This window comes from Rhamphochromis longiceps, linkage group LG15 (assembly GCF_057381845.1).
Source record: "Rhamphochromis longiceps isolate RC_006_pf linkage group LG15, R_longiceps_female_GT1.1, whole genome shotgun sequence".
Classification (NCBI taxonomy): domain Eukaryota; kingdom Metazoa; phylum Chordata; class Actinopteri; order Cichliformes; family Cichlidae; genus Rhamphochromis; species Rhamphochromis longiceps.
Window position 1 is genome coordinate 22,105,854 of NC_140571.1, and position 55,530 is coordinate 22,161,383.

Here is a 55,530-nt window from a genome sequence, read left to right on the forward strand (position 1 = left end):
TTGATATCACGATGTCACTATAAAGTGGAAACTTTGTTTCTTCCCTTACACCTCCCAAAAAATGCCCGCACCGATGAGAAGCACTTAGATATGCAACTTGGTTCTGTGAATATCTTTCTTTTGAAAGTTTTAACAATATCTTCATCAAGATCTTGGAAGTTTAATTGCCAGAATGTCACCAAAGATGCATGCTTCCATCTTTTACAGAGGGATTTGAAAACCCTCTCGCTGAGTTTCTTGAACTTCTCTGGTGGGATTTTGTCGTATCTGGCCCTGATTTCAGTCCAGATTTTCATGGTAAGCCGGTTGGAGATAGCTTCAGCACTTTCAATGCTGAAGACTGTGCCTGATTTTTTTGCAACCTGGGAAATCAGTCCTTCCACAAAGATTTCCACTGAAAGTCTGCATCTTTCTTTCTTTTCATATGATTCCAGTCTATCAGTAACTGTTACTGCCAACAGGTGTTCTTGGAATACTGAAGTAGTTATGATATTAAATATTGGTTGTTCCATTAAATTCATTGAATCCTCCTCCCCACTCCTCCCCATTTCCAATGATATTAGTGACAATTTATGTAATTTGTCACAAATATCAGTGAAAATCGCATTAGCAATGCAGTCAAAATAATTCTGCACTTTTCGGTCTAAATGCAAATCCATCCCCTTGAATTTGTCCAAGAGTAGATCCAACAAACGTTTTTGGTGAGAATGAGGGCACTTTAAAAGTTTACCAAGCTTTGAAAGCACAGCCTGAATTAATGTCTCTAACCATCTTTCAAAGTCTAAGGTTTTTTCAGGTGGCTCACAGTCTACAGAAGATCTGTGATGCTGTATCTTTTTATATGACTCCGTTTGACTTACGTTTGTTAACGGTGGGATGCTGGCTTCATGTTCAACACAGGATTTCTGCTGCTGGGGATCTGGAATTGGATTGTTTTCTGCTTTTGCAGCACTGTGTTGGTCAGCATTTTGACAGCTTTCTTCTGTGTTAGCTGTTTCTTGGCTGTTAGCATCTATATTCTGTGCTGTATCAAACTCCTGCTCAGCAGAATCGTCCAAAAATTTCACACGTGACAAAACCGTTTTGCCAGTAGTGGTGTGGACAGAACAGTTTTCATGTACAGGGGAGTTCTGGGAAGACCTCAGTGGTGATACTGCTACTGACTGTGCACACAGGTCCATTACGTCCTCTACAAAACCTACAAGCCGCTTAGCGGTGAAGCAATCCGGATAGCCTGAGATAAGCTCTCCCCACTGCTTGATCGAAAAACTACTGAACAAGTTATTCAAGAGGGATACCAAAGCATGTACTGTAGAATTATCCCCATTGGTCTGAACTGTTTCATCATTTGTCATTGTGTTACAGTTCGAGCTTGCCATTTCACTTTTTTGTTTTTTATGTCTAAAATGTTGTTTTGTGTTAAACTCCGTGTTTGAACGTTTAAAGCGCTGCTGTCCCGCTGTGTGAATGCGTTTCAACTGAACAGCCAGGTCTATATATAAGGTCGGTTTAAGGTTTCTTTGTAACGTCAGGTGACGTTACAAAGAAACGTCACCAGTCAAAGGACTGGCCCGGCTCGTCATAACGAAAGGGGCGGGACAAATCTGTTGCTTAGCAACTGAAAAAAAAGGCACACCGCGCTGAATGCTACATCCGGCCTGCGACGGTACACCGCCTCCGCACCACCGTTTAAACATGAAGTGTGGATGTTAGAAGATCCCAAATATGGTGAGCTACTGGGAAATTACTCACGTTTTTGTTCTTGAGAGTGAGCGATAATAAGCGACATTTTATTGAGAAATTACAGTAGTCTGTCTACAAAAACTACAAAAATGACCTAAATAAGACAGAAGTACACATTCATTTTTATCGTTTTGTCAACAACAGGGCGCATGAGGTTTGTTCAGTATTTGTTGTGTCTACAAGGCTCAGGCGCCCCCATGAAGTGTCTTATTTGTATAGTTGAAAGCATTATAAAGGAACGCAAAACTAAATTACATATAATTATAATTCTTGGCACTTTCTGGTGTGTGTGAGTTAGTGTTTCTCTTTTATGATTTGTGGGTCCAGCATCAAATTCAGAATCCTTCCCATCACACATGAGGTCTTGAATAATCATCTTATTTTAAAGACCTCGTAGTTTGATAGTTTGCTCTCAGACTGTGGGCTTCCTTGTGGTTTTTAGGATATTTAGAAGTAGAAGGGGATCATCCTTCTGTGGAACCAGCTCCCAGTTTGAATGCAGGAGACGGACACTATCTCTACTTTTAAGATTAAGTTTCAAAGTTACCTTTTTGCCAACGCATATAGCTAGGGCTGAATCAGGTGACCATGAATCCTCCCTTAGTTACCCTGGGACTACCCTGCTGGGGGATTCCCACCATGTGTTTATACACCTCTCTGCATTCAATAATTAGTTCTTGTTCATCTCTGGCTCTCGTCCACAGTGTGTCTTTTGTCCCCTTTTTCGTCTCCTCATCCCCAAAGGGTCGCAGCGGGCCGCCCCTCCCTGACCGTGGTTCTGCCAGAGGGTGCTTCCTGTTAAAAGTGAGTTGTTCCTTCCCACTGTATTGAGGTTTTTTCTTTTTAATTGTAGACTTTCTACCTTACAATCTATACCACCTCGAGGAGACTGTTGTTGTGATTCAGCTCTGCATAAATACAATTAAATCGAATTAAGTGGGTTCAGCTGTTTTGTGAAATAAATGTGAGTGACATGGTAAGTAATAGCCTGCATGTAACTCATGGTAAGAAGAGCAATATCGCCCCCTCCTGGTTCAACCTTTTTTTCTTTGCAGTAATCTTTCCAATAATAATACATATGCACTAACCTCATGCTTGCTGTTAACAATAGCCTAAAGACACAAAATCAAGTTTAGTTTTTTCCTTAAGTTTATGTTTTTTTTTATATGGTTGGCATTTATTTTGTTTCTTTTTAATAATTATATTGATTCTATTGATTGTTTGCCAAGCACTGAGGTCTCTGCTTAGACTGTGCTACTGGGATCACTGATTTAAAAATGAGGCAAAAGCACCAAAGTTGTGCTCAAAAATAGTACAGTGAGCTACAACCTGTTGCTGTAGTAATTCTAACACACTTATTGTTTTTAAATACATACATGTTTAGTTCTTTTAAACCTAATTATATATATATTTTTTGCAAAAGTGTCACCTAAACACCCAAATATACGTAATTCAAAACTTACTTTAATTATTACTACCCATTTGGCTGGTAACATGGACCCAGTCTGATGGATAGTTACTGAACAGATAGTCTTTTCTTTAAAGGCTGCATTCAGAGCAAATCATTGTAAAAACAAGACAAGTCAATAAAAAACAAGTAATAACTATAATACTAAACTACAATAGAGAGAAAATCCAGTAAATATAATTATATTATGTAAAAAATATACAAATATTTACCTCTAATTTAAAAAGACATTACAAGGGTACTAGTTTCATTTTAATCTAAACATAATCTAAATTGACACTAAATCAGTTTAAATATTACAGCTGAAGGTGATTTTAATAAATGTACTGCTGCTTGACTTTGTTTTACTACTGCAGTATAATTTATCATGTACAAAAGCTCCAAATGTTGTTTCTCTGACTTAATGTTCTGATGACGTTTGTGTTACTTTGCAGGAAATAGTCAGGACCCAGATGAACCTGTGCTGGAATTCAGTGTGGGTGAGTAATATGAGCATTTATGAAGGCTGTCCATGACCTGTAATTAAATTTAGCGTCATTAGTGCCACTCATTGCAAGTGACAGTGCACATGCTTTCAGCATGGAGTCTGCTCTTATGGTAGCAAAATAAATTCAGAAAATCTCCATCAAAAAGCAGCTCAGCAGCAGAAATATATATGGTCAGCTGGTTGTGAGTTAATGAGCATGTGAAATCAGTGTGAACATTTTGAAACAACAACTCTCCAACCTCGTAATTGTAAGACTGCCTGTGCAGCCACAGGAGCCTTCAGAGAGTCTTCCTGCTTGTCTCTTGGGTTGATTTGCTCGTGTTTTCTCACCCAGTCAATGACTGTAAAAGGGCTGGACTAATTGGAGGCAGGTGTAATTGATTGCACTGATATGCTAGTCTACTTATAGCCCACATTACAAACACTGCTGTGTTATTTTGTCTCTCAGTGCAGGTATGTAATGTGACAAAACCTCTAATGATCTGATATGTTTGGGATGGATGGGCTGTGAATTATATAGTGAATTGTCTTATTTTGTCGCTCTGTGCAGGCTTTCTACTTACAGGGTGGTGGGTCTCAGAGGACAATTGCTACCCCTGTTGAAGTGAACAACGTGTGGAGTGCAACTGGCTTTGTGGCATAGCTGGCTCTGGCCTTGGACTGTGTGTTTTTACTTTGTACCTAAATGGGACACTGGACTTTTAACTACTATTCATTGTGTTTATAAATAAAATTTTAGAATTTTATTGACTGTCATCTTTTTGCCCACGGTGGAGACGGTTGGTCAGACCTAGAATCTGTGTGTGTGTGTGTGTGTGTGTGTGTGTCATCAGCAGGGTTTTGCATAAAAGAGTGTGAGCAGGTCAAAAGGTCAATTCATTTATTGTAGTTTTATGGCAGCACCCTCTAGTGGCCTTGAAGCAAACAGTCTCCTAACTAAGCCATGGCATCTCCGGTCTCTCCTACTTTTGTGTGCTCTGCTGAAGGAGCAGCATTGGATCTAGTGATACTGAGTAAGCTGATTAGGACAGGCCTGGAGAAATGTGGTTTGCATGAAGTATCAGGAAAAAAACAACCTTGTATTGTAAAATAATAATACACGAATAATAAATACTTTTCATGACATTCAGATTTCTGGACTCACGAGTTCATAGAACATTAATGTTACGAAACATTGAGAAGTCTTAAAACTACATTGTATACTTATTATTTATTTACTTTAATCAGATTTGACTGGTATTTTTAAACATTAAGTTTTTGTTCCTTCAACTATTGTATTTAAGCTTATGACTCACTCACAGTATGTTTATATAACTGCCTAAAAAACGGTGAGGATGTGGCCGCAGTGGCTGAGAAGCAAGAACTTTGCTTTTTCTTTTTTTTTTCTTTTTTTTTTTTAATTGGGAAGCATAAATGAACATACCAGAAAACCCTACACGAAGGAGCCATATTTGTTTTTTGTGTGTGCATAAGATGACGCTTTAGTATTATTACACATATGATAAGGATGTTAGCATGCAACACACAAACTCAAGTGGTGTTGCCAAGATAGTTGCTGACTGGCAAGAAACTTCTAGAAGAAATCTGGTGACAGTCCAAAGCACAAATTAGATATTCACTGAGATATTCAACATTTCTTTATCTCAGTCGGTGATCCCCACATGCTTCAAAGAGTCCATCATTGTTCCTGTCCCGAAGAAACCCCACCCTGCTTCTCTCAATGACTATCGCCCTGTAGCCCTCACCTCAGTAGTGATGAAGTGCTTTGAACGCCTGGTCAGAGACTTCATCATTTCTTCACTACCAGACACACTGGACCCACTACAGTTCGCTTACCGTCCAAATCGTTCCACAGACGATGCCATCTCTCATCTCCTCCACACATCACTCACTCACTTGGACACTAGAAGGGGGAATTATGTTAAAATGCTCTTCATAGACAGGGCAGGGATAGCTCAGTAGGTAAAGTGGTCGCCCCATGATCGGAAGGTCGGCGGTTCGAATCCACTTAACGGCTACCCTGAGGTACCCCTGAGCAAGGTACCGTCCCTACACACTGCTCCCCGGGCGCCTGCTTAGTGGGCTGCCCACTGCTTCACTGAGTGAATGGGTCAAATGCAGAGAAAAACAAGTAATTTCCCCATGGGGATCAATAAAGTATCCATTATTATTATTATAGACTACAGATCTGCATTTAACACCATAATTCCCTCCACACTCACCACCAAGCTGGAGCATCTGGGACTCAGCTCATCTATGTGTCAGTGGATCTCCAACTTCCTAACTGGCAGACCACAGGCAGTAAGGATGGGCGGACATGTCTCAGCCTCCACCACTCTCAGCACTGGAGCCCCCCAGGGGTGTGTTCTGAGCCCCCTGCTGTACTCTTTGTACACATATGACTGTGTGGCCACTACCAGCTCCACCACCATCATCAAGTTTGCTGACGACACCGTCGTGGTGGGCCTGATCTCTGATAACAACGAGACGGCCTACCTGAAGGAGATTAGGAATCTGGAGAACTGGTGCCAGAGGAACAACCTCCTTCTAAACGTCAGTAAGACAAAGGAGCTGATAGTGGACTTCAGCACTAAGCAGGAGAGGAACTACCAGACCCCCGTCATCAACGAGTGCCCAGTGGAGAGAGTGGACAGCTTCAAATACCTCGGAGTTCACATCACGCAGGACCTGTCATGGTCCTGTCACATCAACACCGTGGTGAAAAAGGCCCGACAGCGTCTCTACCACCTCAGACGCTTGAGAGACTTCCAACTGCCCTCCAAGGTGCTCAGGAACTTTTACTCGTGCACCATAGAGAGCATCCTGGCGGGAAACATCTTAACCTGGTTCGGGAACAGCACCATGCAGGACAGACGAGCTCTACAGAGGGTTGTGCGGTCAGCTGAGCGCACCATCCGCTCCGAGCTCCCTGACCTGCACTCAATCTACAGCAGGCGGTGCTGGACCAAGGCCAGGAAGATGGTGAAGGACCTCAGCCATCCCAACAACAGACTGTTCTCTCTGTTGAGGTCAGGAAAGCGATTCCGCTCCCTGAAGACCAACACAGAGAGACTGAGGAGGAGCTTCTTCCCGCAGGCGATACGGTCTCTCAATCACACCACCACACAGTACTGACCCACACATGTGGTTCTTACACACACACTGGACTTTCTGGACTTTGGTTTTGCACAACACTGGTCACTATATTCTTCATTTCCGGTTAATACTTGTACAGCTGCTGTTATTGTGTATATATTTATTTATATTTAGATTTCTTCATACATTCTTATATAGTTCTATATTGTGTATTGTGTATTTTGTTGTACAGTTATTTTATTTTCAACTTTAATTTATATACACTCAACAAAAATATAAACGCAACACCTTTGTTACTGCTCCCATTCCCCATGGGATGGACGTAGAGACCTAAAATTCATTCCAGATACACAATATAACCATCCCTCCCAAACAGTGGTCACAAATCAGTCCAAATGTGTGGTAGTGGGCACATCTGCTATATTGAGATAATCCACCCCACCTCGCAGGTGTGCCACATCAGGATGCTGATCTGACATCATGAGTAGTGCACAGGTGTACCTCAGACTGCCCACAACAAAAGGCCACCCTGGAATGTGCAGTTTTTTGCGCTATTGGGGGTCTGGGGACCCAGAACCGGTCAGTATCTGGTGTGACCACCATTTGCCTCATGCAGTGCAACACATCGTCGCATGGAGTCTATCAGATTGTCAATTGTGGCCTGTGGAATGTTGGTCCACTCCACTTCAATGGCTGTGCGAGGTTGTTGGATATTCGTGGGAACTGGTACACGCTGTCGTATACGCCGGTCAAGCACATCCCGAACATGCTCAATGGGTGACATGTCCGGTGAGTATGCTGGCCATGCAAGAACTGGGACATTCTCAGCTGCCATCTGCCCTGAACAATGTGAACCATGATTCATCCGTGAAGCGCACACCTCTCCAACGTGCCAGACGCCATCGAATGTGAGCATTTGCCCACACAAGTCTGCTACGGCAACGAGCTGGAGTCAGGTCAAGACCCCGATGAGGACGACGGGCATGCAGTTGAGCGTCCCTGAGACGGTTTCTGACAGTTTGTGCAGAAATTGTTTGGTTGTGCAAACCAATTGTTCCAGCAGCTGTCTGGGTGGCTGGTCTCAGACGATCTTCGAGGTGAACCTGCTGGATGTGGAGGTCCTGGGCTGGTGTGGTTACACGAGGTCTGCGGTTGTGAGGCCGGTTGGATGTGCTGCCATATTCTCTGAAACGCCTGTGGAGACGGCTTATGGTTGAGAAATGAACATTCAATGCACGGACGACAGATCTGGTTGACATTCCTGCTGTCAGCATGCCAATTGCACACTCCCTCATTGCTTGTGGCATCTGTGGCATTTTGCTGTGAGACAAAACTGCACATTCCAGGGTGGCCTTTTGTTGTGGGCAGTCTGAGGTACACCTGTGCACTACTCATGATGTCAGATCAGCATCCTGATGTGGCACACCTGTGAGGTGGGATGGATTATCTCAATATAGCAGATGTGCCCACTACCACACATTTGGACTGATTTGTGACCACTGTTTGGGAGGGATGGTTATATTGTGTATCTGGAATGAATTTTAGGTCTCTACGTCCATCCCATGGGGAATAGGAGCAAAAACAAAAGTGTTGCGTTTATATTTTTGTTCAGTGTATGAAGACGTGGATTCTCCTTTTCACATGTTAGCATGTTGTTTGGCCAGCTGTGGCTTACATTACCACAGCTGTGATAAAATTATCAGGAGTACTTCTATGTCTATGAGGGGAAAGCTTTCCTTGTTTACATATAATATAATAATGATACAGATAATGAAAGTCAGACAAAGTGGATCATGTCTTTTACAAAGTGCATAAATAAATTAAGCAGATTTTTTTTCGGTTGTGGTTTCTGAGTTGTGAAATGTCTGCAGCTCCGGAGTGGACTGTATTTGATTTGTCACATTGAAAGAGGGCCAGAAAATTACATAATCAGTGAAGCCAAACACATGTCTCTTTCCTAATATGGGCAATGTCTTTAGTAAAACTCAGCTGTAAGCATGTCTCCAGGCTCTGAATTGAAGGATTTTAGCACACAATGTTATGTGTTTTCAAACTCACAAAATCATATTTTACGTTCTTGAAGCAATAACCACGTGAAACTGAAGTTTAAATACTTTTCTTCCCTACATCCTGTGTGCAAGAGTCAATTATAGCATCATTTGGAGAGTTATATTTCATTTAGCATGTTATCGCATATCTGAAGGGGACCTAAAATAAAGCACAGTTCAGTCAGAGGGTCTCTTATTGATTGAAATCAACTTTTCCTGCTTTTAGGAGATAACTGAAAGTATACATGAAAGTGCCTTATCTTTTATAACCACAGGTTTTTTTTTATAATGGGTGTTTGTGTAAACTGTGTGTCACAGAAATAAAAGGCTGCTGTGGCGTGATGGTTCTTCGTAGTGGTCTGACACCGAGGGCAGAGGGGCTGCTCTGAGATCCTTCCCTTGCTAGCATGTGAAAAACCGGTTGAGCTGTTCGTCTTGTTTCATTAACGGGAATAAGTCTCTAAAGCAGCGGGGCCTGTGGAAGCGCAGACCCAACACTTTCCAGTAGCATAAGATTTTTTGCCAAGAAGTGCGACAGCAAAGAACTGATTGTCCAAATATAAGTTTCCTTACTTTTTCTATGAAGTTTATATGTTTGTAAAAATAAAGTAAACCATCTGCTCTAAACAGGTTTACATAGACTCAAGATTCCTTTTATCATTTTCTTGAAAATGTGTTTTTGGGGTGTTTTGCAAAACTAACTTTCCTCAGTCACACACTTTTTTCCTTCAGTTAAAAAACTTGTAGATCTGGCATATTGATCGATCACAGGTTTGATAGCTTATCTCTGGACAGTCAGCTTAAAGAAGAATTTGCAAAGTTCATTGTATTTATTTAAGATCATTTTTGACAGCCACAGCTGTGACACATCAATGATTTTTATAAGATATTTATCACAGACTGACAGAACTACGAGAAACACCTTTTAGTTATCGTCCTTTTTAGTCGTCTGAAAAGTTCATATAAAAGCAGAGGTTTCTCTGTTTTAAAGACACAGAACATTTTTAAGACACAATCACACAAGTAGATATTTCAAGAAGACAGTGTAAACAAACATTTAGGGGCTGTGGTTTCACATGTTGCTCCACCTATCATGCGTTAGAGTCACCTTCCAGGAAGTTTCCAGGTCACTTACCCAGTATATGTACTCAGACTGGAACCAGTATGTTTGAGATTCATACAACCAGAAAACTGTCTCCTCTGTTTATTGTGTGAATTCACACTATTGAGATCCTGTTTCTCTTTAAACTTTATTCTACCTTATTCTAGTTGCTCCGACCTTTGCTGGTTAACTACTCCCTCCGTTTTCAGCCGATTTCCACCATTTAAACTTGAATCTGTTCTGCTCCCTGTGCTAATGCCAGCTGTATCTTTTGGTGGTCATACCTTTCATACTTTTTGAGATATTACAGTTTTTGCCCGTTGCTTGAACACTACAAACCCATGCTTAGACTAAAGTAACACAACTTGAAGTTTTTGTTACCATACCTCAAACACATGTACCCCTACCTTAAACAAAAGCGCTGCTTTGCACCCTAGTTGCAATTATGCAACACACTTACTCCTTTATGCAACACACATGGTCCTGCATGCTACACTCTATTTCATACATAAGACACTTTGTTCACAAAATGAAATTTCAGGGTGCCATTTGGAAAACACATGTACCCAAAATACAAAACACATCGGGTAATTGCAACCACTCAAATACACGCCTGAAGGCACTTACTTGTAAAACTGAACACCAATTAGCCAACTACAAAAAGCCCTCAGTTTAGCCAATTCAAGAACTTTGCAAGCATGGATGGAGGGAGAGCAAGAGGAGGAGGAGGAGGAGGATGATGAGGAGGAGGAGGAGGAGGAGGTCGAAGTCGAAGAGGCCATGCACGGACCCATATTTCTGATGATATAAGAGCAACTTTGGTGGACCATGTCATCAACCATGGCCTGACTATGAGGGAAGCTGGGCAGAGAGTCCACCCACATCTAAGCCGCTTCACAGTGGCATCTGTAATAAGAACATTCCGACTAGAAAACAGGTCTGTCTTCACCTCTCTACCTTCTACTCCACTCAGATGGTTTTTATAGCACTGTTCTACAGTATATACCATTACCATATCAAGTGTACAGGGTATTGCAGGGTGCTAAGGCTCCTTTTGCAGCCAAAGTGGTAGTTTCTGTGAAACATAGCATGATTACTTATATTGAAGTACAGTGGATGACACAGTACATACAGTAAAGTACTGTAAGAAAAATAAGCAAAGCGATGACAATATGTGGTTGTATTTCTCTAGACTGACTCGAAGACCTTCTGGGGGAGGACGCCAACGCCTGTTCACACAACAGCAGGAACTTGCCGTTGTGGACCTAGTGAGGGCAGACAATGCCATCCGTCTCCACCAGCTACGAAAGCAAATACTTGCAGACAGGCAAGTGTTCAACAGCATAAACCATGTGAGCATCACCACCATCAGACGCATCTTGGGAAAACACAGCATCACCATGAAGCAGCTCTACAGAGTCCCATTCGAGAGGAACAGTGACAGGGTCAAAGGACTTTGAGCTGAATATGTACGGGTAAGCGTAACTGTCCTTTACATGTACAATACAGTATTGGTGAAGTCCAGTAGCAGCTGAATATGTACCATATCAGTACCACATGGATCCATTCTGAGAGCTACACAGGTACCTGTGTGATGGGGTTCTGTATGTGTAGCACTGTAGTACAGTAATATGTTCTCTTGGCCATGGATGGAGCTGCACAGCCTCATGAATTCATTTTCATTGATGAAGCTGGATTCGACCTGTGCAAAACAAGACGACGGGATCGTAATGTCATTGGCCAAAGGCAATTGTGCACGTCCCAGGGCAGCGCAGGGGAAATGTCACATTGTGTGCCGCCATAAGCCTTCGAGGGCTTCTGCATCATCATGCAAAACTAGGTCCATACAACGGCCAACATATACTCACATTTCTAGATGCTCTCCCCTCTTCTCTTCACCCTGTACACCTCTGACTTCTGCTACAACTCTGAATTATGCCACATTCAGAAGTTTGCAGACGACACAGCCATCATGGGGTGTATCTGGGACGATCAGGAAGAGGAGTACAGAAGTCTGGTGAGGAACTTTGTCGCATGGAGTCACACAAACCACCTGCAACTCAACACCTCAAAGACTAAGGAACTGGTTGTGGACTTCGGGAGGTCTAGAGCAGGTCCACTGCCGGTTCAGATAGAGGGGGAGGAGGTGGAGGTGGTCAACAAGTACAAGTACCTCGGGCTGTGGGTGGACAATAAACTGGACTGGTCATGCAACACAGAGCACCTGTATAAAAAAGCCCAAAGCCGACTGTACTTCCTCAGGAGGCTGAGGTCTTTTAACATCTGCAGGAAGCTCCTGAGGATGTGTTACCAGTCGGTGGTTGCTGGAGTACTTTTCTATGCTGTGGTTGGTTTTTTGTACTGTTTTTATCAATAAATCTCAGCAACAAAGGACCTACACCCATGTGTGTTGATTTCTCCCTAAGACGGCAAACTGAAACACTCCAAGTTGGTGACTTTTGGAGATTTATTTCCCTGGATGATTGAGAATGCATCAAGATGAAACACAAAAGGAAGTTCACAGCTTTTAGCAGCTCCCCCACCCCCTCATCCACACACCCCCACTCCCCTCCCTCCAGAATTCCCAGCTAACAACCTAATATACATATGAATGACTAGCCAATTTAGCTTCCACTTGGCTGAAGCTAAAGCTTAGCTAAAAGCCATTTGGCTGCTCTCCGGGTTTTAAAGGTAGAAAAAGCCAAATGGCAGTCCGTGGTGATGTAAGTGTTAAAATGTTTTGTTAAACTCAGATTCTTATTTTATTCAAAAAATAAACATCTAGTAAATAATTTCAGGGGTCTTTAAGAATTAGGCTCATTTACTTTCACAGGGAACATGACTAATTTATTAATGTGTGCTCTACACATTGGGACTTTATATTTATATTTATTTCACTTTTTCCTAATACACAACTTTTGACAAAGGCGGAGAGAATTCTTAACAGAATTATTAAGGGAGATTCAAACATAGATTTTTCAAAATATGAGAGGGTCAGGACCCACTAAAAGCCACACAAAGATTATCGAGATGCAGTGGCAGATGTAATAGAGAAAGACACAGGGCCACCTGAAATCTGTCGTCCTATCTGGTGCAAAACCAACATGTAGTAGAATCTGGAATTTTGATTTTGAGTTAAAAATAAAATATGGGTAAAATGCAGAAATCTTTTCCAGTAAAGTAAAAAATAAGAGTCGCAATTATAGTTGAATCCATAACACCTAATTGTTTCTACGAGATCACGTCGTTGCTGAAAGTTATCAGTGATCTCAATGTGTGAAAGGAACTCCCAGTATCTGGGGTTCAAGCTCCTCTTGGCTGAGAAACCCTGGGGCAAACATGTGAACAAGACCTGAATAATACCAGTAATGAAGACTTCTCTCCAAAGATCAATAAAAGGAAGCCCCAATCTGATGAGAGTCTAGCAAAATATGGTTCACTCCACTTGCCTGAAATGGTTAACAGTCCAAGGCATTTCAGTTGTAGAATGATTGGGTACAACAATGAAACAGATGTGAGATGAGGGAAGTGCCAAATGTTCCTTTGTGTCTCCAAATAAAATCAGTACTTCCTCAGATATCCTAAATAAATTGACTTTTGTGAAATAGAAAGTTCAGTGCCATCACTTATTCCTGAACCAATAGTTTACAGCTAGTGAAGTGTCAGTGACTTCTGGGTTGGTCCCTGATCTTCATCTTATGAGATTGTTATTTTAATAACACTTGATTTATTTAAAAGAAAAAAGGAAAAAAAGAAAAAACGAAAATATTTTCTCCCTGTTTTTTTTCTTATTCTCTGGGTCTCAGGAGGACATTATGTCCCTCTCCACTACAAGACTCTTGTTATGTCTACAAAACAGTCATATTAAAATCATCCTCAATTCTATTCTGGCGCTGTCTCCCGACTTTTCCTGACCTGATTCTGCGCGTGGACGGAGCAGCAACACAGACGACTCGACTAACGTACTACCTTAATTTCACTATAGCAGGGCACGCACACATCAATGCAACCAAACACATTTTGCTATAAATCTAGTTAATTTTAGTCAGTTTTGTGAACATTCAGTACAGTTTTAGTTAGTATTCCTTTTTGTTTTGATTTTATTACCGTTAACGCAAATTTTTTCCACTTCTAGTTTTCGTTATTTCATTTGTTGTCTTTAATAATAATAATCTTCTCTGCACCCTTGAATAAACATACTTAATATGATCAACATTTTGCTGCTTATTATTTCACCATCTTATTGAATCAAATACTTCATCCTTATGTGGTTTACGACATTATATTTATCTAAATCTCCACTTTGTCTCTAAATGTTTGAAGAATTTTTCGAGTTCGGGGTCAAATTTTGAGAATTTGACCATAAGTGAAAGTTATGGCGTTATCACCCCCTTTGGGGATTACCTTTTTCCCGTTTTGATGATATTCCTCCCCATTCTTTATTTTTTGCAAGTACCCCTCTTCGGTGGCGAGAAACTGTTGGTGTGATCAAGCGGGTGCTGTAAAAACAAAAGCTCAGGACAGAACAGTCACCAGTCATGTACTTCATTCAAAATTAACAAATATCAAGCTTCATATTGATCCTCTGAGTGTAATGGTACATTTTAATTTGCACTTCTCAAAACTAAAAACAATATTTTCTTTATTTTACTCTTGTTCTTGTGCAGCACCACCCCTCAGCACATGCCCCTGTTATTTTATCTTACTTTTAAATTGTTGACTACTTCAAGAGAGCGCCCAAAAGACGGGGACCAGTGTTTATCATTACATATCTCCATTTCGAGTGTGGCTGTCTATCATTCCCCTATTATTCATAGACCTCGGTGGAGGGTTTTTTGTTTGTTTGTTTTTTTCTAAAATTAATTGACTCTCTATAGTGACCCACTATGGTTAATAATAACATGCTCAGTCATGAGTGGGATCAAACCTTTTCTTCACTTTAGCATTTAACATTCCCAACAATATAATGTGATACATTAATTAAAACACAGCTACTAAAACACAATTTTCTTAATGCAAACATCAGTAACTCAAAATTAGCAACCAAGGGGTTCAGCCTGCAGTTCACACTCCTGTGAAACTACAGCTCTTTAGTCTCTGTCATTCTTCTGTTCTTGCAGACAAAACAAAGCAAAACAAAACATCCACCCTTCTTTTACAGGTTGGGTGAATTGTTGTGGACATTTAATAATCCTAAAGTCGGCACCGTTTTTGTCTCAGTACCAAGTCAGTTAAAACTTTTAGTCGTCAGTCCATCCCAGTCCAGTCACATGCATACATTCACACACATTCGTACCAGAAGTTGCTGATAATGGAGTCTCACGCGCAGCCTATTCGAGGCTCCATCACCAGCAAGATGACGTCATCATTTTAAAGGAAACAGCTCCTTGTTTGTTTTTCCTTCTTTGGACTGGATTGACTCGCTGCAATCCTTTTAGGCTTCAGGATCAGTGTCCCATATAAGTGAATTTTCTCCCAAGCTCATTATAATCATGGAGAAAAAATACTTTGCGACTGTTTTCAATAAGAATATTTTATAGCGCTTTAAAGTTCAATCTCTCAGGCCTGGATTAAAGAGCTGATTTGTTAAATCAGGAACTCACAAAATACCAAAATATCACCACCGGTGGATCACACCTCTCAGATGTTCTTATCTCAGTGCACTGTAACAAAAGAAAAAACAAACGTAAACAATAAAACACTCATATAATAACAGATACTGGGGCCCATTGCAAACATGTCCAACGTTCAAACCATCTTTCTCTCTCTTAGAGAAAGAGAACAATCCAAACCTCACTGATAGAATCAACCTAGTGTCAAGCAAAACCCAAAGATCAACCAAAACTTCACACACTGTATTGTGTAGGCCTACAGGCACCGTAACTCCTTTTTTTTTTTTTTTCACTGACAAAGACATATTGGATTGACTTGATTCAATAGTGGACACTGGTTACACACAAATGTTTTGCTTTGGCAGAAACTTAAACAACTGAGTCAAATCAACACAACCTTTTCATATTCTCTCCAAAAGAAAACTCACATCATTCACTCATCATTTTCGCTCTGTACCACTGCTCCTTATCAGGCTGTGTGAAGCACAGTACACAATTCAGTGGAGGCCTTAAGCCATAAACAGACATCACGCACAGACATTGTTTTCACAACCAAACTACTTTAAACCTTGTCCCCTAAATCTACACAGATGCCCTCTGTGTGGCATGAAATGCATTTAACCAAATAACAATCAATGGCTTCTTATTGTTGTACCCGACTCCATATTCGGATGTTTGTGTGCAGCATTTGTTAGTAAAGCATTCTTCGTTGCATCAGCGTGTGTGTGTATCACTCTTTATTGCACAAGCTTGTAGATGTGTGTGTGTGTGTGGATCACTTCTCAGTGAATTGAATTAGCATTTTGATTTTTTGCGGGTGTGTGTGTCATTTCTCACTCAATCAACGAGTGCATATGTTCGTATGTGTTTCTCTTCATTCTGAGTCAATGCATGTAGATGTGTGTGTTTGTGTGGGTATCTGTGTTCATCACTTTCCTGTTCTGGTGTTCTGGGTAAACCACGGCCTGAAGCGTGCCCTGGGGTCCTGCCCTCCTCCTTTTCAGTCCGTTTGCATCTGTTGGTGCTGCTGCTCAAAGTTCTGTCCATACTGGTTCTGGCCCCAATTGAGGCAGTGCTTTTCTCCAGTATCCTGCATCTTCTCCTTATTCCACTCCTCCTTAGCTTGACCCTTTTGCTTCTGTAGCTCCTTCAGGGTTTTAATACGCAGCTCAATCGTCTGGATGTCAGTGTCAAGCTCCAGTCTACGCTGCTGCTCCAGCTCTTCCTCTGTTTCTCCCAGCCAAGTCAAGATTTTGTTCAGGTCAAAGTTCAGCTGCTGTCACTGCTGCTCGTTCTGCTTTGTTCTCATCTCCTTGCTGAGGCCCTGAGCCTGATGTCAAGTCGTGTGTCTGGGACTCCAAGTCTAATGGGTTCGATAATCAGCCAGCTCCTCCTGAGCCATGCTCAGTTATCTGCTCTGATGCCTTGAGCTCTTACTGAGGGGCAGAAACCTCACAATCTTTTCCGTCCACTTCAGATTGAAGTCCATCGATGTTTTCCTTGCTTTGCTCCACGGCCTTTTGCGGCTCTGCTGTTCGGCTCTTCTCAGAGGTCAGCTCCTGGCCGAGCCCCGACACCTGTGCCTTCAGCTTATTTTCTCCTGGTGTTTTGTCCATTCTGAGGTGCCTCCTGACCTCAGTTACTCCTCCTGTCTCTGGCACGCCCTTCTTGCTGCCCGATGGTCATTGTTGGTCCGTCACTGTCCTGCACAGTTTTAATGCAGAGTGGTTAAGGTCAGCATGGTTTTGCTCGGCCTCACTTTTCATCTGGGCTTAATGGGCGTCTCGTCACAGCTCTGTCAGCTGAAGCTGTCTTTTTCCATATGGCAAGAGTGTGAAGAGTGTGTGAGAGGGGTGTGTCCGATCAGGCACAATGCTGGTGGCTTTGCGAGTGCCTCGTTTTCCAAATCCAGATGTTTATTTGTCACGTACACAGCAACAGAGAGAACAGTCTGTTGTTGGGATGGCTGAGGTCTTTCACGATCTTCCTGGTCTTGGTCCAGCACCGCCTGCTGTAGATTGAGTGCAGGTCAGGGTGCTCGGAGCGAATGGTGCGCTCAGCTGATTGCACAACCCTCTGTAGAGCTTGTCTGTCCGGCATGGTGCTGTTCCCGAACCAGACAGTGATATAGCTGCTCAGGATGTTCTCAATAATTCCTTTATATAAGGTGGTCAGAATCGGTGGTGGGAGGCGGGCCTTTCTCAGTCTTCTCAGAAAGAAAAGACGCTGACAGAAATCTCCCCGTGTAGTGAAACTGGCCTTGGATTACCGCTCTCCGTCTCCGCTGCATGAGATCATTTTCCTGCAGCACTGTTGACATTTTCAAGTTGTTGTTGTGGGTCCAGCTGCTTTAGCATTTGGTCAGGGTCACATCGAAGATGGTAAAGGAGAGAGCAACGATGGTAGAGGGGAGAGCAGGAGTCCAGGGTCAGCTTCGGCTTCCCGGGCCGACAAAGCAGCCTGTAATCAAGCATAAAGAGAAAAAACAAAACAAAACAAAGACAAACAAAAACAAACGAACAGGAAAATGATGTTATTTTGGCTGCGTTATTCAGAGAGGGGGGAAACAACGGGACCAGGCCCTGTGTCAGCCTTCTCTCCCCCTTTTTTGTTTTTTCTCTCCATATAATCCACTCATGACCCACCAAGCTGACAGGACAACACAGGTACATGTTAAAATTCTTAAGATCATGTTTAAAAGCACAAAAATTGGAATTTTCTTTCATTCAGTAATCACTTGTATTAATCAATCAGAAGAAAACATGTCACAATTTGACTTTTATTAACCACTAAATTTGTCATGTTATCACTGGTTGTGATTTTTTTTTTTTTTTTTTTTTTTGAAGTTAAGTTGTTGTCCTGCAACCCAGAGGGTTTATTTGTTAGTAGTGGATAAACTTTATTATTTAACGGCGGATGTATGTTAAGTTTCACTGTTTTACTTGCTGGAAAATCTTCACGTGTTCATGGGTGTAAGCTGTTTCTTCATTGCGTGTATGTGCGTTTGTAGATGGGCTAATTTAACGTTTTTTCTCAAACGAGGCATTTCTCTAGCACGTGCCTCTCTCTCACATTTCTCTGCTTGTGTGTGTTTTTATTTCACCTTTTTGTTGTGATGCTCCAGGCGCCTTCCCAACCTCCACAAGTCTGTTGGCCCCAATTTTATGTGTTAAAACTTCTCTTAATTTCTCCTCTAATTCTCTGCTAGCTGCTGTCTTTTCCACAGCTGCTGATTCTTGCTGAGTTTGGTTTCCATTACTATAATTTTGCTTCGGCCGCTGTGCTTGTGGGGGCAGTTGGTCCAGCCCCATAGCCACCTGTATCAACACACTGAGAGATTTATTTAATATCATTTTCATCACTGTTAAATAGACCAGCAGGCAAGACGCCCACCTTTGCACTGCAGACTACATGCCAGTCTCCCAACACACTCCTCTCTGAGTTTCAGCTTTAAAACCCAACATCATTCACACCCTAGTCGTTCAACACCTTATTTGTAGTATCATAATCAGCAAAATCAGCGTTTTACTTACAGGCATGTATCATTGTTTGCAAATCAAAATTATAAAACTCAAAAACACGCTAAACAGCAACAAAAGTCCTCTGTGCGCGTCACCGCTCATTTGCATGTTCACACACCGTCTAAAAATAGCTCGCAGCGCTGCAGCTGCACGTCACACAGAGTCTCACACAAAGCTCAGGCAAAACTCTTTTATTTTATATTACAAAGACGTCTTATATTTACAATCACTGACAGGCCTGACAGATTCAGCACCTAACAAATTTCGACAAATTTAAAATAACGGGTCTCACCGAAGAAAGTCCAACTTTTTTGTAGTCAATCAAACAGTATCTGTTACTTCTGGGAACAGTTTCTGACCTAACTTCTAAAGAGCGCCTATACAATTTCGACAAATTTAAAATAACGGGTCTCACCGAAGAAAGTCTCACTTTTTTGTAATCAATCAAACAGTATCTGTTACTTCTGGGAACAGTTTCTGACCTAACTTCTAAAATCCCTAACTCAATTTAACTTTGTCCAAACAAGCACATGACACCGTTTTAAACGATGAGGAGACTCGGTAACTCCTAGCTTATTTCAGGATGCCCTGTACCCCACAGATAAGCCAAACTGAACTAACCCTGTTCGCCGACAGGTCAAGACCGCGCGTCCACGGCCAGGAGGGGGCGTAACCCCCGGGCTATGTGCTTCTTAGCAGACTTCTGGGCTGCCGTCCTATAATAATTTTCACCTAACCGATTTTGAGAAATTTTACCATAACGGGTCTCACCGAAGAAAGATAACTTTTTTACGACCAATTAAACAGTCTCTGTTACTTCTGGGAACAGTTTCTGTCCTAATTTCCCTACCAAACTACCTGAGCCTTCAGCTCAATATCCAGGGACTCAAACCCAACATTATTACGTTCATATTTACTTCAACTTCATTAAATACTCTTAAGCAACTTTAACTGCATAACACACGGTGATTCTCATCAAAATCAAAACAGACACTCTACCAGTAATTTCAGTGAGTAGACTTTAATTTAGTCATATCCAATTTGGCACACTTTGGAAATAATTCAACAGGTAGTGCCTTACCTTTAGATAAGCCGGCTTATGTCCACTCACAGCAGACCACTGGCTTGTGCCTGTCCGTTCGACAACCTCGGACCGTCCAAACCTTTAAATTCCACCCCAATACCACAGGACGAGCCCCCAAGCTGTTAAGGTTCAAAATATTGGGGATGGAGACAAGAGAAAAAACCACAATAACAACACTGGTCCGGCCGGGTTGAGTCAAACGATGATTTTAATGAACACACGCGTGGGAGATGGACACTGATGCAGACAGCCTCAAAATCTCAAAATGGTGGAGCATTGCTCAAACTTTTATAGCCTCTGGTGCCTCCACCTTATCATACAAAGCCTAAACATTCACATGCTTTCTCTCACACAGCGCCTAAGCTACGACCTTGGCTCCCTGTTTATCTGCTCCTGCTGAAATGGGGCAGAAAACTCCAGCACACTCTGTTCTCTTCTACTCAGACAAATTAGATTTCTTATAACTCAGCAGTATAATGCATCATAAAACAATATCATTCATTCACAACAAGTCAGCAGTTTAATGTAATGCAAATCAGTTTAACTAATGTAATAGTTATCAGCTTCTTCTAATTCAGGAGAATAATGCAAACTAAAACTACATAATAATTCACAATCTTTAATTAGGGGTATAACATGGCATAAAATAATATTATAATCTAACAAGAGACAGGGGGACTGGCCATCCTACCTGTGTCAGGAAAAGAACCTGTGTTAGAGCTGTTCACATTTAATCATTTGTCTGTAACCTAAATTAGTTGTATATGTAAAAAGAGAAGTATTAACAGTACTCACTTTGTAAAGAGTAAAAGCAGCTCAATCACCTGCTTATGAGCTCCTGGAGCAAACCAATGTGCCAGGCTAGGGGAGTGTGTGTTGGAGTGATTTTGTTAAAAGTTGTCATTATTGTGCTTGGACCTTGTCTTGAACTGTATGTTCAGATATTTTCTGTTCCTCCCCCACATGTAGGATGTTGGGGATGTTACTAGCTATAGTTTTCAACTGCAGGCACAATCTATGTAAGATTCTGGTTTCCTTATTTGGTAAGGAATGTTCACTTCCTGCCCTTTATGGGCTCACCATGTAAATGGTGGACTGTTAAAGAGGTTAAGCCATATACGAGGTTGAGGGGAGATGACCCTTTTATGACTAGAGATGCGGTTAAAACGTTTGTAAGCAGGAAGTCACGTATACAGACACACATACACTCTCTCTCACTCACACACACACACACACACACACACACACACACACACACACACACACACACACACACACAGTGCCTTAGCTTTTACCACACAACATATGGGGTTTACAATGGGCGGTTGTGTAACTGTTTTCATTCAATAAAAGGCTGGAGTTGGAGTTGTCTGAGTTTGGGTGTAGAGCTTGCAACTCTGAGAATCCGACCAGGCTTCCCCTGCACAAGTAAAAACCAATCGAACTCTGATTGTCTTACTTTGTTCTGAGTCAGCGAGGGCTGAAACCTAACTGTGGTTAAGGTGTTTTAATGCAGCGGTCCCCAACCCCCGGGCCACGGACCGTCGTTTGGTCGAGAGATGAGGCTCGGGGGTGAAATGTATGGTTTTCAGAGTTTTTATCGTTTTTTATCGTTATTTTGTTATCGTTTTTATCGTTAACTCTGTTTTCCTGGGTCTTTCACGTGTGTTATGAATAAATCTTCTTTTTTTCCGGTACCGGTACTAGTTTTATTTTGTTGTATTTATCTGTGACACCTTAAAGGCCGGTCCGTGACTTCCGGTTTATGTGACTATGGCGTAGGTCGCACCGAGCGTAGCTCCTGCAGAGTCTAGTTATTATCTAGCATTTCCAGGCACTTTTTGACGGGTTTTTTCTTTTTGTATAGTTCCGAGACAAGACTGTTTTTGCCTTTTGTGTTTACAATGTCGCGTAAGGTTAATAAGAGCGCAAGCACCTCTCAGCCGAACTTGCGGCCTGCTGCTAACACTGCATCCCCGCCTCGTGGTAAAACTTCGCCACGGCCTGGGTCACCCGACACGCCGCTCGTCGATACGGAAAAATTCACGAAGGCTGAACTCCTCTCTGAACTTCGTGAAGAAATTTCATCACTGTTTAAAAAGGAACTGACGGCAGCGTTTGCGGAGAATCTCACGTCTATCAGGTCCGACATACAGCAACTAAAAACGGACCTTTCCTCAGATATAACTACCATGCGGCAGGAATTCGCTGGCCTCAGGAGCACGGTTACGGGGATGGAGCAGTCTCTCTCCACATGTACAGATGATATTGTCCACCTCCAAGCCAAAGTTGATGCGATGTCAAAGGAGTTGGCCAAATTGGAGAATAAATGCGAGGATTTGGAGTCCAGGTCTCGCCGCAATAATATACGCATTGTTGGTGTGCCAGAGGAGAACGTCCTGTCCGCTACAGATGTGTCCGTGCTGTTGATGGAGGCATTTCAGCTTGGGAAGGAGCCGCTTGTAGACAGAGCCCACCGAACTTTGGCCCCCAAACCTAACACCGGTGAACGTCCCCGTGCTGTGGTTGTGAGGCTGCACTATTACGCGGACTGTGCTAGGATTCTCCAGAAGGCCAGGGAGCTGCAGAGAGTGCAGATAAATAATATGACCATTTCTGTGTTCCCCGACCACACCGCTAAGACAGCGCGGGCCCGTGCGGCTTTCAATGAGGTCCGTCGCCAGCTTCGCGGCATCCAGGGAGTCCGATTTGGGATCCTCTATCCGGCAAGACTACGGATCACTTATCAAGGAATGCAGCGCGACTTCGTCTCGCCAGATGAGGCCAAGGAATATATTAAGACAATAACCACAAGATAAAAGATATAGCAGGACAATGTTTGTCTGTTTGAAATAGCGTATGATCCTAATCCAAACATCATTGTGGTAAGCTAAGTTTGTTACTCTGCCAAACACTTGTTTTGTTTTACCTGTCTAATAGTAAAATATAATTGGGTTATTTTTATTTTATTTGTGCCTTTTAATCTATTGAGAAAAGACTCTGTTGGAGCTTTGGTTTGACACGGTTCGTTTCGTAGTCGGGAGCGTTTTTGTTCAGATTGCTCCGGGTGGGAGCGTGCACTGCCGTCTCCGTCGTTTGGGGATGGGGGCTTTTGCTGTGCAGGGGGGAGGCGGGTGGGTGTGTTTGACGTGTTATTATTATTTTTATTCTGAAGCTGTACTTTTGTTGTTGTGGGTTTGCGTTGTGTGTTTGTGTGAGTGTGTTTTTCCCACTTGTTCTTTCTTTGGGGGTGAAGAAATAAGTATTTTCTCTTTTGTCTTTCTGCAATGATCAGCACTTCAGGTCAGTCCTTAGGCAATAGTGGTATTAGATTTTTAACTTGGAATGTCAAAGGTATGAATAGCCCAATTAAACGATCTAAAATATTTACGCATCTTAAACGTTTAAAGAGTGATGTAATGTTTTTGCAAGAGACCCATTTGCGAGATCGGGATCATCTTAGGCTCAGGTGCCCATGGGTGGGTCATACTTTCCATTCAATGTTTAATTCAAAAGCCAGGGGGGTGGCGATCTTAATAAACAGAAGGGTACAGTTTACAGCCTCTGAGATTAAAGCTGACAAAAACGGGAGGTATTTGGTTGTTGTAGGCACCATGTACAATGTACCCGTCCTCTTAGTCAATGTGTATGCGCCAAATTTTGATAATCCAGGTTTTACAGATGCACTTTTGAGTAGTCTCCCTTCCCTTGATACTCATCTTTTGATATTGGGTGGTGACCTAAACTGTGTTATTGATCCTGCCTTAGATCGTTCGAATCCTCGGACCCTGACCCAATCCTCTATGTCCAAGTCTATTTCTGAGTTTATGTCTCAGAATGGTTTTGTAGATCCCTGGAGGTTTTCTAACCCTACTGCCAGAGCGTACTCTTTCTTTTCTCAGGTACATCAGTCCTTTTCGCGGATTGATTATTTTTTTGTGGACGGTTCCCTTATTCCAAAAGTACTGTCATCTACATATCATCCTATTGTCATTTCCGATCACGCACCACTTAGCGTTGACATCAAGCTCATAGCCCAGTCCTCTTTTTCCTCACCCTGGAGATTTAACTCTTTGTTGCTTTCGGATGAGGGGTTTGTTACCTTTATCAAATCCGCAATTGATGAATTTATGGTGTTTAACGACAGCAATACTGTTACGAGGTCATTGCTTTGGGAATCTCTTAAGGCATATGTGCGTGGGCAAATAATTTCTTTCTCTGCCCATTCCACTAAAAGCCACAAAGCCAAACTTCAAACTTTGACTACACAAATTTGTGACATAGATAGACAGGTTGTTGACAGTCCCACTCCCGATTTGCATAAAAGACGACTTGACTTGCAGACTGAATTTGATTTACTTTCTACGGCAGATGCTGAACGTCTTTTACTTCGTGCGCGTGCGACTTATTATGAATATGGTGATAAGCCCAGAAGGCTTTTGGCCCATCAGTTAAAACGTCAGGCCTCGTCTCGATTAATTTCCCAGATTAAAGATGCGGCAGGCAACTCGGTCTCTGATTCAAAGGAAGTAAACGAGGTGTTTAAGACGTACTATTCCTCCCTATATGAATCTGAATCTGCTGCTGACGCCTCAGAGATGGATTCTTTTTTTAACGGTCTTACAATGCCCACTGTCGATCCTGTTATAGCTGAACAATTAGATGCCCCTCTTAGGCTGGATGAAATTGTGCATGCAATCAAGACCATGCACAATGGTAAGGCACCAGGACCTGACGGGTTTTCAGTTGAATTTTTAAAAACTTTTATAGACAAGTTAGCCCCACTACTTCTTTCAGTGTATAATGAATCTTTTGAACGTGGTCTATTGCCCCCTACATTGTCTCAAGCACTAATTACTGTTCTCTTAAAGAAGGGTAAGGATCCTACGTCTTGCACCTCGTATAGGCCTATTTCACTGCTGAATGTTGATGTTAAAGTCTTGGCTAAAATTTTAGCAATTCGCCTTGAAAAGGTTCTTCCTACTATTATTTCAGATGAACAGAATGGCTTTATTAAAGGCCGCCAGCTGTTCTTTAATGTCCGCACGCTTTTGAATGTCATTCTTTCCCAACACTCAACCACTAATCCAGAAGTAGTTATCTCACTTGATGCTGAGAAAGCTTTCGATCGTGTAGAGTGGAGCTTTCTCTTTGCGGTCTTGCAAAGATTTGGTTTCAAGGACAGATTCATTTCATGGATTCGACTGTTGTACAGGGCACCCCAAGCCAGTGTCTATACAAATGGTGTTTCCTCTGGCTACTTCTCATTGTCACGCGGGACGAGACAGGGTTGCCCCCTGTCCCCCCTACTTTTTGCTATTGTAATTGAACCCCTATCTGTAGCTTTGAAGGCCCTTCCTCATTTTCGTGGTATTTCCCGGTCAGGCCTTGACGTAAAATTGTCTTTATATGCAGATGACCTGCTTCTATATGTTTCTGATCCCTTATCTAGCATACCATCGATTGTGTCTCTACTAAACAAGTTCGGCTCTCTGTCAGGTTACAAAATAAATCTTCTTAAAAGTGAATGTTTCCCCATAAATTCTTTAAGTCTTACACTTAAACAATCTGACATTCCTTTTAGACTTAGCCCTGCTGGCTTTAAATATTTGGGAGTTAACATGACTCGTACTTTGTCTTCTCTATACTCTTCCAATTTCTCCCCTTTAATGACTCAAATTCAATCAGATTTTCAGAGATGGAAATCGCTACCTTTGTCCCTAATTGGTCGGATCAATGCTGTAAAGATGAACATTTTGCCTCGATTGTTATTTCTGTTTCAGAGTATTCCTATATTTTTACCTAAAGCTTTTTTCAAAAAGTTAGACCAGCTAGTTACATCGTTTTTGTGGGGAGGGAAACACCCCAGGGTGAGGAAATCATTATTACAGAGACTGACATTTGATGGTGGTCTTGCCTTGCCTAACTTTTTATTTTACTATTGGTCCTCTCATGTTCACAAATTGACCCATTGGCTTGAATCTCAAGACCTGCTGTGGTGCAAACTGGAACGCCTGTCGTGCACTTCCTCATCCTTAGAAGCTTTATTATTCTCTCCACTACCACTTAAGCCTTCTCATTTCACCCAAAATCCCGTGGTACAGTCTAGTCTAAGGGTCTGGTCACAATTCAGGAGTCATTTTAAGTACATCTCTGCGTCAGTACACATGCCCATCACGCAGAACCATCTGTTTACTCCTGGCCTCATTGATGGTACCTATGTACAGTGGAAGCGTCATGGTATTAATACATTTAAGGATCTCTATAAAGATGGCACTTTCTTAACTTTTTTAGACCTGTGTTCAGAAACAAATCTTCCGGCTACCAATCTATTCCGTTATTTTCAGGCACGGCATTGCACTTCTGCTCTCTTCCCCTCCTACCCTCTTCTCCCAAATGTCCAACCATGGGAGGAATTCTTATCCCTTAAACCCAATAAGAAGTCAATTATATCTTTAATATATAAACAACTTATGGATTTAAATGTCCATTCCGTTGCTAAAATTAGGGGGGCTTGGGAGCAGGAGTTAGGAATAATTTTTTCGGATCAGCAATGGGAGAAAGCAGTATCCAATGTCCGTTATAGTACGTCCTGTGCCAGGTTACAACTCATCCAGTTCAAGGTGTTGTACAGGGTTTACTATTCAAAGTCTCGTCTGTCTGAGATTTACCCACAAGTGATGGATCAGTGTGAGAGATGTCATGCCACCCCATGTGACCTAGGCCATATGTTCTTTCTGTGCCCAAGACTCCATGGCTTCTGGAGTCAGTATTCAGTTATTCTTTCCAAAGCTCTTGGGACCCAAATCTGCATGGACCCTTTTCTAGCTGTTTTTGGGCTTCCAGTCAACACTGGTCTAACCGACCCTACACACTTCAAAATATTAGCCTTTACATCACTTTTGGCTAGACGTTGCATCTTACTCCTTTGGAAATCTTCAAAGCCACCTTCAGTTTCTTTTTGGTTTAGAGATGTGATGTCATCTCTTAAATTGCAAAAGATAGGCCTTGTGGCGAAGGGCAAATACAGAGAATTTTATTCTATCTGGGGCCCCTTCGTGGACTATTGCAAGTCATTAAACGCTCTACCAGCTGATTAATATCATGTCTCTTCCCCCCCCCCCCCCCCCCCTTTTTTTTTTTTTTTTTTTTTTTCCCCCCTTTTGGGGTTTGTGTTTGTTTTGGGTTTCTTATTAGGTTTTGTTTTGTTTGTTTACTTAAGCGTGTGTGTAGGTGTGCCTGTGTGTGTTATTGTGTCTGTTCATGTAAGAAAAACTAAAAAATATGTGAGGGGAACAGATTGTGTTGTCATTGTAAACTACTGTACACTTGTCTCTCAATAAAAATATTAAAAAAAAAAAAAAAAAAAAAAAAGGCCGGTCCGTGAAAATATTGTCGGGCATAAACCGGTCCGTGGCGCAAAAAAGGTTGGGGACCGCTGTTTTAATGTATATAGAAGAGACTGAAGTTTATATGTTATGGAATTATTTATAGGACTTGTTACAAATCTTCATATGTCTATGATGTGTTATATCAGCCCGTTCTCACTCCCGAGGCGTAACATGTCGACGTTTTGTCACGTCCCGCGGCGTTCCTGAGGAACGTGAAAGGAGACCTTCGGCGTTCTTATGGTACGCGGCGGGCTATGGCTGGAATCCAGTGCAATGACGCTCCCGCGGTAATAGACGTTCCAGCCCTGTATTCCAGCCCTAAACCTAACCTTATCCCTAGCCCTGACCATAACCTTATTCCTGACCTTAACCAGGACTTTAACACTAGCATCCCCAGTCTTCTACCTTTCTACCTATAAAACCCGAGAGCAGTCAAATGGTGGAAGTGGAAGCTAAATTGGCTAAATTGACCGCGGAGTCATCATTTTGCGTTTCTACCTTTAAAAGCCGGAGAGCAGTCAGTCAAATGCTGGAGTCGTTCATATGTATATTAGGTCGTTACCTAGGAATTCTGGAGGGAGGGGAGTGGGGGTGAGTGATTGAGGGGGTTTGGGAGTGGAGTGTTTCAGTTTGCCATCTTAGGTCCATGAACCAATGAACATGCTCCATGCACCACTCAGCAGGCCATTTGTAAATATGTGTACAAATGGTTGGTTTTTTGTACTGTTTTTATCAATAAATGTCAGCAACAAAGGACATACAAAGGACATGTGTTGATTTCTCCCTAAGATGGCAAACTGAAACACTGAAACACTCCACTCCCCCACCCCCTCAATCACTCACTGAGTGATTGAGGGGGTGGGGGAGCTGCTAAAAGCGGTGAGCTTCCTTTTGTGTTTCATCTTGATGCATTCTCAATCATCCAGGGAAACAAATCTCCAAAAGTCACCAACTTGGAGTGTTTCAGTTTGCCATCTTAGGGAGAAATCAACACACATGGGTGTATGTCCTTTGTTGCTGACATTTATTGATAAAAACAGTACAAAAAACCAACCATTTGTACACATATTTACAAATGGCCTGCTGAGTGGTGCATGGAGCAAGTTTTGGGTGGCTTGCGACCTAAAATCCAAGTACACAGATGCAAAAAAAATCAGGCCACTGTGCGATGTGTTCACTGCTACAGGTACACATGTGGTAAATGCAGACGACAGATACCGTGGCAGTGCCAGGATTGTGAGTGATTGCTGAAAATGTTGAAATGTACTCACTCACTTTTTATCATTATTTGTAAATATGTGTACAAATGGTTGGTTTTTTGTACTGTTTTCATCAATAAATGTCAGCAACAAAGGACATACAAAGGACATGTGTTGATTTCTCCCTAAGATGGCAAACTGAAACACTCCACTCCCAAACCCCCTCAATCACTCACCCCCACTCCCCTCCCTCCAGAATTCCTAGGTAACGACCTAATATACATATGAACGACTCCAGCATTTGACTGACTGCTCTCCGGCTTTTAAAGGTAGAAACGCAAAATGATGACTCCGCAGGGGTCTAAGGTAGAAAACCAAAATGACTGCTCTCCGGGGGTCTAAGTGTTAATGATGTTAAATAGCGTGTTTCTAAGCGATTTGAAGAAAAAGAGCAAACATGTGTAGATTCAGTCCAGACAGTTCTCATATTTCCTCTTTTTTCCGAGGTCGTCATTTAGGAACGTGGTGGGTAGCCGAAAACGTAATATGGTGACGATTTGTCACCTAGCGTAAAATGTTACGCTTTGGGAGTGAGAACGTGTTGGTTATATTGTAGTGGTTTTCTTATGGGGAGGGTTTTGTTTCCCTTTGGTTTGCTGACCCCCAGACTTGGTCTATTCCAGATGCTCACCTGAATCAGGTAGAGTATAACAGGAAGCCATTTGCTTTTCAGAAGGGTTGGATTCTTTGCTGTATCACCATGTGTTCTCATTAATAAAGTACATTTTACTCCAGTCTCGTGCTATTTTAGTGGAAGTGACCCATGACCGTTGGCCAAAACTGACAATATGACTATTAAAAGTCTGAGTAATACTGTAATTTTCTGCTGCTCATTCCTGTGCAATATCCCATCTGACCTCCCGTCATATTTCTTTTCAAGATTTTCTTATTTAATCACTAGTGTACATATATTTATAGATACATATATATATATATTTAGTCATCTTTTCTCTTTTACCACGTCTCTCTAATATTTTGCTCTTTACTATTTTTCTATTTTTTATTTTATTTTATTATATTTTATTATATTTTCTTCTACTGTACCATGCTGCTGAGTGACTGCTGCTCGTCAAACACATTTCATTGCAATGTTGACCCTGTGCTAACTTGCATATGACAAATAAAACTGAAAACTGATAAAACTGAAAACAGTAAAGGCAAAGGGAACACATCAAGTAAGGATTTCACACTCCCACTCACAACGGCACTTTCAAAGCATAAAGCCAAATGCTTCAAAATTTCATTTTGAGGCATTTTAAAAATGAATGTGTTTGAGTTTCATTGCTCCAAAGTAATGTTTTCATATAAGCAAGATAACCAGTTTGCAACCATGTAAGTACAGTCCTCTATTGTGAACAGACGTGTTGGCAATCTGTCTGCGTTTATAAATTAGACAACAGTTATTTGCAGATCTTCATCAATCTGCCTGAGAGTGATTGCAGTCGGTCTGAGTTGGACTGCAACTGTTTTGAGTCAGGTTGCCTCCAAGGAGGCAGTTTATTATTTTCCTTTCCTAGTTGGACAGATGGCTGTTGTTTTGTTTTTACTGTAGTGTGCTGGGCCATTAATGGCTCAGGGGCTGCAGCGTATCCGCGCCAACACCTAAGGCCAACGTGGAATCACCGGTCAGACTAACATAAAGAAAGAATCTGTTAAATTACACATTTGTATTCATTAAGTCACAGACAATGAAAACAAGCAGAAATCAAGATGTAATATTTTTATAATTTTATTGATGTTAAATTAAAGTTCCAGCATAGTTATGTTATCAGTGCAAGTCACTTCAATCTGTATAGCACCAAAGGAAACAATGGTGTTTTCAAGGTGCTTCACACTGTAAGGTAACAACTTACAGTATTAAAAAGAAAACCCCAAAAGAACAAACCCCTCTGAGCAAGCACGAGGCGACAGTGGGAAGGAAAAACTCCCTTTTAAGAGGAAGAAACCTTCGACAGAACCAGGCTCAGGGCGGGGTGGCCATCTGCCGCGACCATTCCTGGGGATTTCAAAAATGACTTGATCTGATCTAAATGTAAAACTAGCTCATTTAAAGTGTCCAGTGAGTTTTAGAAAATATTTTGCTGTTGATATCACGATGTCACTATAAAGTGGAAACTTTGTTTCTTCCCTTACACCTCCCAAAAAATGCCCGCACCGATGAGAAGCACTTAGATATGCAACTTGGTTCTGTGAATATCTTTCTTTTGAAAGTTTTAACAATATCTTCATCAAGATCTTGGAAGTTTAATTGCCAGAATGTCACCATAACCGCTGCATGCTTCCATCTTTTACAGAGGGATTTGAAAATCCTCTCGCTGAGTTTCTTGAACTTCTCTGGTGGGATTTTGTCGTATCTGGCCCTGATTTCAGTCCAGATTTTCATGGTAAGCCGGTTGGAGATAGCTTCAGCACTTTCAATGCTGAAGACTGTGCCTGATTTTTTTGCAACCTGGGAAATCAGTCCTTCCACAAAGATTTCCACTGAAAATCTGCATCTTTCTTTCTTTTCATATGATTCCAGTCTATCAGTAACTGTTACTGCCAACAGGTGTTCTTGGAATACTGAAGTAGTTATGATATTAAATATTGGTTGTTCCATTAAATTCATTGAATCCTCCTCCCCACTCCTCCCCATTTCCAATGATATTAGTGACAATTTATGTAATTTGTCACAAATATCAGTGAAAATCGCATTAGCAATGCAGTCAAAATAATTCTGCACTTTTCGGTCTAAATGCAAATCCATCCCCTTGAATTTGTCCAAGAGTAGATCCAACAAACGTTTTTGGTGAGAATGAGGGCACTTTAAAAGTTTACCAAGCTTTGAAAGCACAGCCTGAATTAATGTCTCTAACCATCTTTCAAAGTCTAAGGTTTTTTCAGGTGGCTCACAGTCTACAGAAGATCTGTGATGCTGTATCTTTTTATATGACTCCGTTTGACTTACGTTTGTTAACGGTGGGATGCTGGCTTCATGTTCAACACAGGATTTCTGCTGCTGGGGATCTGGAATTGGATTGTTTTCTGCTTTTGCAGCACTGTGTTGGTCAGCATTTTGACAGCTTTCTTCTGTGTTAGCTGTTTCTTGGCTGTTAGCATCTATATTCTGTGCTGTATCAAACTCCTGCTCAGCAGAATCGTCCAAAAATTTCACACGTGACAAAACCGTTTTGCCAGTAGTGGTGTGGACAGAACAGTTTTCATGTACAGGGGAGTTCTGGGAAGACCTCAGCGGTGATACTGCTACTGACTGTGCACACAGGTCCATTACGTCCTCTACAAAACCTACAAGCCGCTTAGCGGTGAAGCAATCCGGATAGCCTGAGATAAGCTCTCCCCACTGCTTGTTCGAAAAACTACTGAACAAGTTATTCAAGAGGGATACCAAAGCATGTACTGTAGAATTATCCCCATTGGTCTGAACTGTTTCATCATTTGTCATTGTGTTACAGTTCGAGCTTGCCATTTCACTTTTTTGTTTTTTATGTCTAAAATGTTGTTTTGTGTTAAACTCCGTGTTTGAACGTTTAAAGCGCTGCTGTCCCGCTGTGTGAATGCGTTTCAACTGAACAGCCAGGTCTATATATAAGGTCGGTTTAAGGTTTCTTTGTAACGTCACCTGACGTTTCTTTGTAACGTCAGGTGACGTTACAAAGAAACGTCACCAGTCAAAGGACTGGCCCGCCCCGTCATAACGGGCTCGTTATGACGGGGCGGGACAAATCTGTTGCTTAGCAACTGAAAAAAAGGCACACCGCGCTGAATGCTACATCCGGCCTGCGACGGTACACCGCCTCCGCACCACCGTTTAAACATGAAGTGTGGATGTTAGAAGATCCCAAATATGGTGAGCTACTGGGAAATTACTCACGTTTTTGTTCTTGAGAGTGAGCGATAATAAGCGACATTTTATTGAGAAATTACAGTAGTCTGTCTACAAAAACTACAAAAATGACCTAAATAAGACAGAAGTACACATTCATTTTTATCGTTTTGTCAACAACAGGGCGCATGAGGTTTGTTCAGTATTTGTTGTGTCTACAAGGCTCAGGCGCCCCCATGAAGTGTCTTATTTGTATAGTTGAAAGCATTATAAAGGAACGCAAAACTAAATTACATATAATTATAATTCTTGGCACTTTCTGGTGTGTGTGAGTTAGTGTTTCTCTTTTATGATTTGTGGGTCCAGCATCAAATTCAGAATCCTTCCCATCACACATGAGGTCTTGAATAATCATCTTATTTTAAAGACCTCGTAGTTTGATAGTTTGCTCTCAGACTGTGGGCTTCCTTGTGGTTTTTAGGATATTTAGAAGTAGAAGGGGATCATCCTTCTGTGGAACCAGCTCCCAGTTTGAATGCAGGAGACGGACACTATCTCTACTTTTAAGATTAAGTTTCAAAGTTACCTTTTTGCCAACGCATATAGCTAGGGCTGAATCAGGTGACCATGAATCCTCCCTTAGTTACCCTGGGACTACCCTGCTGGGGGATTCCCACCATGTGTTTATACACCTCTCTGCATTCAATAATTAGTTCTTGTTCATCTCTGGCTCTCGTCCACAGTGTGTCTTTTGTCCCCTTTTTCGTCTCCTCATCCCCAAAGGGTCGCAGCGGGCCGCCCCTCCCTGACCGTGGTTCTGCCAGAGGGTGCTTCCTGTTAAAAGTGAGTTGTTCCTTCCCACTGTATTGAGGTTTTTTCTTTTTAATTGTAGACTTTCTACCTTACAATCTATACCACCTCGAGGAGACTGTTGTTGTGATTCAGCTCTGCATAAATACAATTAAATCGAATTAAGTGGGTTCAGCTGTTTTGTGAAATAAATGTGAGTGACATGGTAAGTAATAGCCTGCATGTAACTCATGGTAAGAAGAGCAATATCGCCCCCTCCTGGTTCAACCTTTTTTTCTTTGCAGTAATCTTTCCAATAATAATACATATGCACTAACCTCATGCTTGCTGTTAACAATAGCCTAAAGACACAAAATCAAGTTTAGTTTTTTCCTTAAGTTTATGTTTTTTTTTATATGGTTGGCATTTATTTTGTTTCTTTTTAATAATTATATTGATTCTATTGATTGTTTGCCAAGCACTGAGGTCTCTGCTTAGACTGTGCTACTGGGATCACTGATTTAAAAATGAGGCAAAAGCACCAAAGTTGTGCTCAAAAATAGTACAGTGAGCTACAACCTGTTGCTGTAGTAATTCTAACACACTTATTGTTTTTAAATACATACATGTTTAGTTCTTTTAAACCTAATTATATATATTTTTTTGCAAAAGTGTCACCTAAACACCCAAATATACGTAATTCAAAACTTACTTTAATTATTACCCATTTGGCTGGTAACATGGACCCAGTCTGATGGATAGTTACTGAACAGATAGTCTTTTCTTTAAAGGCTGCATTCAGAGCAAATCATTGTAAAAACAAGACAAGTCAATAAAAAACAAGTAATAACTATAATACTAAACTACAATAGAGAGAAAATCCAGTAAATATAATTATATTATGTAAAAAATATACAAATATTTACCTCTAATTTAAAAAGACATTACAAGGGTACTAGTTTCATTTTAATCTAAACATAATCTAAATTGACACTAAATCAGTTTAAATATTACAGCTGAAGGTGATTTTAATAAATGTACTGCTGCTTGACTTTGTTTTACTACTGCAGTATAATTTATCATGTACAAAAGCTCCAAATGTTGTTTCTCTGACTTAATGTTCTGATGACGTTTGTGTTACTTTGCAGGAAATAGTCAGGACCCAGATGAACCTGTGCTGGAATTCAGTGTGGGTGAGTAATATGAGCATTTATGAAGGCTGTCCATGACCTGTAATTAAATTTAGCGTCATTAGTGCCACTCATTGCAAGTGACAGTGCACATGCTTTCAGCATGGAGTCTGCTCTTATGGTAGCAAAATAAATTCAGAAAATCTCCATCAAAAAGCAGCTCAGCAGCAGAAATATATATGGTCAGCTGGTTGTGAGTTAATGAGCATGTGAAATCAGTGTGAACATTTTGAAACAACAACTCTCCAACCTCGTAATTGTAAGACTGCCTGTGCAGCCACAGGAGCCTTCAGAGAGTCTTCCTGCTTGTCTCTTGGGTTGATTTGCTCGTGTTTTCTCACCCAGTCAATGACTGTAAAAGGGCTGGACTAATTGGAGGCAGGTGTAATTGATTGCACTGATATGCTAGTCTACTTATAGCCCACATTACAAACACTGCTGTGTTATTTTGTCTCTCAGTGCAGGTATGTAATGTGACAAAACCTCTAATGATCTGATATGTTTGGGATGGATGGGCTGTGAATTATATAGTGAATTGTCTTATTTTGTCGCTCTGTGCAGGCTTTCTACTTACAGGGTGGTGGGTCTCAGAGGACAATTGCTACCCCTGTTGAAGTGAACAACGTGTGGAGTGCAACTGGCTTTGTGGCATAGCTGGCTCTGGCCTTGGACTGTGTGTTTTTACTTTGTACCTAAATGGGACACTGGACTTTTAACTACTATTCATTGTGTTTATAAATAAAATTTTAGAATTTTATTGACTGTCATCTTTTTGCCCACGGTGGAGACGGTTGGTCAGACCTAGAATCTGTGTGTGTGTGTGTGTGTGTGTGTGTGTCATCAGCAGGGTTTTGCATAAAAGAGTGTGAGCAGGTCAAAAGGTCAATTCATTTATTGTAGTTTTATGGCAGCACCCTCTAGTGGCCTTGAAGCAAACAGTCTCCTAACTAAGCCATGGCATCTCCGGTCTCTCCTACTTTTGTGTGCTCTGCTGAAGGAGCAGCATTGGATCTAGTGATACTGAGTAAGCTGATTAGGACAGGCCTGGAGAAATGTGGTTTGCATGAAGTATCAGGAAAAAAACAACCTTGTATTGTAAAATAATAATACACGAATAATAAATACTTTTCATGACATTCAGATTTCTGGACTCACGAGTTCATAGAACATTAATGTTACGAAACATTGAGAAGTCTTAAAACTACATTGTATACTTATTATTTATTTACTTTAATCAGATTTGACTGGTATTTTTAAACATTAAGTTTTTGTTCCTTCAACTATTGTATTTAAGCTTATGACTCACTCACAGTATGTTTATATAACTGCCTAAAAAACGGTGAGGATGTGGCCGCAGTGGCTGAGAAGCAAGAACTTTGCTTTGTCTTTTTTTTTTTCTTTTTTTTTTTTAATTGGGAAGCATAAATGAACATACCAGAAAACCCTGCACGAAGGAGCCATATTTGTTTTTTGTGTGTGCATAAGATGAAGCTTTAGTATTATTACACATATGATAAGGATGTTAGCATGCAACACACAAACTCAAGTGGTGTTGCCAAGATAGTTGCTGACTGGCAAGAAACTTCTAGAAGAAATCTGGTGACAGTCCAAAGCACAAATGAACATGTTTAATACTCGTGCAAGACCCTGTGGGAAGGTGCCAGATTGCTGTATTTTGTGTGAATCAGGAAAAGTGCACGGTGATGACTAAAGCTTATAAAACATCTCTCTCCTTATGTGTGCATATATGAGAAAGAAAATTCTGCCAAAGCAACTTTAGCTTCTTGCAAGCATCAGTACACAAAGGATGCTAACACAAAGCTAGCCAAGAACCAAGAGTGATTTTAAAGTTGAACGTATGCCGACCCCAGCAGCCAAAGGGAGCTCCGGGGAGAGCTTCTTGGGGTCCAGTGATGTGTCCTGAAGAGACGACATGAGCTCTCCCTCCTGTAGGCCCACCCCAGCAGTAGGTGCTGTCTTTCTCATTCCGAGTTAACTGCTACTCCTCTACATCTAAACGAGCCAGTTGAGGAGGTTCAGGCATCTGACAAGGGTGCCTCTTGAACGCCTCCTGGGTGAGATGTTCCAGGCATGTCCCACCAGGACAGACAGGACACACCCAGGACATGTTGGGGAGATCACAGCACTCAGCAGAGAATGCCTCAGTGTCCCCCAAATAATGGAGGAGCTGGCTCGGGAGAGTAAGGTCTGGGTCTTCTCTGCTTATGCTACTGCCACCGAAACTGGACACCAGATAAGCTCAGAAAAATGAACAACCTGTTTAAATAAAGGTTAATTTAAAAAAAATGTTTGTCATTAGCTAGTCTGTGTACATGTACTTCTTCTCCAGTGTTGAAAATGTTAAACTCACAACCTGCACATTTTCTGGTTGCATCATCAAATAAATACCCCCAAAAGTAGTCTGAGTACTTTTACACTGGTTTTATGCTGCGATATTTTCAAAGTCTTTCACTGAACACATTCAGTCACACATTGTTCATAATTTATTGGAAGTTTATTGTTTAATGTCCTGTCTAAATAACTTCAGTCACCATTTGTATTCATTAATGAATAACTGACTTCTAATATTAAAAGAAATAGAAACTGTTGTGCTGTTGTTCACGTAGAAGGGCCTGCTGCTGGATGTCCAGACTTTGTGCGTCAGCAGGAGGGTCAGGGTACAGGGTTCGAACCTCCTCATGAGATGTCGTATCTGCTGGATAAAAGCAAGCTACATCACATCAAGGATTGTCCTAGAGCTGCCCTACAGTAACAATCACATGACTAATATATGAAATACTTGCAGTAGCACAATAATAAACACAAAGCAAAAAAGTGTTTAGTGAAGATAAAAAACCCCATCAAAGTTTTAGTTTGGATAAAGGGAGACAGAGCACCAATCTAAACAAGTCTAAACCATCTGGCACCTCCACACTTGTAAGAACAGCATGACCAAAGTGATTGTAGGAGGAAACAACCTTGACTTCCTTTACATAGCTTAGTACTGAGAATAAAAGAAAAGCATGATTAGAATTATTTGTGCTTCTTCTTCTTTCGGCTGCTCCCTTTAGAGGTCGCTACAGTGGATCATCCGCCTCCATCTCTCTATTTCTAGCATCCTCCTCAGTCACACCAACCCCCTGCATGTCCACCTTCACTACATCCACAAATCCTTTCTGTGGTTGTCTGAAAACATCATCCACGGAGACTCTTGCCTGATCTCATCTGTCAGCCTCTCCATCACCAGTGCAAACAAGAAGGGGCTCAGAGCCTCTCTCTGATGTAATCTCAACCCATCACATACTTCTCTGCCCCTCAGGACTTTCTTATGCAGCACCACAGTTACTCTCTTCGCACCTTATCATAGCCTTCACTCCTACCCTCTCTATGCCTCCCGTCTCCATCCTCTTCAGAGTTGCCTCACTTCCTTCTCTAATTCAATTTTCATCCAAAGTACTCCTTCTCCCTTCTCAACACACTTTCTTCACATTAGCACATTTCCATCTCTATACTTGGTTACTCTCTTCCAGCACAATTTATGTGCCTTGCCATTCATTAAAAATCATTTTCTCCTTAGTGTCCAGCCTCACATACAACTCACTACAAGCCTTTTCCTGTGCCAGTGACACCTCTCTCTTTGCTGTGCACCTAGCCTTTTAGTACTCCTTCCTTCAGCTCCCTGACTATCCCACTCTTTCTTTGCCAGTCTCTTCCTTGAATACATTCCTGAATCTGTTATTATTTGTGCAATGAAACTTAAATCAAGAAAGATTTTGCTTTTACAGTCTCACTGCAGGTTGATACATTATAAGCACGCCTGTGGTTCACATAAGCATTAAAAGCTTGTATTACTCCCTGATGTTTTGCCTGTTAGCATGTGCAGCAGCTGGAGAAGGACTCCTAGCTGAAGACAGGACAGCTTCTCGATGTGCAGATTGGTCGTCTTCTACGCAGAAGCAAAGGAGAAAAACCCCAAATTAAACAGAACAACTACTTCTAATAACAAACAGACGTCTCTCTAAAACCGTGGCAGCAGTTCACCATGTCAAATGCTTTCTTGTCGTGCACAGTGACTATAACAATCAGCCCCACTGGCTGCACTGTCCTGCAGTGACATAAGTTAATTCAGCATTGCTATAAAACAATGAGGCTATTACGTTTGACCTGTACTTGCAGAATACATTCCAAAGCTTTTGTTCCCTAAAGCATTCGTCCTTCTTTGTGAGCAGTTTGTGACAAAAGAAAAGCCCAGAAACAGGCACCAGTTCAAAGGCATTTCTCAGATGATTTGCTGTAAACTTGAATACAAGCACAGATGAATAAATGTCTTGTAAAACATTGTACTGAATACATTCTTCACTACGAATATCAAATTAAGATCACACGTTAACAGCCCAGAGTTAGTATCGTGTCTTTGCCTCACCACATCTGGGGGTTAACTGGGTTAAATTCAACATAGCAGCGTCTCTAAATGACTGATTCTAAGCCTGGCACAAAAGATAGAAATCCCTGTTGTTCTGGCATCTTATGCCTGCACACATTACCCTGCTGTTCAGTGGTGCCTGACTGCAATACCTGTTTACCAGATTGTAGTGGGTCTCGTGTGAATCTGTGCAACCCATCTGAACCTCCAGTTGTCACCGCTCTTTCCTCAGACACCAACGTAAGGCTGACAGCAAACTGAACACTTCCTGTTGATCATCTGAAGCACGACAGGGGACTGAAGGCAGGGCAGGGATCAGGAAAATAAAGGTTTATAATTTGCACAAATCTTACCTTGCTGGCTGGGAATTTCATTGGGTGGTGGGTGGTTTGGTGCTGACACTGAGCAATTCTGTGAATGCATTTTTATTTATTTATAGAGTTGTCATACAGGGCAAAATGTGAAAAAATTTGCAGTCTTTGCAATGAGTTACTCAGAGTTCTAGACGAGCGCTGGCTAAAAACAGAGGAGGGCCTAGATGGCGCAAGATTTGCCAGCTTTTTCTGCAAGGTTGGGATGGGCGGAGAGGGCTGCCTCTGCAGGACGACAACTAGATTCTTTCTTTGTCATTCTTTGACAACGACACAGCGAGCTGAAGCGCTCCTGTCTTTTCAGGCTTACTGTACCTCATAATTCAACCGTGAGTCTCTCTCCACCCTGGTGGCCTGAGGTACCTTCTTAGTCTCTTTTTCCTGCCTCACCACCTTTTCCTCCTTCTGCTGACGTGTTTCAGCTTCATGGATCCTGCCTTGGTTTTTCAGCTTATGCTGCAGAGTAGATAAAACTATCTCTCAAAGTCCACTCCATTGTGATACACATATATTTAACATTACTGTTTCTCATTTTCTAAAGCTTAAAACAACACTAATTTGCTTTAAGACCAAGAGTGCAGCAGGTCAACTATCACAGTAAATATAAGGACTTTTTGTTAATAGGTTGTTGCATTTGCTTTGTAATGCTGACTTCACACAAACTGGACGGCAACACGTTTTTCAACTCGAGCAATCTAAACATCACCACAGTTAAATCAAACCAGTCGTCGTCTGATTTTTGTTATGTTTAAAAACTATAGTGTCACTGTCTGCCTGAGAAATATTCTGCTACAAGTGGGCTTTGGTATTGTTTTTCTCTCCCTCTATCGCCTGGGCGGAGGCCATTGTGGGCTCCCGCCTTTGGCCTACATACCTGGGAGATGGTGAACACCTGCGTCTCATTAACCAGCCTCTACTTACAGGAAGAAGTTAGACTGCTCTTTGCTGGATTGTTGCTTGACTCATGTTAGTGAAGTCCTGGCTAGGACACTAGTAATCTAGTTCTCTTGGATTTTGAATCTTGTGCTAACACGTCGTTTCCCTGTGTACAGACACCCTGGACCTGCCCTTGTTCCTTACAGAAATTCTGGTACGAGAGAGGAGTGAGAGACTGGTGAGACGCCAAGAGAGACAGAAGGAGAGTGAGTGTGTTCCCCCTGCTTTTCCCTGCAGATTCCCTGGAGACCTGATCCCTGCATCCTTGTCTATAGCACTTTGACACTGTCGCACATTTAACTTGGTCTAACACAGGGCCATATAGGTTTTTCCCCTCTTAATAATAAACAACTTCATTTAGGAATTGCATTTTGTGTTTATTTGTGTCATCTTTGTTTAATATTTAAATGTATTCATCAATTTCAGAGAAAGCTCACATACTCAATACCAACAAGAAGAAAGAACTACAAATGACTAAAGTTGCAGTGAGGAAGTGAGATCTGACTAATGACAGGAAGTAAAAAGAGTCATCAGTTCAGAGACTGTGACGGTTGAGATCGACAACAAGAAAGACGTGAGGCAGAGAAGCACGATGGATGAATTCAGATGGATTCAAATGTTTTTATCTCTGATGCTGATGATTCTGATTCCAGGTAAGGATACAGGAAACATTTTATTAGCAACAAAACTAAATATTATCAGTATTACTATGGTCAATAAACTTTACAGTAAATAAGAAAGCTGAGCATGTACTGTTGTTTTAGGGAAATATGGGACATGTTTACAGACCCGAGTCTAAAATCTTCGCTCTGATTGTAAAACTGCTGCATTCTAATTTATCTTTCATATTTCTCATCAATCTTCTCAACAGTATCTGAAACTGAAATATCCATTTTTATGAAAGTTGGAGATGACGTCACTCTGCCTTGTCTAAATGTGATAGATGAGCAGAATAACTGTGACAGTACTGAATGGACCTTTGTTTTAAGACACAAAACAACAGTAGAGCTGATCACACTTGGACAGACAAAGTCAAATCAGACAGACTGAGTGTTACAGCGAACTGTTCTCTGGTTATTAAGAAGCTCACATTTGAGGAAGTTGGTCTTTATTCATGCCTACAGTACAAATTAGGAGAAATACAAACTCTAAACGCTCTGGTTCATCTGTCTCAGGTTAATCTTTTTATTATTAGTCATTGGGAAGCACCTACAAAGAAATCCGTCACAATGAGAACCTGTTCAAACCATTTGATTTTGTGACCAAAGGTGCTGGTGTAATGACTTGTAATTGTGACAGCCCTGACACTTTGATATAAGTACTTGCTTTTGATGAATATATTATCTGTTTTGATTAAGGGACTTGCTTTTGAAGCATTGACTACTTATTTTGAGCAACTGACTTTTCTTTTTGATGAGGTGACTCACTTTTGCGAGTTATCCACCATGTTTTGCAGTTTGCACCAATTGTTTTGAGAAGAGCCTTAGTAGTGGTGCAGAGATCAATTTTGTTGTGAGAAATGCACCAAAGCAACTGATAAAAACTGTAAACTGCTCTGTGGTGACATATGGACAGTGTCATCACACCGTGAATTGGCTGATTAAACGTCAAGATATGAACAAAGATGACAAAGAAATACTGACCTCACAGACTGACTGCTCCACTACTGTGACCCTTTGGAAGTCTCACTATATCTATCCATCAAGATATGAGAAAATGAAGTGTGACGTGACTGATGCTAACACAGGAAGTGTGCAGCTGTTTACCTTTAGCTGTCAGACCTCAGATGAGGAAACAGGTGAGCTCACGATCAGCTGTTTAAAACAACTAAAAATAGCTAAAATATTAATTAGATGTATTTCAGGTGTTTGGGCAAAATAGCTTTTGTTGTGTTTATAATTTTGGGGCGATCGTGGCTCAAGAGTTGGCAGTTTGTCTTGTAATCGGAAGGTTGCCGGTTTGAGCCCCGGCTCCGACAGTCTCGGTCGTTGTGTCCTTGGGCAAGACACTTCACCTGTTGCCTACTGGTGGTGGTCAGAGGGCCCGGTGGCGCCAGTGTCCGGCAGCCTCGCCTCTGTCAGCTTGTGGGGATAGGTTAATTGATTAATCCAAAGTGCCCATAGGTGTGAATGCGGGAGTGAATGTGAGCGCGAATGATGTCTTTGTGTGTTGGCCCTGCGACAGACTGGCGACCTGTCCAGGGTGTACCCCGCCTCTCGCCCTATGACAGCTGGGAGAGGCTCCAGCACCCCCCGCGACCCTAAGAAGGATAAGTGGAAGCGAACGGATGGATGGATGGATGGAAGGGGAGACCTTGGCAGTACAATAATGGTAACATTTAACAATTTCAACCTAACACTCAAAAACACAAAAGAAAAGAAAACTAAGAACTAATGGAAAGAATATAACTGAAACCACAGGTAATAATAAACACAATGCCAATTTATTTGTCTCACAATCTGATACATTTGGTTTTGGGTTTTTTGCTTGTTTTTCACAGGTACATTATGATAAAGATGATGTTTCAATAAAGTATGAAAGCACTGGAGGCTCTGGTGTTTCTGTCAGATACCACTGATCCACAACATCAGCTCAGCAGAAAAAAACTGCTGTTGTATTATCAGTATAATCTTATCTAGTTTAATAGATTTAATCCTATTGTTACGGCTCTGGCCATCTTTTGAATCACAGTGGCTGGATTTTGCTGGCAGCTGCTGATTGGTTCCATCATCAAGTGGCTGTTTTAAAAATCCTCTCCAGCAGTCTCCCCGGCAGTAGCTGACAGCAGCAGCAGGCCCGTCCTTGGCCTCCAAACCATCTATGACAGATCTGGGTGTGTGATTTCAGAGAACTGCCAAGTTTTGTATTTAGTGTGTTGATACTTTGACTTTTAACTAAGCACTGAAGCAGAAAGAGAGAACTGCCTTATTATTTTCTATCATTTTTTTTCTTGTTTATTCAATTAGCGAGTTGGGGGTAGCGCTCGGCTTTTGTTTGTTTTAGATTTCTAAATGACCGTTATGGGTTTTGTAGCATGAGTTTATTGACCGTTAAATACCATTAAATCTGTATCAGTTTCTTCCTTCTTATTGCTTACAATAATGTCATCTGGAGATAAAATGTTTTTCTATTCATTTGTTATCTGCCCACAACTAGTTTTGCTCTAAATGAATGCCTGGCTCATTAGGTGTTTGTCTGGTCTCTAGATTTATTTGTCTTTTTTCATTTCCTATTTTATTTTGGTTAGTTTTCTTTCATTTCTTGGTAGCTTTACTAACACCTTTGCCAACTCTGCCGTGATTGCCTTGAGCTGGGTGTATTTACCTTCACCGGTTTCTGCCTCCCAATTTGTGTCTTGTCTTCCCTTTGCCCTTTTTAGTTTACTGCCTTTGCTGTGATAGTTTCCCTAACTAATCTTATCTTCCTTGCGTCAAGCTGGATTTTGATTTTGGGTGTCCTGTTTTTACTGTTCTTATTTTGTATTTAGCCAAAAGAAAAAAATCCACTGTGTAACTTGAATAATACCGACAGGCCTGTGACTGAAACACTGGTTATCACAAATAAGGTGTTCGTGATATATTTGTTGAATTTAATTTGCTGAACTCTAGGGTTTTAAACACTAGAGCATATTGATGAGCATATTAATATATTATATATAACATATTAATGAGCATACATATTTACCAATTTCACAGATTATTGTTAAATGCTACTGCTGATAACCCCTGAACCACAGCCTCTATTCTCACCACTTACCGTTTTCTGTCAGAAACCAAGAGTGTCGCTACGAACCCAAAACATTTGGGGGCCTTACCTTCCCTTAATTTTTTTAGATTTTCACTTGTAACAGCAGATTCTTAAAAAAACAGTAAAATGAGCACACCACATTGTAACGAACACACTTCCTCTCCACCTCATCAGGGGGAAATTACTTAAGATTAACGGTGAGGAACTGTTGGGTTTCACTCCAATAGCATTATCTGCTATATTTCCTGTACCTGCAGTTGTAAAATCAATTCATCTCACTTATGTTGGTTAAGGAGTTGAGTCTGACACATTAACTGTCATGCACCTTCTGATTTAAAATATTTAAAAAAGGGGAGCTGCATTATTCCAAAAAATATCTCACATTCGACTTCTTTATTCATTATTTTCTTTTCAATGTCAAACACATCAATGTCACAAATCAACTGTGAGAATGACAAAAATATGAACCTGCCAAGTCTTCATATAAATTTCCTTTAGAAAAAATGTTTCAGAAAAGCTGATTTACTCCAGCTGTGTAACATTATCATCAACATAAATGAGAGACGACTAAAAATTGCTAAATTTGTGGTGAAACATGACAAATGACAGGAAGTACAAACCGTCCTGAAGGGTCATCAGTTCAGAGACTGTGACAGTTGAGACTGAGAACAAGAACGAAGTGAGACAGAGAAGCAGAATGGATGAATTCAGATGGATTCAAATGTTTTTATGTCTGATGCTGATGATTCAGATTGTAGGTAAGGATAGAGGAAACATTTTTATAGCAGTGAAATAATAATCGTATCAATATTATTACAATCACTTACCAATAACATGAATAAGACGGCTGAGTATGATCTGCTGTTTCAGGGAAGCATGTTTATAAAGTTGTTTCTAAATTGATTTTCACTCTTATTGTAAAAAGTGCTGTATTCTAATGTTTTTTTATTGGTTTTCTTCAATGAAGATTGTTGATGACGTCATTCAGCCTCGTCTAAATGTGATGACCAGAATAACTGTGATGGTACTAAATGTTTTTTTATTTCAAGAAACTAACAGCACAGCTGATCAACCTTCGACAGATCGGTGAAAAGGCCACAACTAAACCAGACAGATTGATTATTGAGGTGAAATGTTCTCTCTCTGTTATAAAGTATTACCCTATTTACTCAGCAGGATACAACACAGTGAAGTGTGAGGTGACTGATACAGACACAGGAAGAGTGCAGCCATTTACCTTCAGCCCTCAGCCCTCAGGTGAGGAAACAGGTGAGCTCACGATCAACTGTTTAAGATGACCTCAAATATTAGTTTGATAGATTTTACATTTTTAAGATCTTTTTTTCATTAACAACTTGTGAAATAATGACACACTTTTTGGTTTGCTTTTGTCATTTATTCAGCTGAAGCAAACACAACAAAGGAACCAGCGAGAAAAACTGAAAGCAGCACAAAATCAGAACCAAACACAATCAGCAATCCTTCAAAATCACGTAAGATTATGATGATTAAGCAGGAAAAACACGTTTTCTTTTAGAGTTTTAAGGAGAGTTCATACTTTAGTTTACATCTTTTTTCCTAATGAATATTATTTACATTTTGATGACAGAAAATCACTTACCTATCCTATAGGAAACTTAAGATGTAACATTTGATATGATGGTGTGGTTTTGGCAGGAAACATTGTTCACTTGAGTATCATGGCTGTTAAATGGTGTGAAACGTTTTTCAAACATTAACATGCAAAAATGTTTCAAATTTGTTTTGTCTGCTTTATCGCAGCTATTTCGTGGTACATCAATGGAGCTATTGGTTTGGTCGCACTGCTGATAACAGCTGTGTGTCTCATCATAAGGAAAAGAATGAAAGGTGAGAACATTTACAGATACAACATTTGTAAGTTGTTCTATGAATGTTAGAGTTGACTGTTTTTGTCTTTCCAGGAAACAAAATGCAGAAGAATGAAAATCCTGTGAGTTTTGAAACATATAATTAAATATTCCTATATCTGCCACTAAAAAGACAATTAAATAAACCGCTCATCTTTGAGGGAGTGTTAACAAGAACTAAACTGCCTTCATAGAAATGCTTTTCCACCAGATGTAACCGCACTATTGTCTGTTTTTCAGGGACTGAGTTCAAACCCTGCAGAGACTCAAACCAATCAGAACTCGGTGAGATCACCCACTACACCCAGAGTTAAAAACACTTCTTCTTATTCTCTAAAAAATTGTAAATGCATGACACTAACTGAAAAAGCATCCAAAAGATAAGAAAGTTAGGCCAAAAATAAAATCAGTAGACCACACCATGAATCGTAAAACCTGAAGTAAGAGGTCAAAACACAAATGCAATATCTTGAGACACCATTTCTGAGAAATTAAAGTGATGAATGAAGAGTTGTTTATGTTGCATTACAGTGAGACATATTTTCAAGGATAGCTGTTGGCAAAGTAGGATCCAAGTGCAGAACTCAAATCCATGTTAAACTCAAAAAGCAGCTTTATTGCTGACCTTAGCAGGCCAAAATGCAAAACACAAAATAATTCAGGCAACACTAAAAATCTGGAAGTCACAAACTAGCCTCTAAGGAACATAGAACATAACAAAGAACAGAAGCAAACTGGGGCTTTAAATACACATGAGGAGATTAGGCCATAGTGGAGACTAGGAACTCAGTTGTACGGTGGCCCTGAGAGGCCACTGCAACTTAAGAAAACACCAGCAATAAGAAAAATGCTGCAAAAGCACACAAAACACAACGAAAAGAGGAAAAACGACAACGGATATAGGAAAAAACAGATTTCCAAAAGCACAACGTGTTTCTGGGGAGACAATAACCCGACGGACCAGTTGCAGGAACCAAAATATGCTAAGAATTGCGCTGGGAGACACTTAAAAGAAGTGGAGGATTTATCGGTTTTGTGAGGAAAGAAAAGATGAGTGGTATATGTGTTAGCCTAACTATTAGCCTAAAAATCCATCATCAGTATTATATGAATCATGATAAAACACACCTAGCATTTTTTGCGTCCCTGCAACTGGTCCGTCGGGTTATTGTCTCCCCAGAAACACTTCCCTTTGCTTTTGGAAATCTGTTTTTTCCTATTTCTGTTTTCGTTTTTCCTATTTACGTTTTTTTTCCTATGTCTGTTACCATTTTTCTTATTTCTATTTTGTTTTGTGTGTTTTGCAGTGTTTTTTTTTATTGGTAAATGGACTGATTCTTATATAGCAATTTTCTACTCTCCCAGTGCTTTGACTACTGTAGGGGCACTGTAGGGGTGGCTGTAGCTCAGGTGGCAGAGCAGGTCAGCCACTAATCAGAAGGACGGTGGTTCAATCCCAGGCTGCCTCCTGGCTGCATGCCAAATATCCTTGGGCAAGATACTAACCCCATGTTTGCCTACTGGTGGTGGTCAGAGGGCCCGGTGGTGCCAGTGTCCGGCAGCCTCGCCTCTGTCAGTGCGCCCCAGGGCAGCTGTGGCTACAATGTAGCTTGCCATCGCCAGTGTGTGAATGTGTGTGTGAATGGGTGAATGACTGAATGTAGTGTGAAGCGCTTTGGGGTCCTTAGGGACTAGAAAAGCGCTATACAAATGCAGGCCATTTAAACAACATGCCTCATTCACCCATTCATACAAGCACTTCTAAAGGTATAGGTCAATTGAAAAATCTAAATTGCCCATAGGTGTGAATGCAGGAGTGAATGTGAGCGCGAATGGTTGTCTGTCTCTGTGTGTTGGCCCTGCGACAGACTGGCGACCTGTCCAGGGTGAACCCCACCTCTCGCCTTATGACAGCTGGGATAGGCTCCAGCAACCCCGCGACACTAAAAAGGATAAGTGGATGGATGGATATTACTGAGGAGTCAGCATGTTTTTCTCTTCATTGTTTAGGTGGATCCTGAAGTTTCCTATGTCACCATCAGCAACACCTAGAAAACCAAGATAAGGTGTTTTGTTTAGTGATATGTTTGTTTGTTTGTTTGTTATTATTTTATCTATATATCAGACAGCTTTTTTCAGGTTCGTGTTGATGATGAAATGATGCAGTGACTTCTGCTCTACTGTCAATTTTAAAATAACATAGTTCAAGCTGTTGAAAAAAAAGAATTTGCATTTAATGGAAAGACAATTCTTGAATATTGTTTATGGGTCCAACAGATTTAAAGAAACACCAGTTTTTGGGACAGTGCCCAGCTACATTATAATACACTTATTTTTCCTTTTTTTAAATGAAAATATAATTGGTACCAGGAGTTCTTTGCTATGGATATGAGCAGTTGCTCTAAGAGAAGGCTTGATAGAAAACATACAACTAAAACTATTGCTATTGCTAGACTATTGAACAGCACACAGTGCCATGGTCCTAGAGTTTTGAGTTGTATTTGAGTTTCAAATTTGTGTTCTGAAGATCTTCCTTAGCTTCTATTTTTATTATTTATTACCTGTTTTTACTGTTCATCTTATTTTGAATTTTTCCTCTGTCAAAAGAAAAGAAATCCAAAGTATTGAAAGGAATCTATGCTCTTTATTTTGTTCTCATTTTTATGATGATGGGTAGGTTGACAGTTGAGGTCAGGCAGGAGTCTCTGGTCTATTATGTTTGTGGACAACATTAAGAAACAGGTGAAAGACGGCCTGTAGCGGTGGAGGAGTGTTCTGGAGAGAAGTTGTGTGAATGAGAGGGAGACAGGTTTAACAGAGATGCTGCAGGGAGTAGAGGTAATATAGGTGGAGAAATTCAAATACCTGAGGTCAATGAGCCAAAGCAACATTTATGATGTTATTATCATTGTGTAACCACATCATTTCTTTAGGGATTAATACATTTTTCTGATTCTGATTATGTTTTGTTTTTGTCATCCAGCCACTGATCAGCAACATCAACTCAGCAGAGAAAACTGCTGTTATATTATCAATGTCATCTCATCTGGTTTTATAGGTAAATATAAACTAGATGAGAACTTTAAAGCAATGTTAATAGTTTTTGTGTTTCACGCTGTTGTTATTTTAATCTGATAGAAGATGTGTATTCAAGTCTTAATCCTCTCTTATAATATGACTGTTGTTAAATGCCTTTAATGCCTTTATAGTTTGTGTAAGTGAAATATGTGCAGTGTCAAAAGTCCAGTATGAGTTTTATAACATGTCTTTCATGATGATTAAATAGAATCTGAATCAATATCTTGAATATTCTTTTTTATAATAATGTAATCTGGAAAATATGCATTTCTATTAATTTGGTGAAATTCTATTTTTGCAGAACAAATTTTAAACTCTCACAGTTTATGTCTGAGCACTTTTTTGTGTATTATTCCTTTTGTCCGCCAGAGGTCCTCAGTTTTCCAGTATTTGCACAGTCACCTGTTAGAGACTTAGAAACTTAGACTTAGAGCTTTTTATTGTCATTGTGCAGTTTCTTGCACAGCGAAATTGGGTAGCTGAACCACAAAGGTGCTAAAGTAAGAAGAGAAACCAATATACAACGAAGGCGGAAAATAAATAAATAATTAAATAAATAGAATAAAATAAAAAACAGTGTATATGTATACATATGTGAGTGGAACTATATACATGGTGTATGTGTAGGAAACATTGAAACAGACTGGGACCAAAATAATTGCACATAAGCCAAAAATATTGCACAGAACATGGAAAGACTGAGATATTGCACATAGATGATCAACAGCAGTGTCAGGGTGGATGTGTTGGGGAAGTCTTTACACACTCTTAGTTTGCATTAAGAGTTCTGACAGCCCACGAGAAGAAGTTGTTCTTTAGTCTGTTGGTTTTGCACCTGATGGATCTGAGCCTTTTTCCAGAGGGCAGGATGTTGAAGAGGTGGTGGTTAGGATGGAGGTGGTCCTTTATAATTGCCCTGGCTCTGGAGAGACCTCTTGAGCTGGCAATTAAGTCCAGGGAGGGGAGTGGACAGCCGATCACCTTCTCTGCAGTTCTGATGACCCTCTGTAGTCTCTTCTTGTCAGCTGTTGTGCAACCAGCGTACCACACAGGGATGGCGTGCACCAGCACACTCTCTATAGTGGCACGGTAGAAGGACACTAGGAGGTCAGTCTGCAGCCTGTTCCATCTCAGCACCCTCAAGAAATGGAGGCGCTGCTGGGCTTTCTTCACTAGAGCTGATGTGTTTGTGGACCAGGATAGGTCCTCGGATATGTGGGTGCCGAGGAACTTAAAGGAGGACACCCTCTCCACATAGTCACCTTTTATGGAGAGGGGAGGAGGGTCAGTTCTTGTTTTGCAGAAGTCCATGACCACTTCCTTGGTTTTCTTGGTGTTTAGCGTGAGGTTATTGTAGTTACACCATTCTGACAGTCGCTGGACCTCATCCCTGTAGGCGGTGTCATCATCGTTGGTGATGAGCCCCATCAGAGTGGTGTCGTCTGCAAATTTGATGATGATGTTGCAGGGGTGCGTAGGGGTGCAGTCGCTGGTGTAGATGGGGTATAATAATGGACTCAGCACACATCCCTGTGGTGAGCCAGTGCTGAGTGACAGGGTGGATGATTGCTGGGTGCCAACCTTGACTGACTGTGAACGGTCTGTGAGGAAGTTTTTGATCCATGCACATGTGGAGGGGGGGAGTCCAAGTTTACCAGCTTGTCTATAAGAATGTCTTGGATGATAGTATTGAGCTGAAATCAATGAAGAGCATCCTTACTGATGTCCCAGGATTCTCCAGGTGATGCAGAGCGGAGTGGAGAGCAGTGGAAATTGCATCCTCTGTGGACCTATTTGCCTTGTAGGCAAACTGGTGGGGGTCGAAGCTGGGTGGGAGGCAGTCCTTTATGTGTTTTAGGACCAGCTTCTCAAAGCACTTTGCAACCACTGGAGTCAGTGCGATGGGTCTGTAGTCACTGAGGCTACTGATGGTGGTGGACTTGGGGACTGGGACTATTGTTGACAATTTCAGGCAGTGAGGGACAGTGGCATGTGTCAGGGAGAGGTTGAATAGTCTGGTGAACACAGGAGCCAGCTGGTCGGCGCAGGCCTTGAGCACTCTACCAGCAGCTTTAATGACACCACTCCCAAGACTTGTCTCAATTTTCAATTTTGTGCCTCCTCATCTCAGAATCAGAATCAGAATCAGAATGGGTTTTATTGCCAAATGTTGAGCAGGTTTACAACATTAGGAAATTGCTGCGGTGCTTCAGTGCAAACATGCTGTCATAAATTGCGCTTAAATAGACATGAAAAAAATAAAAGTAAGAATAAGAATTAAAAGTGCTACGTAGAAAGATACATGCATGAGATATACATGAGATATATACATGAGAATAAGAATTCAAAGTGCTACGTAGAAAGATATATACATGAGTGCAGGTGGTGATCAGTGCCAAAACATGGAATCATGCAGTGAACACAGCGTAGGGTCATGAGTTAGTGGTGGGGACAGTCGTACGTTTATTGTTCATGTGTCCAACAGCAGAGGGGAAGAAACTGTTCTTATGGCGAGAGGTTCTGGTGCGAATGGACCGGAGCCTCCTGCCTGAGGGGAGCAGGTCAAACAGACTGTATCCAGGGTGAGAAGGGTCAGCTGAGATCCGAGCTGCACTCCGCAGTGTCCTGGAGGTGTGCAGGTCTCCTGTGTCCTCCTGCTCGTGAGCTGCAAATCATTTTCAGTAAACCAAGTAAACCATGTTAAAGGATGTTTTAACTCAGAGGAAAGAGAGGAGAGGAGACTTGCTGCAGGAGTTACAATCAAGGATGCACAGATGTGTCCTTTGCAGAAACCTTTGCTTCACAACCCTGGTACACATCTTCTGCTTGCTTGGTCACAATTTCTGTTTTAAATATATCAATAAAACACCAACAGATAGTCTGAGTCTGTCCTGCCTCCTTCCTGCTCTCCTCACACAACTGTGAAAGACTGAACACAAACTCTCTAAACCCTTAAACCGATTTCATACTGTCAGCGTTCAACAATTGTGATAATAGTTTGTGTTTCTGATGTTTAACTGTCCGTTATTATAAAGTCAAACCTCATGAGCTCTGCTGCTGTTGTAGCCACACTCTCACCAAAACACTTTCAGTTCTCAGAAACGTCTTCAGTTCAACAATGAGGAAGAGGAGCGTCTCAGACCTGCTTTATGTTCTGTAGCTGCAGCTGTGTAATCAAATGATCTATTAGACATCAAAAGTCCAACTGTGGTGGCGGAGGTGTTTGACCCTTCAACAGAACCTTGTTATGTGCTTTCATTTTCTTACATTTTAAAGAAAGAGAAGCTGCATTAATAGAAACATTTATCTTAAACTTCACACATTCAACTTCCTCAGTCGTCTGTTTATTTTCAGGGAGTGAAACACATGAAGCTTAAGTTCAGCCTTCACGAGTACAATGAGGAAGACTTATAATCACACTTCTGTCTACTTCCTGGGTGTTTAGTGGCCAGAGCTTTTCATCACTTCCACTTTCGAACACTGTCCAGCTGATTGCTGACATCACTGGTCAAGTCCAATCGTCTTTCTCCCGGCCTTCTTCAAGACAATCAGCCTCCACTTCATGTACTTTAAATCTCCCTGCTCATCTTTCAATCTCCCTTCCAGACATGTTACTCAGCGCTCCATCCAATTCTCCATCTTAACCACCACCATGTCTGGACTGTGGGGGGTCCTGCCTAAATTCTTTCATCAGCTGGAATCCAATCAGCCGTGAAGGCCATCAGAGTCCAATCACCAAATAGCTTGACTGGATTCTGTTTATCAGTTAATCATCTTCAATTCATCCTAACAATCAGTATTTAAATCACTGTCAGTCTGTCACAAATGCTCTGTGGGAATAGACACAAAGTGCACCTGCTGAATGTGATTTCTCATTACAATAAATTATGTTTATAAAAATCATGAATTTCAGACACATGAAAAGCTGACATACTCAACCTATGAAACATTATCATCAGCAAAAATAACAACTGGATCCCTAAAGCTGTGATGAGGAAGTGACATCTCACTGATGACAGGAAGTACAAACAGTCTTACAGAGTCAACAGTTCAGAGGGTGTGACAGTCGAGATCAAGAACAAGAAAGAAGTGAGACAGAGAAGCACGATGGATGAATTCAGATGGATTCAAATGTTTTCATGTCTGATGCTCATGATTCAGATCGCAGGTAAGAAGACAGGAAACATTTAAATAGCAGTCAAACTAAATATTGTTCATATTATTACAGTCAACAACCTTTACAGTAAATAAGAGAGCTGAGCATGCTCTGTTTATGAACTTGTGTCTAAAATATCTTCACTCTGACTGTAAAAAGTGCTGTATTCTAATGTCTATCATATTTCTCTTCAATCTTCTCAACAGTATCTGTAACTGAAGCCTCCATGTTTATGAAAGTTGGAGATGACGTCACTCTGCCTTGTGTGAATGTGATAGATGAGCAGAATAACTGTGATGGGACTACGTAGAGCTGATCACACTTGGACAGTTACAGTGAACTGTTCTCTGCTCATAAAGAAGCTCACAGTCGGGGATGTTGGTTGTTATTATTGTCGACAATACAAATTAGACAAAATACAATCTACACATACTCTGGTTCATCAGTCTTTGGTTGATCTCTCTGTTATTACCTGTGAGTATTTACATCAAAACATTTTCAGTTCAAATCTTTTCAGGACATAAAATGTTCAATAATCATACTGAAACTGATTAAGATAACTTGACTAATTTCCGCTCTGTTTGTCTCACTTTGTTACATTATGTTCACCAGTGACTGAACATAAGGACACTGATACGGTGACGTTAAGCTGCTCTGTGCTGACATATTAACAGTGTCATCACACAGTGAAGTGGCTGCTTACAGGTCGAGATGTGGACAAAGAGAACAAAGAAATAGTGACTTCACAGACTCACTGCGCTGCCACTGTGTCTGTTCTGAAGAATAATTATTTATACTCATCACGTCATAAAATATTGAAATGTGAAGTGACTGATACTAACACAAGAAGAGTGCAGCTGTTTACTTTCGACCGTCAGCCATCAGGTGAGGAAACAGGTGAGATCAGGATCAGCTGTTAATATAAGTAAAATCACATCAAACATTTACTTAAATATTTCAAGTGTGAAAGTAGAATATTGTTTCTCATGTTTACATCAGATGAGAAACATGAAAAACTTTTGTGCTTTTACTTTTTCATTTATTCAGGTGACACAAAAACAACAAAGAATCCAGCCAGAAAAACTGAAATAAGCACAAAATCAGAAACAACCCCAACAATGAAGAGTCCTTCAAAAGCAGGACTGAAGATTAAGCTGGTTGCATAAATATCTGTTTATTTTAAATTTATTTGAGCTTTTGAAATGATATGCAAATGAAAACTCACTTTAACTTTGTATATAAATACTTTTAAATACAAATCATATCACAGAAATTTGCACATTTATTAATAAAATGCTGTTACATTTTTAAAAGAAAGGAATTTACACAGAACAGAAAACTGCAACCAAATAATTTTAATAATCACATTTTTTGTGTTTGACAGATTTTTTGTTTCTTTGAGGTTCATTGTTGTCTCTGTGGGATTAGCAGCGCTTTTAATAACTGCTGCAACAGTCAATATAAGGACAAGACATAAAGGTACATTTAAGATTGAATGATTTTGAATTTTAAAACGAAACTGAAATTGACTTTCTTCTCTCATTTTAGGGAACAAAACTCAGATGGATGAAACCACAGTAAGTACAAATCTCAATAATCCAATATTAAATTAAAACTGACCCATAACTGTGGATGATGATGTAGAAGTGTCTTTGGATAATGGGATTAAATAAACATGAACCAGCTGTCCCTCTCTGAGGGAGTGTTAACAAAAACAAAACTGCCTTCACAGAGACAGTTTTCATCCAGATATAACTGGACTGTGTCTGTTTTCCAGGGACCCAGTTTAAACCCTGCAGAGACTCAGTCTGCTCCTCAAACCAGCTGGGACTCGGTGTGATCACACACTTCACCCAGAGTTTAGACTACTTGTCAAAGTGTGCTCTGTAAATACAAATGTGTGTGACTCACTGTGAGAGCAGACGAGAGATAAGAAAGTTGGACAATGCAAAAATGTGTTTTAGTGCAACTGCAATTTTGTATTTACAGCTCACTTGTTTCAAAATTCCATTTTTTGAATAAATTGTTTGGATGATTGATGTTTGTTTTTTTTAAATAGCCTCATATTTAAATTTGTTTATTAATCTGAAACTTTCACATGTGAAAAACATACAAAAAAAGGAAATAAGGAAGAAGCCAAAGACTTTTTCACTCCACTGTAAATCAAGTAGTTGTAATCTTGAAGGAAGATTTCATGAATGCGGTTTCAGGGTGAAGACAGTGTCCGTCATTATCACGAGTTTGAAGCTGGAAATCAAATGGATTATGTTGAAAGTTGTCAGTTTGTCGGCCCCGAAGGAAAAGACTATTTGTGGAG

The 55,530-nt window shown here is 40.9% G+C and overlaps 3 long non-coding RNA genes and 1 pseudogene across 3 annotated transcripts; all 4 read left to right on the top strand.

Moving 5' to 3' along the window:
- Positions 1–1,032: 1,032 nt before the first annotated feature.
- On the top strand, positions 1,033–5,011 carry LOC146652635 (uncharacterized). Its single transcript, XR_014907585.1, has 4 exons — positions 1,033–1,728; positions 2,448–2,547; positions 3,646–3,690; positions 4,249–5,011. It is a non-coding gene; the product is annotated as an uncharacterized LOC146652635 (long non-coding RNA).
- Positions 5,012–32,512: 27,501 nt separating this feature from the next.
- LOC146652636 (uncharacterized) lies at positions 32,513–35,937 on the top strand. The gene is made up of 4 exons (XR_014907700.1): positions 32,513–32,658; positions 33,378–33,477; positions 34,572–34,616; positions 35,175–35,937. It is a non-coding gene; the product is annotated as an uncharacterized LOC146652636 (long non-coding RNA).
- A 9,086-nt stretch (positions 35,938–45,023) lies between these two features.
- Positions 45,024–48,352, top strand: LOC146652637 (uncharacterized). Its single transcript, XR_014907553.1, has 4 exons — positions 45,024–45,359; positions 45,494–45,583; positions 45,873–46,264; positions 47,990–48,352. It is a non-coding gene; the product is annotated as an uncharacterized LOC146652637 (long non-coding RNA).
- A 4,812-nt stretch (positions 48,353–53,164) lies between these two features.
- Positions 53,165–55,053, top strand: LOC146652638 (uncharacterized; annotated as a pseudogene).
- The last annotated feature ends 477 nt before the right edge of the window (positions 55,054–55,530 follow it).